The 72089-nt window shown below is 36.8% G+C and overlaps 1 protein-coding gene across 3 annotated transcripts; it reads right to left on the bottom strand.

The window, feature by feature from the left end:
• Nucleotides 1–958: 958 nt before the first annotated feature.
• On the bottom strand, nucleotides 959–60420 carry Abca9 (ATP binding cassette subfamily A member 9). Of its 3 annotated transcripts, none has more exons than XM_048798190.1 (39): nucleotides 60076–60420; nucleotides 58083–58184; nucleotides 56111–56324; nucleotides 51761–51925; nucleotides 51057–51160; nucleotides 50101–50327; nucleotides 47554–47695; nucleotides 46532–46717; nucleotides 45536–45683; nucleotides 42219–42321; nucleotides 39656–39714; nucleotides 38806–38916; nucleotides 38125–38300; nucleotides 37529–37648; nucleotides 37175–37313; nucleotides 36587–36677; nucleotides 34043–34182; nucleotides 32037–32156; nucleotides 30105–30303; nucleotides 27067–27233; nucleotides 26219–26352; nucleotides 24890–25027; nucleotides 23636–23743; nucleotides 19575–19748; nucleotides 19277–19390; nucleotides 14870–14989; nucleotides 13667–13735; nucleotides 13167–13258; nucleotides 12458–12578; nucleotides 11568–11685; nucleotides 10691–10782; nucleotides 7648–7808; nucleotides 6825–6900; nucleotides 6657–6751; nucleotides 5471–5590; nucleotides 5138–5278; nucleotides 4156–4235; nucleotides 1970–2025; nucleotides 959–1855 (listed from the first exon to the last, which is right to left on the bottom strand). In XM_048798190.1, the coding sequence occupies exons 2-39, from the start codon at nucleotides 58176–58178 to the stop codon at nucleotides 1757–1759; spliced, it is 4815 nt and encodes a 1604-aa protein (XP_048654147.1). In that variant the 5' UTR covers nucleotides 58179–58184; nucleotides 60076–60420; the 3' UTR covers nucleotides 959–1756. The 3 variants fall into 3 exon arrangements, with proteins under 3 accessions (XP_048654147.1, XP_015360347.1, XP_048654148.1); XM_015504861.2 differs by having other exon boundaries at nucleotides 42219–42387; XM_048798191.1 differs by lacking the exons at nucleotides 47554–47695; nucleotides 50101–50327 and having other exon boundaries at nucleotides 42219–42387.
• Between the last annotated feature and the right edge of the window lie 11669 nt (nucleotides 60421–72089).

The raw sequence follows: 72089 nt of genomic DNA on the forward strand, positions 1-72089 counted from the left end.
AATCTTCTATCTTAAAATCAAGCATGATATGCAACATAATAGACTCCATGGACCATCATAGTCAAAGGGCCTGGAGTTTGGGAGGACATCTTTAGTGTGCCATTTTAGAAATTCTGCCTCCTACAGTGACAAAATAAATATAAATAAGTATTTGCAATGTTAGTATGAAGTAGGCACAAAGTAATCAATGTTTGTAGAGAGTCTAGCGGATGATGTGTATTCTTAGTCTTCTTATAAATGACAATGTTGCCATTATCACTTGACTGCTTCTAAAATTATATGTCTGAAATTCTTGTGACTCAAGTTTAGTTTTAGTTTCTTTTACAGGACTGCTAGATACAAGTCCTCTCCTTGAAACATTCTTGCACAGATTATTAACATTGTTTATCTTCACTTTTTTAGCCTTGAAAACATACCATTGGCTAAAATGATACATGCATGTTTTGGCTATTTCTCATAATACATAGTACATTAACATTTTCTCATCAAAAAATGCTTCATTGAAATGTTTCCTGAGCCTAATAGAATGTTATTAGTGTGACTGAGCCAAGTCTTAGAAAGTGATGCATTGTTTAGGGAACAGTGTATTATTACTTATAATTCAGTGATAATTGCAGTTTGGAGCCCTTGGTTCATTTCAAGGGACAATTATTCTAGTACTAATAAAAATGTAGTCTTCAATGTGTTGATGTATTTCAACCACTTTGTAACTCATAAAAGTCAAGTGGGTCACTAAAACCCATATTAATGTCTCCTTTTTTAGAATAAGAAATCCAGGGCCCTTTATCTCATATGAGTATTCTCACAGGTCAATGGCACCATGGTAATTCCATAAACCAGAAGATACAAGAAATATTGCAATAAAAAAAGGTCTTTCACATAGCCTTCTTCAAATGTTCAATTATCTAGCATCATTAATAGTAGTGAAGTAGTAACAACAATGAAAAATCACCTAAAAAAGACTTTACAGATTTATTCTGTTGATTTTAAGGTGCTTTAGGGTCACCTGATAAGTCATAACATATAAAGATAGAGTAAATTAAAACCTATGACTCTTTAATAATTTGCTAAGAGTACATACTTATATCATTAAAAAATACAAAATTAGAAATATGTCTCAAATTAGAATCCAAAACGTGTCTTAAAAATGTTCCTCAAGTTGATCATTCAAATTCTTATTGCAAGCATATGTCTTGACAGTTTTCAAATTTCTTTTATAATCATCACAGGCAAAACATTTACTCTGTAATCTAAAGTCTGAATAATGATAGAAAAAGAGACTCACTGAATTAAAAAGGGATTAAAAAACGAGTTACAAAAAGCAAATACTGTGCTGCTAGGTAATCGATTGATTCCCTTTTCTCTAAAATCAATATTATATCTTAAGTTCTACTTTACCTAATCAAAAAGATGAGAAAATATTCAATATGTTGAAGTTTAAGAAAAGTTAAACGATCTCTGTTTCGTCCTCAGAAGTGTCAACAATCTTATCATAAATGCATTTGTAAACCTAGTACTCTGCGGAATGGGACTTGTTGGCTGGTCCCGTGGCTGTGTGATCTAGATAATCTTTGGCTGTATCATTGCTCTCACTGAATTTGCCCACTTGCTCTATTGAAAAGAATACTATTGGGAAAAGTTATGACATGAGTTTCAAAAATATTTTGTGCTATTCTGAGATAAGGCATATTAATGCTATAAAATACAGTCTTAAAAATGAGTCACAAGCTAAAAGAGAAGCAAATTATTTGCAGCTTTAAGGCTCTTCCTGTGGGAGAAGTTTCCACTTGACTGAGAGATCAAGTTCATTATCAAAGTCATCCAGCTCCTGCTCCTTGGAGAGCTCCAGGAAAACCTGAAAGGGAGAAAATCATAAATAAAAGGGGAGGGTTGTCACCCTGCGCAAAGGGTATGCACATACAAGACACTTAGATTCATGGATGACGTGGAACCACTAAAGCCAACCCACCTGCTCCAGGGTGGACTGCGAGAGGCTATACTCCTCCAGGTCGAAGCTCTGTTTGACTGTGGAAGGATGAAAATATATTATAGGTTCATATATTTTTTATTTAGGGAATTTTATTGAGTCATGTCCCCAAAGCACATACAAGTAGATCTTAAATATAAAATAGAAGGTAATAAATATTCTTGGGTTGAGTATGAAAAAGCATATACATCATATGCTCATATAATAGGAAGGAAATACTGTCCCATTTTCATAGAGGTTTGTGGCAGAGTCACCTCAAGAATGGAAGACAATATAAAAAGTTCCAGAATACCCATGCTAGCTAAAAGACAGTTCCCTCTGTGCTGAAAAACTTCCATGGGCCCCTCTATATCTCCCCTCATTCTTCTCTGCCTTAATGTCACAGGCTGACATTAAGAGATGTCTCCCAGTGGGTCCTAGCAGAGGAAAGACCAGCCAGAGGGATGCAGGGGGGAGGTCATAGCATTTATGTTTTCACTCCCTCCCTGATACTAAGTGTGTCCCTTGATTGAAAGTTACTGTCTCTCCCAGGTGGTAAATTCCACCTGACTCTGACTCTACTCCCAGGTTCTATTCCCCGCCCCGCCCACCTCTGTGAACCTAAGTATGGTTTTGCTGTTTCTTGCTCTTACACTCCTTTACAGGAGCCCCTGGTGTTATAGTTACAGCTCTGATGATCCAATCAAGCTTTGCTCCATATTATCCCTTCCCTCTTCCCTTTCACTCTACTCTGGAGAGGGCCCAAACTTCAGCTTATGAATCAAGGACAGAGTAAGAAGAGGGATAACACGGACTATCCCATCTTCCCAGCTATAGACCTCCAAATTGGAGGCAAGCCTGACTGGGAAGAAGCACATGACCCTAGAGTTTGGTTGGAGTTTGCATTACTCAAATGTGATCTGGTGGTTAGGAAGAATGAATCTAAGAAGAATTGTCACAGGGCATGCATTTTCCTGCATGGTACCCAGCCTAGCTCACTTGATAAATGTGTTGCAGCTGAGAGTGCAATGATGCCTATTGATACCTGGATTAAAAAAAAATGCTGGCTTATGTCTCCACATTTTGCACTTTGTGTCATCTTCACACAATAGGATAGGACTGTGATTTTAAAAAAAGATGTGTGTTTTCCCACATAAAAATCTTAGTCTCAGCAAATTAAGCACAATGGAAGGAATTTGGGGTAGGAGAGAATATTTTTTGAAAGCAAAAATGTTAGAAATCTCTTAAAGAATAAGATGTATTGTATTCTTGGGAGACAGCTTTCCTGGAACATCAATCTTTCTGCTACTAATCCATTATAAATGTTTCCTGTTGATCAGAAACCACTGTGGGAATCCTTCCCACAAGAATGACACAAGACTAACCCATAAGCCAAAGTGGTCAGTATAAAATACAGAGCATAGAGACAGGGTAAACAAAGGATGAGAAAAAGAAGACCTTATTGGGTAATTATAATGCTGTCTCTAGGAGAAGTCCCTCTTTAAAAGCTGGAAAGCCTAAGGCCTCTCATGAAGTCAGGTAGCAAGTCAGAAAGCACAGCTCAAGAGGAGGCCTGGGGAGAATTCACAGCTCATCAGGTTTCTTACACTAACATGATGAAAAACAAGCCCGGGTTAGATCAATGTGGTATGCCAACACCAAAAACCAGGGACCCCAAAAAAGAGTCATGGATTAGCCCACCTGAGCAAAGAGAGGAAACTTCTTATCACTTTCTAATGCTATCTAAAAATACTCAAGATAAAAAAAAACAAATTGATATTTTTCTGCTTGTATAAATCTGTGGATGTTGCAGCTCTGAATGTCAAAGGTCTCTTTCCCCCAGAGCCTTGTTCACTGAGGGCAAGGTTTCTGGAACTGAGCCCTGATGACATGTTTGTTAGATCATTCTTTCTCATAGGGACTTCCCTAGGCAATGCGGATGCTTAGAAGTTCTCTGGCTTCGACCCTCTAGATGCCAGTTGCACCCTGCCATCTTACTGCTACTCATAAGAACCAAAAGCAACCTCAGATGTTGCCAAATCACCCCCCTGCTGAGAACCACTGTATTAGAAGACTCAGTGATTTATTTAGCATGTAATATTACAATTCTTTATGCATATATATATTTTTTATTTCTGGTTTGGCTTTTTTTCTGTTCCTCAGAGTCTCATCTCTACAAAGACACTTGCCTATCTCCAATTTGAAGAAAGCCTGGGACAAAGGTTGCACATCCTCAACAGGCAACTTATAGACCAGGAGGGAGGAGAACCTGCAAAGACAAGACAGTTACGCTGAGCGCAAGTTTTCAAGGGCAGGATCTCTAATGGGTACATGTCTGAAAAGGAGCAACAATTTTGTCCACATTTTGTTTAAATACACACAGTGTATGGTCTTGGAGACAACCTGAGGATAAATTCTCTTTGACCAATGAAAAGTTAATCTACTAAGAGGAAACTGGGAGGCACAGGGAGAGATGCACACACCTATGCCTCGATTAGGGAGAAGCAAGATTACTTCTCCTGGTTCTTAGTGAAAAGAGAAGAGCTTTTAAATAAAAAGCACCAGGTTCAACTCCAGTGTCCGCCACTAGCTATAATTATTACCTAACCTACCTGAGCCTCAAGTACCATTACTACTAATAACACAAAAGCTAAAAGACACCATTCACTGAGCTTCCAGTGAGGCCCCAAACTGAACCATGGGATTTATGCAGGGCATCGCCTTTAATAGAGGATTATTTTAGTTTCTAGAAAGGGCTGTTCAAATGACCTAAGTAAATGTATACATCAGTAGCTGGCGCAGTATAGAGGTCTCACAAATGCTAACTCCTTTGCAAGATTCTACCTCTAAATCAGCACTTTGTTGTCTTGTTTTTCCTCCTTAGTAGCCTTGGAATAGGAGCCTTTTTGTAATTAACATAATTAATATACACTTATTGTATAGTTACAAAAAATAAAAGAATGACATAGCGAGGCCCTGAGCAACTTAGCAAGACCCTGTCTCAAAATAAAAACTAAAAATGGGCTGGGGATGTGGCTCAGTAGTTAAGCACCTCAGGTTCAATCCCTTGTATGGAAAAAAAAAAAAAAAAAAAAAAAACACAATGAAGCTTCTATTTCTCATAACTCGTTACAGAAAGGCCAAGATAACACAAACAACACCTGTGTCTACCTTTCCTGCCTTGCAGCCTGGGGGAAGAGCTTCAGGATCTCAGCATGGAGGGACTCCACATGCTCAGGGGTCTTCACCTTCATCTCCAGCAAGTAATCTTTGCCAAATTTGCTTTTTAGGTGTTGAATGGAACCAATACACCTGGAGGTAGGGGAGGATGATGTCAAGCAAGGTAAGGGAGGAATCTACTGCTGGTGCTATTTTGCCTCTGGAGGCTGGGGAGGGCCACACAGAGCTGGGAGCAGATGCACCAGCTCCTCACATTGGCAATGACTTTCTACCAGAGTATGCTACTGGCGGGGGGGCCAAGTGTGGGCCTAGATGGGTACTCACCTCAGCCTTCCGGACACCATGATGGCCACGCGGTCACACACGGCCTCTGCCTCTGCCATGTAATGGGTGGTCAGGAGGGCACCCCTCTCTGAGTTTCTAAAGGTGGCCCGGATGGCCTGCCTAAAATTAGGAAGGGAAAGTGATATCTTAAGCAAATGCTCAAGGTATTGTGGATTTTTTTTTTTTTAATTTCTATTGGGGCACATAGTGAACATTGAAACATGAAGTGAATTCAGCCTAGACCCAAACAAACCAGGATTCATGAAAGGATGAAAAGCATGTAAATAACCAATCTATTGATTAGAGCTTATAATTTAGAATGTGGCTTAGACAGAACATAGAGGAGGATACTGGGTAAAACGTTGTTTGGAAAAATGCTGAATTTCAGGTGTATTTATGAGAGTAGAGGGAAGAAAGACAAAAAGGGAGAACTTACTATGAAATATGTATCACAATATATGCTATAAAGGTACAAAATGACAGACTTCAAAAATTTCAAAAAAATAATTTCAGAATGTATTGAGGACCTGGAATGTTTCTTTTATCCTCCTTTAAGAATTGTGTTTTGGTTATGATGAAGAAAGATTGTGGGCTGGGTTTGTGGCTCAGTCGTAGAGCATTTGCCTAGCATGATGTGAGGCACTGGGTTTGATTCTCAGCACCTCATATAAATAAAAGAAAATAAAATTAAAGGTCCATTGCCAACAAAAAATAATAAATAAATACATAAAGGATCGATTCAATTAAGTATGCATTGTGCATACCCAGAAGACTTTTAAGAAAAAAATAAAATTCTTAGAGTAGGCATTGGTTTAGGGCATTGGTTTGGGGCATTGGACATTTATATTTACAGCATGTATTTTGATTATTACATATTTTATAGTAAGTTCTCCCTTTTTGTCCTTCTTCCCTCTGCCTTCTCATATATACTCCTGAAAGCCAGCATTTTCCCAAACAACTCTTTACCAAATATCATCCTCTATATTCTGTCTAAACCACATTCTAAATTATATAAACAAATGCATCTTTTTCTCCTTAATAAAACTGGTAATTGCAATATGAAATCAGATATTTTTTTCCCTTCATTTTGCTTCTCCTGACAATAGACTTTCTAAGAGAACCACTTTGAAGGTCAGTTGTTACAGGATCCGTAAATCCACATGGAGTTCTCATGATCATGCCTTACCACATGTGTTGCTGCCCCTCAGGGTCCATCCCAGTAGATGGCTCATCCAGAAGCACCACTGATGGGTTCCCCAGGATGCTCAGCAGGAAGCACAGCTGGAACAAGAGGGAGAGCCCATCCAGCACTGGTCGGCAGGGTGCACAGAGCTACCCCAAGCCCCTCTCATACCTTTCTCTTTATTCCCTCTGACAAGGTATTCACAGGACCCTTTAGCTGGTCCTGCAGCTTGAAGGCATTCACCAACCTGAAGGAGACACAATCTTTATTACCCACGAACAATGGGAAACCAAAACAAGCAAATCAGAACAAACACTATAGTAGAGAAATTTGTAGTTGAGGAATTTTTAAAATTTCTCTATTATAGTCATCAGAGTGGTAATTACTTTGAAATCTCCTGGGATATTGCTATGGCATAGATATAATTTGTCCCCAAATGGTTAATGTGGTAGAAGTTTGGTTTCTAATGTTAAGAGGCAGTGTGGACCTTTAAGAGGTGGGGCTTAGTGACCTTTAGATCATTTAGGGGCATGGCCTCACAAGGAATTTTGGAATCCCCAGCTCCCTCTGGTTTCCTGTCAGGCCATGTGACCTCTCCATCTTATACACATCCCTGCCATGTCATCTGCTGTTGGGCCCTCACCAGAGGCCAAACCAATGGGATTGCTCAATACTAGACTTCCAGCCTCTAAAACTGTGAGTTACTTTCTTCAAAAGTAGCTGGCCTCAGGTATTTCATGATAGTAGCACAAAATTGACTAATACTATATGAGCCGTTCATAGTTGTTACACTTATATTTTCCATGACTTCTTTTTATATTAGCAATAATTAGTAAACTTTCTCCCTCAGGCTCATCGGGTGAGAAAATAATAGTGAACTGGGTTCTAGATGTCCAAGTCTTCTCCTTTGAGCAAGGGATCAGTAGCTAGAAAGTGCCTCCTCTGATTTGTCTACCCCTCCCCCATAGACAAATGGGTGTGGCTCTCCACGTACTGTGTAATGATGGCAGAGGCGTCCCTTTTCTTCAGCCCCTTCACAGCGGCATACACCTCCAGGTGTTCCCTCACTGTCAGGCTGGGCCACAGCACATTCTCCTGAGGACAGTACCCCAGGAACCCAGGAACGTCCCCTCCACAGCTTCCTTTCAAAATCACCTATACAAAAAAGTTCATTCTTAAAGATTATTCAAAATTGTGTGTTTGTCACATGAGTGTGTATTCCAGTGGCCTTCTCTTCACATACCTGGGCTCCAAGAGTAAACATGTAATCACTTCAGAGGAAAAAAAAAAAAGGTGATAAAACACTCAATAATTCAAAAGGCAAATCTTCCACCTTGTTAGAGACTTTGTTACCAACCCCAATGCCAGGGTTGAAGTCAAAGTTTCTTATTGGGTTGTTCATTGCTTGACTTCATTTATTGATCCAAATACTCAAAAGAATAGATACTTATTAAGGATTCTGTTTCCTTAGTAATAAATAATTATAATCATAGGGTCTATTTCACAATAAGGCAGTGATTCTCAGTCAAGGGCAAACCTTCCCCCAGGGTACCTTTTTTTGGTACTGAGGACTGAACCCAGGGCACTCTCACTGAGTTATAGTCCCCAGCCCTGTTATTATTTTGTGACAGGCTTTTGCTAAGCTGCCTGGGCTGGCCTCAAACTTGTGAATCCCCAACTCAGCCTCCCAAGTAGCCAGGGTACATTTAGCAATGTCTGGAGACAGTTTTGATGGCCACAGTTTGTGTGTCTGTGACATGGAAAGTGTTATACTGGCATTTAGTGGGTGGAGACCACAGATGCTGCTAAATACCCTACTACACACAAAAATTATCCAGTCTGAAACATCACTTGTTTCAAGTTTGAGAAATCCTGAGCTAAGTAATAAGTGAAAAAACTTCACATTGTCTGCTCCATAGGAACCAATAAGCCCATGAAAGCATTTCTTATTCTTCTGAGCCAGGCCCTGTGCTGTGCAATAACAGCTAATGTGAACTCAGTGCTTGCTATGGGCCAAATCTAAGCATTTCATATATTTTGAACTTTGCTATCCTTACAGAAACCCTAGATATGTTATGTGTTGGTCTCATCATTCCTGTTTTACATATGAGAAAACCAACATATGCATGGATTTGCACAAGGTCACAGAAGATAAACCTGGAACTAGATCTATCTTCAGAATCCAAGCCCTTGAACTTGTTGCTATATTATCTTTCCCCAGTACAAAAGAGGAGAAAATAAAGTAGCTTTGCCTCATAGAGCTTTTGTTCTAGAGAAAGAAACAAAAAAATAAAGATGTAAACATGTAAGTGACTAATTAAAGATTCTGCTTCACGATTTCAAGGAAATAAATGTGTTTAAAAAGACTACGAAGGTTTTAATTTTGCAAATAATGTAGGCCTTTTGGAAAGGTAGATTTTATAGTGACCAGAAGGAAATAACCAAGCAGATGAAGAGAGAAGGGCAGGATACCCCATCTGCAGGGAGACCAAACCCAAATGCATTGGGGCCTACTTCATGCTTTGACCATGACCCTTGCTGCTCCATCATTGGTTTATTTTAAAACTGATGTTTTTAGTTTTTTTTCTTTCTTTCTCTTCTTCCCATCTCCCTCCCTAACCATGGGGAAAGTAAGATTAATCTTCCTTCCATCCTAGGCCAAGTTACCTGTCATTGAGGTCACACACCAGGAATGAAGGAATCCAGACTTTAGGACAGGCACCAGAAGATTTAAGATACAGCTCTCTCTCAAGGTTACAAGAGAATTCTGACCCCTGACTAGGCACAGCTGGAGTATTGACTTTGAATCACCTGTTTAAAAGTCCTCTGTTCCCTGATGGTTAGAACCCTAGCCTCTTGGGACAGGAGTCCCCAGTGTTTCTCCTTTGCTAACAAAACAATAAAAGTTTTCCTCCAAACTTTGTCCTCATTATTGGATTGGAATTGGGACAAATAAAGATCTTTCAGTAACATAAAGATCCTACAATAAGAAGGTTGAATGAGGGTCAATCTAACAAGGGGTAAAGGTTGTGAAAGACAGTGACAAGGAGGCCAAGTCTTGTGGAGCCTTTTGCAGCCACTGTAAAGATTTTTGGGTCAATTCCAAGTGGGAGATTGTAACAGAGAGAGTGACATGACCTCACCTGCTTTAGCTGGGTGAGGCAAGAGTGGAAAGGGAAAGACACCCATCATGTCACCACCCCAGGCAAAATTCCTTTATCAACACTCCCTATGACTTTAACCTCCTGTCAAAGGCCAACAGTATTTTCCCTCCAAAGTGGTAGTCCTTTGTCTGTCCATCATTTGGCCTTGACAAGTGGAATTAATATATTACTCAGGTTTTTGCTTTGGAGTTTAGACAATTATTATTATTTTTTCTTACCTCTGATTATTATTGTCGTAATAAATCCTAGGTCTTTTGCCAAAAACCTGTTGTCTTTAAGAACTTCAATGTACCTACAGTAATACCTCCTGATGCTCAGCTTCCCACATCTTTACATTTGTTGGGTCAGGATGTGTCACAATAAGAAAGTTTCTATAGCAGAGACCCTCTGTAAAGACCTATGATGTTCTCCTTGCTGATGGACTTTTATTATTACACAAGTCTCACACATCCATAATTACAGCGTGTAACTAGAGAAGAATTATGAAACATGAAGATTTGCAACTGCAGTCACATTAGCAGGACTTGTCATTATTCTGACTGTGGTTTCTGATTCGATGCTCCATGAGACAGTTCAACTGAACAAGTTCTTAGGATAGATAGGTCAACAAAGTAAAGATCTCTGATCTCAAGACACCTATGTTTCCACTAATGTTTCACTCAATAAAGGGCACAGTATAGGTAACATCAGCCTTTTTTGACAACTATTTTTGGAATCAGAGAGTGAATTTTTAAATTAATCCTTTTCATCTGATGCATAAGTCACACTAACTTATTAAGGGTCATCTGTGCATTTTTAAGATTGTGGTCATATTCATTGTAAAGCATTGTTCTGGGCAGCATTAGTGACCATCTCTCTGTGTGTTTTACTGACCTGCCCTGCGGTTGGTTTTGTGTCTCCAGTTATCATCTTAATGGTAGTACTTTTCCCAGCTCCATTGTGTCCTAGCAGCCCTATAACTTCACCTGAAAGAAATAGGTATACTCAGAATATGCAATCATTACAATAATAAAAGCAAATACCACTGGCAAGCACTATGTGAAGCACTATGTGAAATGTGCTATGTACATTATTTCACTTATTCTTCACAAACATGCATCCCTGATGTTATTACTAGCCTCATTTTACAGGGGAGGAAGCTGAGGCTTAAAGAACACAAATATCTTGCATAAGGTCATGCAGTTTATAAGAGGCTGAGCTGGAATTTGAAACACATTTTTATTTTAGGTTGGTTGCATTCAATGAACATTTTCCATAACATGCGCTATTTGTTAGACAAGAAGAATGCACTAGTATGCTTCAGTGGGTTCCGGTCATTGTGAAATTATTTCATTGTAAAATCTGTATGGAGGCTGTGGGTGTAGCTCAGTGGCAGAGCACTTGCCTGCATATGCAAGGCCCTGGGTTCCATCCCCAGCAGCAGAAAAATAAATAAAAAGAAAAGGCATATTTGAAAATAAATCAGAATAAAATCTAGCTATCCATTTTAACAGAAACACTGTCTTTTATTCTGTCTGTTTGCATCTCTCTTTTTTAATGGAGCAGACAAAACTGTCTTCCTAGGCAAGGAGAAACCATGTCCTAACTCTACGGGAGGCTTGAGGCAGGAAGGGGCAGCCTTAGCCAATAGATGCCTTGGCTACATTTCCTGATCAGCAAGAGCTGCCCCCAGATTCAACACCCATCCTGCCTTAGAAAGATCCAGTCTTCAGAGGTCCAAATCATACTCCAAGAAACCGTAGCTTCCAACCTTTTTTAACACAGAAAGAGATGTTTCTTGTGGCGATTTTTTTCTTCGGTTTGGAAAAGCAGTTTTTCTTTTTGCCTGCATATTCCTTCCGCAAACAGCTGGCAATGATGACTGGTTTCTGAAAAGACAGGCCAGTAGCCAAAGGGCATTATCCTCACCTTCAATCCAGAGAGTGCTCCATGCACCTTCCCACCAAGCCTTCCTCTCTATAAAACCATCCATCAAACCAGTCTTTCCCCTACTAGCTGCCATTTCAAGCAAACTCTCCCAAGGCTGACTTCCTGCAGGGGAAGGGCTTTTACAATTCACAAAATCTTACTTTGGCTTTGCAACGTTTAGCTGTATTTATTAACACTATCACCCTAGCCAGGTGTGGTGATGCACACTTGTAATCCCAGCAGCTAGGGAGTCTGAAGCAGGAGGATCTCAAGTTCACAGCCAGTCTCAGAAATTTAGTGAGGCCCTGAGCAATTTAGAGAGAACTTGTCTTAAAATGTAAAAAGAGGCTAGGGATGTGTCTCAGTTGTTAAGCGCCCTGGGGTTGTTCAATCCCTGGTACCCAAAACAAAAATCTATCACCCTAAAAAATAAATTGACAAGTTCATGTTTCTCTGTCCTGTGTGTGTGAGTGTGTGTGTGTGTCTATGTGTGTGTGTGTGTGTGTGTGTGTCTGTGTGTGTGTGTCTGTGTGTGTGTGTGTGTCTGTATCTATGTTTCCTCTGCTCTCCTAGCTTCATGGGCACCATATACCTATTGAAGTGAAGTCGTGTATACTATACAAGTAAGGATGAAAGAATCTCATGTGCTTTTCAAAAATTAGGATTAGATGGTTGCTCTCTTTATCTGACTGAAAAAAATCATCTGGTGAAGAGCAGGTTTGTAGGTTCTACCTGGGGCAGGTCCAGGATAGCCATAGCATTTGCTGTTCTTGTTCTTTCTATCTTAACATCTTCATCTTCTCCTTCAGGATCTTCTGGGTTTGGTGAAACATCACCACTTCTCGGAGAAATTCTAAAATCAAAACAGTGTGATAATGATGGGTTTCCAGTTGAAACTACGTGTGACAAAAATACTGAACCCCCTCTATCCTGCTATCAATTATTTGACTAGATTAATGAGGTGTGCACAGCACAATCTTTATTCTTCTCCTCTCTGCCACTTGCCTTTCAAGCAGCCCGAGTACCATCAATGAATCAAGTGATGCTACCCTTACCCTGCCTTTGCTTTTACCCAAGTATAATTCTCCTCATTGGCAATGACTTTTTCATAAACAATAATATAGTATACATCCTCCAACTATGGGTTCTGAGGCAGGGCTGTAGGAGAAAAGGAACCTAGAAACTGTAGTGTCATCTTGTCACCCTCTACCCTACCACCAATGTTAGATTGGCTCGATTGGCCTTCTGTGTGGTAGGTCAGGTGTTCAAAGCACACCTGAGTCTTGGTAAGACCTTCCCCATAGTTTCCTATTTGAAGATTTTCCAATTACTAGCTTCCATTTCATTTTCAAATATTCAACACAAACCCTCACATTTGTTATGACTATATCCTCAAACTCAGTAACATGCCATGAATTATAATAATTTGAATTTCCTCCACCTGAACACTGGGTCCTTTCTCATTGATTTCCGCCTGAAGTTCCTTTCCAGACATCCAAGAACAAAAAGGAAAATGAAACAATGGAGGTAAGGCTAAGGAAAGAGAAAGACAAGCAAAGTGAACTTCATCATAAAACAAGAATTTTCATTATTACAACTGACCGAAGAAGTTTGATCAGATATAAAATTAACATTCTCACAAGTTTGAAAGACAATATGTTACTCAGAGAAAGCGTAACATAAATATAGTAAAAGGACATTGATGACAGGTGCTATGGGTGCTGCTTAGAGTTTGGGCTTCACACTTGGCATGAGGTAGTCATTGTAATGATGGTGGGTCAGATTGGAAAACGTGTGTGTGTGCGTGTGTGTGTGTGTGTGTGTGTGTCTTCCATTGCCTAAAATGTCCAAACCTTTTTGAAGTTATGCAATTCAGAATCTCAAACTACACAAAGGTTGTGTCCCCTGTGTTAGACAGTTGAGAAGGAAATGTCTTCTTACTATTAGCAAAGCCAGAAATAGCACGGGAGAATCTGAAGCTTCTGAGGAATCCATAGAATCAAAGGAAATCTGTAAAACAAAGAGACAGAATATCTAAATGAACCTTCCATCATTCATGAATTTCCTTCCTCTTAAGATAAAGTAATGTCTCTTAAATGACCTTGCCACCCATCCGACCTGATTCTCCTTGTGTATCAAGGAAAAGTAATTTTGGGGTACTGGGGATTGAACTCAGGGGCACTCGGCCACTGAGCCACATCTCCAGCCTTATTTTGTATTTAGAGACAGGGTCTCACTGAGTTGCTTAGTGCCTCACTTTTGATGAGAACGGCTTTGAACTTGTGATCCTCTTGCCTCAGCCTCCTGAGCTACAGGGATTACAGGTGTGTGACACTGCACCCAGCAGGAAAAATCATCTGATTATAGTGGTTCTCCTTCTCCCAAGATGTCTTACAGGCTGTCAGCCTGTGCCTGCCTGTAGACTGAGGTGCTTTTACATGTAACACTGGGATGTACTTGTGAGACCCACTGAAGCCACCTGAACAGCCGTCTAAAGACAAACTCTCTCTCCAACTGTATCTGGCTTTCTCTTGTCATTTGTCCTTTTTTGCACTCTTGCTCCAAGAACTCTGGAATCCTGATACTGCTCTTGTCCTCCTATATCCAATTTTGAGAAGACAGAATTCTTCACATTACACCAAGTGCATTTTCCCAACATCCCCAATTCTTTAGTGAGTAAAAAACCAAACAAATGAAAAAAACAAAAGTCAATATTTTTTGAACTGTATTTACCAAGGCTTTTTATCCCCCTGAGTAATTTTAAGCCCTTTGCAGTAAATTTCTAACCATCTCAGCCTTCCTCCCTCTAGAGAAAATTATTTTTTCTTCAATCATCTGACTTGCCACCACCCTGACGTCATTTCAAATGATCTTGCTCTTCCTAAATGCTCAGTTGCCCACTCTCCATAATTGGACCCATCCAAAATGAGTTTTAGCCTCTCTACCATCCAATTTTACTTTTTCAGCCTCCTTACTCTAGGGTCCTTACTATGAAACTTGGAGCTGATGAACCTCCAACCCATTGACCACTTTTCCCCACTGTCCATAATCTTCCTCCAGTCCTTTTTTGTTTCCTAGTTTAGAATCCAGGGCCCATTGCTTAAGGCCTAAAGATGATCCTAGCACATGACTGGAAATACTTACCTCAGAATAAATTAGCAGAGAGCCAATCATAGTGAAGGGTGGCACTAATATGGTGGAGAAAAGTAGCCCTAGGAATTCGTATTCATTGAGATCATTAGCAACTATGGAGAAGACAGTGACCTAAAATAAAAGCACAAGGTAGCATCACTAAAACTTAATTACCTGAATTATAGGATGTTTTCAAAGAGATTAGACATGTAGCTCATTATAGCTTTCTATGTCCACCTCACTCCCAAGACAGTATTTTTCATTATGCTCTTTTTTGTGTGTGTGTGATATAAGATTAGGTGACAACTCTATTAGACTGAGTGTGAAATTTTCAGTAGATAAAACAGTGCTTCTCAAACTCAATGGGCATACAAGTCAGCTGGGGTAAAATTGCTAAAATTCAGATTTTGATAAAGGAGTTAGTTATTATATATTAACTGCATTTTTACTTATTTATTTTTCATTTCAAAATAAGTCATTGATGTCTTTTTAGGTTTAAGCATACCAGATATTAATTTTCATAGTGGCATAATATTTCTTTGAATAGATGTACAAGAGTTCACAATTTTGCCTTTGGAAAACATGCTGTTTTCAACTTTTCTGGTCCTAATAATTAGTGATGGTCTGCGTAAATTCTTCTGTATGGACACTTTTAGTCTTGAAGGAGAGATTCCAAAAAGTATGACTGCATATCAAAATTGAAGTGCATTTAAACATTTCAACAACTACTAAAAATATTTTTCAAAAATATCCTGACAATCTGTTCCCCAAAAGCCATGATCCAGTGCATATCATGTCACACCTCACTCACACAGGATGCTACAATTAACTATTGCAGGTGTTCTTGTCCTAGTGCTGATATAGATGAATAATTTATAATTTTACCATTTGATATGATATTAGCCCTGGTTTTATTAATCTGCCCCTCTTGTTTTTACATTTTCTTTTCACTGAGCATTTTTAGAAATCATGTGATGTTTTCTTAACTCATGTTTTCCTTTTTATTTTGATGGTTACTGGCAGTGAACTATCATTGCATTCTGAAAACAGTCATACTTGGCTGTTTTTTACTATTACTCTTTTAAATTTACTTCTAGGTTTGTTTGTTATCTTTTTACTTAAACAGCTGTCCTTTATTTTTTCCCAGAGATTTTATCAACGTTTTCCTTTTTTATATTATCTTTCTTAGGTTTATTTTATTAAAGCTATGCTTGTTTTATAAAATGAAAGGACTGTTCAACTTAATGAATTTTTCTAGTTAAATATTTCAACATGCTTTAATTATCCCTCCAAAAGTTATTTAATCATATGCATATTTAAATGAGTCATTGGTCCTTGCCAGTGTTTTAACTCAATTTTTCTTTTCCCGAATTTTATATTTTGACATACCTTGGTTGGGTTCACTTTAACCCTCAATTGTTATATCTATTATATTACTATTTATTCCTATGTAGTTTTTTCTCTTCTTTATTTAATAGGTTATTTTTATTCTGTTTTAACTACACAGAAGAATTGGGAGGGAGGTATAGAGATTTCCCAAATGCTTGGTACCCCCATATTTGTACCTCCTCCATTATCAACATCTCCCACCTGGATGGACAATTGATGAATCTACACTGACACATCATTATAACCCAGAGTCAATACTCTACATTGTGGTTCACTCTTGTATATTCTGTGGGTTTGGACAAATTTATAAATAACACATATCCACCACTATAGTATTATACAAAAATTTCACTGCCCTAAAATCCTTCATGTTAGTTGTTTCAGGTTGGCTTCTTTCACCTGGTGATATGCATTGAAGTTTCCTTCATGTCTTTTCATGGCTTGATAGTCCATGATTTTTTAGAGTTTTCTGGATGGACCACAGTGTATCCAGTCACCATCTTGGATGCCTTGGTTGCTTCCATATTTTGGCCACACTGAATAGTTCTGCTATAACATCTATGTGCAGATTTTTGTGTGGTCTTCTTTTAAAAAGAATAGCTTATTAGAAGCTTCAATCCTTGAGTTCCTATTTGAATGTGTCAAATCTTTCCTAGAACTATAAATTGGGTAGATCTGATTTTGGAGAAGAGGAATATCCTTTACTTCCCATCAAAGATATGAAAACTGACAGACAGAATTGTGGGAGGAAACTCTGGGGGTAGCTCAAATTTTTTATTTTTTTCTGGTTGGTTTCCTTTTATTTTTGAGGTGCCTTTACTTTGAAGATTCATATCTTAATGAGTATTCAATCATCCATATCAGTTCTTTCTTATGTTAGAGGGCATTTCCTTCTATTATAACTTCATATATAGATATAATTATCTCATTAAAAGTTATACATACATATACCTAACAAATTCATGACATGAAAAACATAAATTATTTTTTTGTTGTATTGGTTTTGTCTTTGTGTCTATTTTTCAGGGGGTTTTTTGGTCATTGTTTTTGAATTATGGGGATTATCTCCGTCCCCATCTGTAATTAGATGTCATCCTTTTTCAGAATTCACTCACAGTTCTGTAGTTGTACTGATGTTTGGTCCAGATCTTTATAAAGTATTTATGATTTCTTCTGAATACCCTTTCTTTCTCCACCAACATCTACTTATCTTTCCCTCTGAGCAATAATGTAATGAAGGGTGTTGCTTTCTCTCCACATCTTTGAAGCCTGGGGGCATGGATGGATGCAATGTGCTCAGGTTGGGCCTTGCACAGCTTTTGTACCTTCTTCTGTGAGTCATGTCCATGTTTTGCATCAGTTTTCATTTACCAGTAGGCAGTGCATCTCATCCTCAGGGAGTGGGCACACTGTTAGACTTTGGATCTTACCCCAATTCAGTTCAGAGCCTATAAATTAGCAAGTCCCAACATTCACCCTCCTCAAGATAAGGAGTTCTTCTCCTAAGGGTTATTATTATTATTATTATTATTATTATTATTATTATTATTTGCCTTTGCTTGGGTTCTCAATTCAGCAGTATCTTTAATTCATTAATTAGAGACACCTTTCAGTATCTTATCAGCTAACTTGCCCTCATTGGAATTGTTTGTAGAGGATGGAGGTGGGGGTTAATCATTCTAAGTCAGTGGTTCCTTTCCTTGGCCATCACATTTCTACCCCAGTTTTATTTATGTGTTTCTACTAACAAAGATATCCTTTGTCTGTTTATCTAATCAATTTCAACTTGTGTTGTGTTTAAGTCTCTATATAATGGCTCTTTTTTTTTTTTTGCCACCAGATCTTTCTGTTCTGAAACAAGTGATCTAAATTATACTTCTGTCTTTAGAGATAATTGTTATGTACTTTGCCATTCTTTATTATTTGCTAAACAAAATATGAGTCTATTATCTTCTTCATGGGTTTTACCATTTTGTAAATATGTTCATTTTTTTTCTTATTTAAGACTTTTGATATTGAATTCTACTGTATCTATTACTTGTATATCTATCTCTAAGTTCTTCTATTAAAAAATAAATGCAAAACTACAACTATCTTATATTTGATAAAGGGGCTAAAAGCATGCAATGGAGGAAGGATAGCATCTTCAACAAATGGTGCTGGGAAAACTGGAAATCCATATGCAACAAAATGAAACTGAACCCCTTTCTCTCACCATGCACAAAAGTGAATTCAAAATGGATCAAGGAGCTTGATATCAAATCAGAGACTCGCCGTCTGATAGAAGAAAAAGTTGGCTACGATCTACATACGGTGGGGTCGGGCTCCAAATTCCTCAATAGGACACCCATAGCACAAAAGTTAATAACTAGAATCAACAAATGGGACTTACTCAAACTAAAAAGTTTTTTCTCAGCAAAAGAAACAATAAGAGAGGTAAATAGGGAGCCTACATCCTGGGAACAAATCTTTACTCCTCACACTTCAGATAGAGCCCTAATATCCAGAGTATACAAAGAACTCAAAAAATTAGACAATAAGAGAACAAACAACCCAATCAACAAATGGGCCAAGGACCTGAACAGACACTTCTCAGAGGAGGACATACAATCAATCAACAAGTACATGAAAAAATGCTCANATTTTTTTTTTTTTTTTTTTTTAGCAATAACGTAACCTATTAAAAGGCAATGAAAAATAGGCTTGAGGAGACGATTATATTTCAGATCAGGATCATTGAATCTCCTTACAAATATTCAATGACACCAACTGAACTGTTAGGGGTGAGAAATCTTGCTCAGGGGAGTCTCTAGCTCTGGAAACACGTTGGGGTGAGTCATCATTCACAGATGGTCTATACACTCACATGCAGCACATTCTATATATATCTGATTATCTTAGAGCAGTTAGAATTTCATAGAGAGCAATATTTATTTGCCATTCTAGTTAGTACAAAGATTAAAATATATACTTCTGGAGTTATGTAAAAATGGTTAAAAATAAAGCGATTGGCAGTATTTGCATACTTACAATTAAGAAGAAAAATGACCAAAGGCCACTATTTTTTCTGCCATTGCGAAAAATAAATGAGATCACATATGTCAAGAAAACAAGAGAGGAGACATATCCAATACTGCACAGGACCTGAAAATGGAAATATTTAGGTTGGGTAAGGTAAATACTATTTAGGAAAATAATAGTATGTATCTCTGAACTTTCCAAAACTGTAGCATAGACAATTTGAAGTTCTTTGGTTTAAAATAAATAATATTAGTACATTCATGAAAAATAATCTAATAAAAACTATTTCTCAACTTTTGCCACTTACCTGAATTGATAGGTTTTGAATTATAATTATAATCTCCTCTGGGCTAAACACATAATCCATTATTTGCATTATGAGGAGAATCAAGAAGTACAGGGGAATGTCCACCAGTGCCTGTCCAAACCAGTAAGCAGAAGGGTAGAGGCCGGAAATCCACAGCTGGGAATGAACTTTTCTCTGGTAAAGAAACAGAAGAATCATCAACAGATACAGAAGAGTTGAGACTAGGTAAATTGTTTTTTCTTTTAATTTTTTTATTTGTTCTTACTAGTTATACATGACAGTAGAATGTATTTTGATGGATTATATATATATATGGAATATAACTTCCCATTCTTCTGGTTGTACATGATGTGGAATTATATCGCTTGTGTATTCTTATATGCACATAGGAAAGTAATGTCTGATTCATTCTACTGTCTTTCCTTTTCCCATTCTTCCTCCCTTCCCTTCATTCCCCTTTGTCTAATCCAAAGTATTTCTATTCTTCCCTAGAGACTAGATAAATTGTAAACATGTACTCACAAAATAATTCATATTTGCTATATTGTTTTGATAATTATTATTCTGGTTTGCAAATGGCTCATGCTTCTATTATATAATTCATATAATACCACCAGCCACATTATGATTTCAGAGTCCAAAGGAAACAGGCACCAACACAAGAGGCTGACCATCCACCAAGAAGTGAGCCTTGCCTCAGTGAGAAGATGACTCTTCCTTTCTTTCCAAAGCTACTTTTTCCTTTGACATGAAGATTTGCAAATTGCACAAAGGTTCAACAGAAGTGGGTAAGATTGCCCATAAGATTCTTAAGATTTATTCTGAATATAAACAATGCATTTATAATTGGCACTTTATTTGCAGTCTAAGAAATAGTCAGCTAAGTAGTTAATTTCATTTAAAAAAGACTCCTTAGGTAGGCATGATCAAGACTTCCTTTAAAACACTGTACTCATGGTCTTTAAGTAAACCATCTTTTTCATTATTACATTGTAAAAATTAGTGAGTGAATTTTGATACTGTGACCCATTGCCAGTTACATGGCTATAGTGATTGTTCATAACATGAGTCTTAAAAATGTCATTTGGACTATTTAAAAAGTAAAGCATAAAAATGATTGAAACTTTAAATCTAAAATTGAGTCTGTATAATGAAATTTATTAGGAAAAAATGGAACACAAGTAAATATTCTGGGAAATATTTGAAAGGAAGAGACAGGAAATCAAATGAGAGTATGAGAGTGAGAGGATATTATCGGAAAGCTGTTGTTTCCTATTCATTAATTTGTTTAATATATATTTATAGGGTTTGTACCATGTGGCTGGCTTTGTCTTGGTCATGAGGCTCTTGTGGAGTTTAAGTTACAGGCAAAAGGGCAATAAAGACAATAAGCAAATTGGTATAGCAATAGCTACATAGCTAAAAATGTATAGGTATTGAGATAAAATATGGAGTAAAGTCAGAGAGGGTTCCCTTGTGAAGTGATATATGAGTGCCATCTGGACGTTACATAGGGCTACCTAGGTGACAAGTTGGAAGCACTTCAGGCAGAGAGAAGACCCTGCCATGGGCAAAGGTTGACCTTGGGGCATGGCTGGAGCACAGTTAGCAAAGCAATAGTGGTATCAGGTTGGAATAGGAAGACATACTTGGGTCCAGATCACTATGGCTGTACAGAAGGGCAAGGATTATATTGTTGCTCCTTATGGGATCCCAGGCAGGAAATTAACTTACATCAGCTTGTGTTTCTAAGGAAGTATTGTCACACTGCACAGGAAATGGAGAAGGAGAAGAATATTATGATATGGAGGCAGTTGTATTTATGCCTAAGATAATGGTGGTCGATTTGACTAGGGCTTCAAAGAGATGGAGAAAAACACAGATTCCAGATATATTTTTGAAAATAAATATGATTGACTGGCTATGAAGGAAAGAGATGAGGGTTGGAGGGAGAGGTGTCAGTGTCCTGGGGTTGTCCATTAAATTTTAAATAAATAAAATTTTGAGTATAAGTATGTCCCATGCAATATTTGGAACATATGTATAATAAGAAATTATTCATCATATATCTGATTTTGGGTAACTATAATTTCATTTGCTAAATCTGGCAACCCTAGCACGAATAGCTCCTAGATTTCAGGCAAGAGTAAGAGAATGAAAAGTAATCCATTAATTACAGAGATGAGCAACAATAGAGGATTTAGAGAAAAATATTTCTGCTTTGATGATGATTATTCCTAGTGGGGAGGAGACAGTTAACAGGTAAAGGAGAAAAGATTCAGAGAGCAACACGTGCCATGCACAGATTTTTTAAATGAGGTCATATGGAAGTGATGGGGTATCTATTTGAATAAGGAGGGATGGGGTTTTGCCAAAGTAATGTTTGTTTTGAGATCTGGGTGACAAGAAGTCAGCTATATGAACAACAAGGGGGAAAGCATGGCACTAGAAAGAATGGCCAAATGATATTGGTGTATTTAAGAACCAGAAGGAAGGGTGGAGTAGGCAGAGAAGGAGACTGCAATGAGGAAAGTGGAGAAATGATAGGAGACTGAAATGATGCAGGGCTCTGCTAGACATCATAAATAATTAGAATTTAATTCTTGCTTCCAAGAGAAGCTACAGGAAGTTGCAAAATAAAATAATGAGATGATGTTATTGAAACAAATGAATGCTCATTCTTGTTGTGTGAAAGGAATTGATTGCAAATGGGTAGCTACTGCAGTGGTCCAGGTAAGGAATGATGATGAATTAAACTAGGATAAACCATGGAGACAGAAGGAATGGTGGATTGAATACACCCATTTGTGAAGGAGTACTTAAAGGGACTCACTGATGGATTGGATAAGGAGCTCAAGGACAAAGAGAAACAAAGCTTACTTCAAAATTTCATGCCAGAGCAATTATAAACAATCATCCCATTTGCTGAGACAGGAAGGTTAGGAGAAGAGCAGATCTGGTGAGGAAATGAAAATTTTCTTTGACCCATATTTGAAATATCAATTATTTATCTATGTGAAAATATCAAGTTGGCTATTGTATACATGGAAGTTGAGAATTTTGGACATAACTGGAAAGAGCCCCAGGACTAGACCCTGAACATTTGAACATCAAGCACTAACACTTAGGGGAAAGCCACTCTAGGCTAGGTATTCTTCTGAGTGACACATAGGAATTATTTCACCACATACAGAAACCTATTTCAGATAGATGCCACGATTATGCATTTTATAAGTGATAAACCAAGGCAGAGAGTGACTAAGAAACTTTCAAAATCCACACTGCTTACTAATGGACGAGTCAGGATTTAAACCCAGACTCAAGAAAAAAAAGGTGGGGGGCTGATTAGAGGACGCGAAAGATTGACAAGACCAGTAGAAAGAAAATGGTGAATGAAGAGAAGGTAGAACAGTGTTTAGTGTTTCTCATGAAAGAAGTTGCTAAAGACAGGGACAGTTTAGGAGCAGAATAAATGAAGATTAATGCAGGCCCATCAAAGTCTTCTCCAGAACAGTCACAAGTCTCGGTGCCAAGCACCAGGTGATGACACCAAGGGCTGGAGATGGGAAATGGCTCTTTCAGAGCCAATAAAAGTACCACAGAGAGGTAGAAAGACCATCATAGGCTTCTTGAATTTTTATATAAAAGCATCATAAAAAATGACACTTAAAAGGCATAATCTTTTTTTTTTTTAACAATGTCAAAGTGCTGTGGTGAGTCATAACTTTACCACCAAGTAGACAGTGGAAACCACCATTAAGAGAGGGGAAATGATTAGGTCAGGAGGCAGTAGCCATAAATAAAACCATAAGTGACAGAGTTGAAAGTTGTTATTCCCTACGGGCTGGTAATATTTCCTAAGCTGCTCTTTGTGAGGTCTTATATTTAAGGAAAATAACATTTTCTTCATACTTGGACAACTGTTATTGAAATGGTTGATTATTCATTGTGTCAAGCACATAGATTAGATGTACTACCTCTGGGTAAAGCTCTGGCCATAAAAGTCTAAGGGGATTCTCTAGACATTACAAGGACTGGAGGACTGTGTTGACTCCTCTTACTTTGTAGTCTCCGATGCTGCTCATCGCAATGTAAGGAATGAAACATGCGACCACAGGTAACCAGAAGAAGGCGCCACTCAGGTACTGGTACTCAGAAGGCATCTGCTCCTGAAATCATGCAGATCAGAGTGAGCAATGGCAATTGGGCATCCAGTTCCTATGTGCAGTCTAAACTCCATCAGTAAATAAGTGAATGAACACTTCCCCAGCTCCTCTTTGCAACTTCTCATTCACATCCATTTCCAGTCCTGTCTTGTAGTAATTTGGACATTTTGAACATGTTTCCTGATGTACTTATGAAGAAGCAAGCTCAACCAGATGGTATGAATTGGATAAGGTCCCACAGTTACTAACTTGTAAAACAGGCATGAAACCCCTTGCTCACTGACACACGATTACAGTGTTACTAACATTGATATATACCAACAAGGCTGAGGTTTTAACAGAAAACAGAGATTGGGGACCATCAATGAAGGGGATATTTTGCTACTTTCAGAAATTGGTGTTAAATCCGTTCAATTCAACATTTACAATGAGTCATTCCTCTGGTACAGCATAATGCAGAAATAATAAATTCGAATGCCTCTGTGGACCTGGCAGCAATAAACAAGTACGTGAATGTTAGAAGAATAATGGAACTTGGAGAAAGACAGTCCACACACGTGTTTAAATAATTGAGGCTGGTTTATATGTACATTGCATTATTACGTGTATGTTTAAAACTTTACATAATAAAAAGTTTCATTAAAAAAAAAAAGAAACAAGAACTGTTCCTATGCACCTTATCCTAACTCAGCTCATCCTCTAATCTAGCAAAGCTTTATGTTTTTTAATGGAAACTTCCTTCCAAAGGAAAATAATATTAACAGGAAGAATAAGAACAATTTATTAAGCACCTGTAATTTTCTATGTTATATATTTTATCAATTGTTTTTAAAATAACTTGAATCAAGACATCACTTGTTTTAACTATGTCCCACTAAATAGTGACAAGATCTAAGACCAAAAGTCATAAATATCTTTTCACAAATTAACTGTATTTTTATTGCTCCATTTACCAAAGTCATGAATAAAATTTTAGTGTTTTATAATAATTACTAAACAATATATTAACATATAAATAAGGATTTATATATAAAACAAACTTATTTAAAAATAGGTTCATAAAATCAACATGATGTTATTTCTGTATTTCAAGGGATTTTCCTGAAAACTTCTCATGGGTCAGTATCAGTGAGATAATATTATACTTACTTCATAAAATGTGCTTCTATCAGTCTGAATGCGCTCTGAAGAATTAAAGATTCCAAGTAGCCCATTACTAATAATATCCATGAGGACGGGAAAGCAATTCAGCCTTTTGGTATTACATGCTATTGAAAATCTGTGATCCTAAAATATAATGAATATACCTAAGTCTTCAAAGAGTAAATGCAAAATTAATTAGTTAATATGTAGTAAATAATGTAGCAAAATCATAATAGGTAATGTAGTAAAGCCACAGCATGATTAATATCACCATCACCTTTGTAACTTGATTAATTTTTAATATATGTAAATGAATCCATGGCTTTGGTTTCTACCCAGCTTAACATCAACCTTGTGGCTATTTATGCCTAAAATTGCACAAAAGAAAAAATACTTCGAATGGTTTTTAATGACACCGTAAAGCTTCAAAATGCAACTTCACTTGCTAGTGGCCAGAGACTTTATATTCAAAGGCAATTATTTGTTTTACAAGTAATAATTATGTGGATATTTGGAAAGCGGGAGGCAGGCAGGTAGTTGCATTGAAAGTGTACATCTTCACAAATACTGAACATGCACGTAAAACCTCTTTTAAAATGACATAACATTTATACATATAATGTGGTTATTTATTCCTCAAAGAAAAAAATTAATTAAGTATATTTCCCAAAATATAAGCAAGCATTAAAAATGTGTTTTTGCAGTGATAATTAAATCAAATTATAGTATCTAACCTTAATTACCTAAAGCAATATTTATTATGTTATAAGTGCCACTTTAAAAAAAATGTTTTTCTGGGATCTCTAGAAACTAACTTAATATCCATCAAAGACTAGTTTGATAAAGGTGATTTAGTTCATTTTTGGCATAAAAATTACTCCTGAAAATTAAATATGACAAGTTACAAATGGCCGAGCTTTATGACACATAAGAGCAGTGATTCACCCATGTGACTTGATTGGGACCTCTAACTCAAATTCATGCATGGTCTAGGCAAGTGATACAATGAGTAAGGGATACAGAGGTTTTACAGACTGAAGAGTAAAGGTCAAGTATAAATTGGGCAGTTGTTCTCAGTTCTAACTGAGAGTAAGATTTAAATTAATGATTGAAAGGCAATCCGATTGGTAAAATTTAAACAAATCACTATTATAACAGTTAATTATGTACTGTTATATTGGAGGCTGCAATCAAATAATTGTCACCTAACTTGTATGAAAATGAGACCTACCACATTTGTGTCAAAATGACTTTTTGGGGAGTTCATTTGAATTATTTAAATTGTATTCTCATAATCTATCGTTGGTAAAAATAAGCAACCAGATCCTAGCTCACCTTTTCATCCCCTAACACAGTGATCGCGCCATTATAGAATGGCTCGTCTGTGCCATTTCTAGTTCCGAAGGCATCCACCTCCAAAGCTATGTCTTGTCGTCTCAGCGAATGTATGAAGTTATCAATGCTTGACCCTACCATAAGGGAAAGATCAAAGGACACAAAAATGAAACAAAACAATAATCCAGCACTACAAAAAGAAAACAAAACCAAATGGTATCACTAAAAGCATACCACAATAATGACTGTCTACGGATTTTCTTAAAAGCAGAATTGGGTCTACTGTATAAACCCATTCTGCTATTATGGATATAATAAAATTTCTTTACCTAATACCTAGAATGTTACTTATAGTTTATATTAGGGTAAAAATACTAACTAAGTAATAGGCTGACTATGGCTTGGTGGTAGAGTCTTTGCTTAGCATGTGTAAGTCCCTGGGTTTGATCTCCAGCAACATACACACAAAAATACTAATTACTAATACCATAATCCTTAAAGCTGTTCATCTTCTATCTTCTTACAAACTTGGAACTGACCTTTTCCCCCCAAAGTCAAGCAATGAAAATAGTTAGAAAATGACACAGAAATATCTCAAAACTTCAGTCAATGATTTGCCTTCCTAAATCCCCCTTGGTTGCTCTGTGAAATGACCATTTAAGTGGACTTCAAAATATGGTTTTGAAACAAACTCTCCAATCTTGTATCTTTAATTTTCAATTAATTTTCTGTTCAGTTTCACAAGTGTTTTCTAAAACACACAGAAATTTTTTTTTCTTCAAATTTCTCCCCCAGGGAATTTCTTAACAGAACAACATTTACAAGTTCCGTTTTAGCCCTGTGTTCACCTGTTTTATTGATGACCAGTAAAAGAGTCAGAGGATCTTGTGGTTGTTGTCCTGGTGAAAGGAAGTACATATTTGGAGACAGTCCCCAAGAGTAACTTTTATTGTATAACTCATAAAACAGATGTTCCAAAAGTTGAGGGATAAAGCTAATCCCAAAAAGGAATAACCTATGTGGAGGAAAACATAAAAGAATAATCAGTAGCAATTTCTGTAGATCATTAGATGTGTTAGTCAGCTTTTAGTCACTGTGACCAAAATACCTGACATGAATAGCTTAGAGGGGGAAAAGTTTATTTTGGCTCATGGTTTCAGAGATTCAGTCCATGGGAGCCTGAGTCCATTGCTGTGGGCCCAAGAATAAGCAGAACATCATGGTGGAAAGGACTGATGGAGGAAAGCTACTCAGCTCAGGAGCCTGGGAAACAGAGGGAGAAAGGGGAAGGAGTCGCAGGGAAGGTGAACTCTTCCAGGTATGATCCCAGTGACCCACCTCCTCTACTCATGACCAGCCTGCCTATAGTTACCACTCAGTGCAGTAGTAGTGCTTTCAAATTATGTATCTATGAAGTGGATTAATCCACTGTTTTCATTCTTTCCAGTGTCAACTATTTCCAACCAATTTTGCACCATTGCCCAATTCAGTTTCTTGGCTTTCTCCTCTATCAGTCAATTTTCAATAAATAAAACCTTAATAGCTTCTTACAGTCCAAACTTTTTAGTTCTATATATTCTAATATATTTTTTAAAATTTTTGAGACATTTTATGTTTCAATGAATTTAGAATTATGGCTGCCATGACCTAATCATTTTACTTCTGAACATTTCCACATTGGTACAGGAGCTTTGAGGACACACCTCATATGGAAACCATAACATTAGTTTTGAGAGGATCATGGTTATAATAATAGAAATAAATTATAAGTACTAATAAACATTTGAATCATGCCCTTTCCTCTTTTTTTCTTCTTTCTAAAGTGAGAAGGTTCCTATGTACTTACATTTGGTCTTTTTCTGTCCACTCATGCCTCAGACATTGTGTTCAAGCCTATGAAATCTGATTATTGTTTAAATCCTCTCTCCAGTGCCCACCTCTTTCTCCATTTCAGTCCGGCTTTCTTTCCTTTATCTGAAGCACAGCCACTTGGCATATCACCAACCTTCAGACCCTCTACACTGTGAAACTTTTCCTATCCCATTTCCAATTTCTTAGTCACAACATTTTCTCGGTCCCCTGGGCTCCAAAGCCAAATCATTTCCCACTCATCTTTGAAGTCTCTTTTTCAAATGGCTGAAAATTCCTGCCTGTCCTATCATTATTTCTTGTCTCCAAAACCAACTTCTCTTGTCTGCTTTTCAAGATGGACCTTTATTTTCTCTGTCTGTTCTGTCTTTATCAATATTATCCTAAATCACTTTGTCATTTTTTTCCAGGGTCAACTATTTCCAAACAATTTTGCACCATTGCCCAATTCAGTTTCTTGACATTCTCTTCTGTCAGTCAACTTTCAATAAATACATAAATAAAACCTTAATAACTTCTTAAAGTCCAACATTTTTAGTTCTATATATTCTATTTTTTAAAAAAATTTGAGACAGCCTATATTTCAATGAACTTAGAATTAATAATTCCTTTAGATTCCACATGCACTTTCATACTCAGTACATTTTCCTTGCCTGAATTTCTAACACTCTTTCTCTCCGCACCTAAATAAGTTCTATTCTCTTACATCAGTTCTTCCTGAATTGTTTGATGCCTCCATTTGACAAAATCTCTTTCCTAGTAAGTGCATAGTTCATAGATTTGTCTAGTTTGTAATATGCATTTTAAATGTTTAGCTAACTACCCTTATGGATAGATTGTTACACTAGTTTGGAAGTTGAATGTCTCCCAAAGGTCCACGTGTGAATGCTGGGTGTCCAGGGTAGTACCCTTGCAAGGTGGGAATTGTTAGGAGGTGGGGCTTCATACTCTATCCTCAGGTCCTTAGAGGACCTTGAAGGCAATTGTGAGACCCCAGTCTCTTCTTCTTTTCCTCCACCTACTAACTCAGGATGTAGATTGTTTGCTCCACCACACCCTCCCTCCCACCATGATGCGGCACCCTCTCCAGAGGCCAAAAGCACGGGACCACCTGATCTTGCGCTGAAACCTCCAAAACTGTGAGCTAAAATAAAATTTTCTCTTTAGAATTTGTTTGATATTTCATTATAGTGGTGGAAGCCTGTCCAATAAAACTTTCATGTTCTATTCATTTTAATATATGTGCAAATATTTAACAATAGAGTCTTTCACAAGCGGGCTTATAAATATTTGGGATTTATATATCTCCATATAGAGCTGGGCTTATGCAAGGAAGTGATATTCAGTAATGAGACTGAAGCTATAGGAATGTGTGTAAACCTTATCGTGGGCTCTAGATGCAACTGTGGAACTAAACCACAGATGCATAGAGCCCCAGACTGTAACACTGAAGTTCTGAGAGAGTGTCTAGTCTGTCCTGCAACATTAATTCTAACCTGAGTTTCCAGCCTGCTTGACTGCCCTGTGGATTTAGACTTGCCAGTCCCCATGGAAGTGGAGCCAATTCCTTAAAATATGTGCACACAGAAACATATTCATATAAATATACATATATACAAACACATACACAAGCATGCACACACACATGCATGTACATGCACTACATTCTATTATTTCCACTTCTGTGAAGCTGCTGAGAAATGAAAATTTTGTCATTTTTAGAACAGGACCCAAGTGCTAACATCCACATGTGCACTAAGAACTACTTCGGCCTATTGTTATGAACAAAATTTGTGTGAAATTGAAAGAATCTCAACTGTTTTATGTTTTGATTATGTATCCACATGAGCAGTTAAGAATGCAGTTTTGTTGTAGTCATTGTTGTTTAAGACCATATGCAGTTACTGGGACTTATTTTATCTGAGTGTTTCTTTCATCCTTTTTCTTTTGCGTTCTCTCTCACTCTCTCTCTCTTTGGTGCACAGATCAAACAAATCTGAAATATCCAGATACTCACATGGTTAATAGGCTTTTTCTTTCTTTCTTTAACATGAGGAAGCGAACTTTGGCTATTGCGCAGACCTGCTGCCTCCAGAGTGCCATGCCACTTGCTGTTTTCTTTGTGGCATAGAGGGAAGTCAGAACTTGTTCCAGCTCAACAAGGTTTCCCCTATCTTTTGCCCCATCACCTTGCAATTGTTGCCAATTTCCAATATCTAAAATGTAAGATAAATCATTTATAAGGTGCTATATTAATTAATTGCACATTTTTAGCTTTTCCTATGATCATCTTTTCAACCAAAGGTGCCAGATTTAGCCTACTGGGCTAAGAGAAAGTAATCAGATTCATGGTATTTTTAGAGCAACTACTGAGAAAATGAGACAGAAGCAAAAATATTGATATAGCAAAAGGAAAACTTGTGCCTTCTGAAAAAAATCCTTTGCAGGAATTCTTCTAGGGAAATCAATTAAAATAAACTCATAAATAAATATCTTCATTGCAAGAGATAAACTTTATTCTAACCAAAGCAAAAGGGTACTCACCTGCAAGAATACAAAGACAATACCAAGAGTACTTTTAATATTTTTAAGAACTCAATAAAAGTTTATTAATTTTGAGGAGAGGCATAGTGAAAACTGATAGACTTCTAGAAAGCTATAAAATATGTACATTAATAGTTCATTGCAAGGGCTGGGGCATTTGCCTCATATACATGAAACCCTAGTTTGATTCCCAGCACCACACACACACACAAAAAATGTTACCTATAACCACTGAAAACATGTACCATGCATGTAACTTCAAAAATATATAAAAAGAGAAAAGAGGGAACTAAAAATATACTTGGTCAACATGGAGAGCAGATAAGTCCCCAGTTATTGAATGATCCTACAGCATTGGCAAAAGCCAAGCCTGGGAAATACTCCTTGCCAAAGGTGAAGATGTTGTCAATCTTGATTCTCAGCTTCTGAAGCTAAAAAGTTATTAGATGTCCCAGGACAATGGCTTTCCTGAGTGCAGCAGAATGTTCCTATCACTGCAACAGTAGAATAGGTGCAAAAATGTTTCTAGCTCTATAACTTTTTAGAGCTTTAATTTACAATGCCCTTGCAGTTTAACTTCCTGATTATGAGATGCTGTATAATAAACTCATGGAGCTATTTCTGAGTCACTTTCCTCCATCAGAGTGAAGTGTCCCACCTGGCCCCAGATTTACTTAATAATGTCTCTGTTTTTCTCCATTTCCAGGCACCCCTACTTGATAATCCTTTTTTGATGTTGTGCAGGTTGCAGAAGTTGGTGCCCTATATAGGACTTGAGTATAGGGGAACTCAAAGAGAATCAGATGACACTCCTGAGATGTGCATGTATTTTTTGAGATCTCAGCATTAGAAGTGGTTACTGTCAAAACTTTGTTAATGCTATGTGAATCATGGCAGGTCAACTTTTTAAAAATTTAAAGTGCTCAGAAAGAATAAACCCAGTGAGATGATAACCAAAACCAAGAAAATGTCTTAGAAGCAATCAGACAGTAAAGACAATACTTTTCAATCAAAGGCAATTAGACTGACATCAGATCTTTTCATGCAACAACTGAATCCCCAAAACACTGGAATTATACCTTCAAAAAGCTCAAGAAAAGCAGGTATCAATATCAATATAAATTTTCTTTTCTCTATAGCACTTATATTCAGGTAACATTATACAGCATATTTATTGTCTACCTCATGAGGACCTAGTGTAGTACATTACTGTATTCCACAGAGGTATATTTCTTCTCTACTTTAAGCTTTCCAAAGACCAGTACCAACAGATGCATACAATCTCACCATTCAAAGCATATTTACAAAATAAAATATTTCACAGAAAAACAAAATTCAAGTTTCTTTTCTTTCTTCCTTCCTCCCTTCTTGGCTTCTTCCCCACCTCTTTCTTTTTCTTTTTTACCTGATTCATCAACAGTTGATTTTCCTTCTAATTTCAGGAATACCTCATTCAAAGTTGTCATGGAAACACCATAATTCTCAATGCCTTGGTTGGAACATCTATCAAGATCCCTATAAAGATCTAAAAAATAAACAAAAAATAGATCAGAATATTCTAATTTATAATGACATTGATGATAATTTTATTTGTCAAAAAGCAAAAACACTGATGATAGACCAAATACACTTCTACGAGAAATGAATCATGACATAGAAGTTTGTTATTTCACATCTATATAGTGCATTAGTTTCCATGTTTTCTTGAGTTTCAAAGTCAAATGTAAACATGTTTTTTCTATTCTTTGAAAACTACAGTTTTTTAAAATAAATATATTTTATTTAGTGTACTTTTTAAAGCTTTATTTCTGTAATTTTATAGGGAATGCTTAATTCTAAGCTCCAGTTAACTAAAGAATATTTTCCAGAGAATAAAGATTCATATTTTCATGTTAAGAATAATTGTTAGGTAACTCTAATAACAAATGCAAATGAACTAATGTTTGTGGAAATATGTAACTGTCACAGAATCTTTCCTACTTAAAAAAAGCATAAATTAAAGAAAGGGCAAAGTATTTACTATGTAATTCAGAGAATGTACTATGTAACTCTGTGCCCACTCTCAGATTCATCTCTCTCCCTCCCTCCCTCCTTCCATCCCTCTCAGAGATTCTGACCATGATGTGAAAATTACACAAGAGTCTCGAAATGGAGTAATTCTTTATGAGGGAACAGCAGGTCCTTTTGAAGGATTAAAAAAAAAAGGTTGGAAAATAAAGCTTCTATCTTGTGTGTTGCATAATGAAAAATAGAAATGTATTCATGATTTTTAATGAGTTTAGTTTCTTTTTTAGTCTGTCTCTAATTGCTTATCATCTTTGGAATTAATTTAATAAGCAATCAGATGAAACTGTGCTTTGTGGTCCTCATAAAGATTTCTGTTTCCATAATGATCTGTATCTCAAAGACATTATATGTACATCTAAGACTACCATTATCTCAGTGATCTAAGATTAATATATTTCATGACCTTCCAACATAACTGAAATGAGGAGGGATCATACATTATTTTAATTGGCAACATTATGTATTTTTGTTTCTTTCTTAGTGGTGCATCCTAATCATGTGTATCTTAGACCTAACAAAATGCCAGAGGCACTACATGTCAATCCAGATGCTTTATTTAAATTTTATATTTTAACAAAATGTTTAAATATATTAAGTCAGGTGATGGTTATCGGTATGTTATTAAGGCTATGGTCTGGTGCTGTTTCCTTATTGGTCACGATTGTGACAGGCCTACTTACTCAAACATACAGCAGTAGCCCCTGATCTTCCTTGAAGAGTTGGCAAATTTCCTGAACACATAAAGTAAGCAAATACTGATAGGCTACACTTCAAAATAATAAATAAAAGTCATTTACCTTGAAACTCTTGGGAGATAAAACAGCTTACTGGAATATCCAATAAAAGAGTGGTAACAGTGTAGTCACACAGGCTTTCGGATTTGCAGCGAAGGTGTGAATTTTAGAATGTTTAGTAGCATACCGGATGACCACGCTCATGTTCAGTACACTGGATTGCATTGTAATGTGGAGCCCATACAATATACACATCGTGTATGAATTCCTTTAGCTCCTTCAGTAGTTCACCACTGTTTTCACAAACTCCTTCCTGCCCTGACCATCTCATTCATTCCTGAAACAAATTCCCCCCAAATCCTAATTTTAATGTGATGCTTTCCTCTTAGTTGTATGTGGTGCAACTCAACACATATTTATCTATGTGCCTTGGTTTACTCATAAATGACACAAGGATAGTGTCAAGGGCTGACAGAGGTGACCTTGGGACTAGAAATGTTGAATGAGTTAATGCATAGTGCCAGACTAAAACTAGTCATCATTCTCATCAGCCCAGTTATTATCAGTAACATTATTCCCAAGTCATTCTGTGGCCTCTACATTTTATTACCTGGAAATTTGCTTGTCGTTTCCAAAGGCAAAATATAGATAAGTCTTTCATCACTTTGTGCTGTTAATTTGACATCAGGGATGTGCTGCTTAACCAGTGATGTTATGCTCTCTGGATCACACATTTCATTCAGGTGCAAACTAAATTTAAAAAGAATGGGATATAGTTATTTTTTATCAAACACTATCTCTAAAAACACATCTTAACTATGTAGTTTGTGCTTGTCACTTCATCAATATTTATGAGACAAAAATGTAAAATCTACTGGAAGAAGAAAAACATAATAATACTAATATATTCCAATCTGTTTAATCTACACAACATAGCAGAGAAACTCATGAAAGGGAAAAATGAGTCAGATGACATATCTCAAAGATTATCTTTTGGAAGAAAGAGAGATACAGCCAAATCTTGCCTGGGCTGGGGTGGAGGGGGAAGTTTGATTTTGTCTCTACCTCTTCAAAAACCCAATTTTGAATTCTGCCTTCATAGTAATGTATGAGTTCTGCAAACACTTGGACTTGTACACAGTAAAACAAAAATGGAGGTAATTTGTATAGACATTAAGGACATGGGCCTAGCTGGGCACCATGGCGCACACCTATAATCCCACTGGCTCAGGAGGCTGAGGCAGAAGGATGGCAAGTTCAAAGCCAGCCTCAGCAATTGAGCAAGACCCTATTTCAAATGTCTCAAAATAAAAAATATAACAGGCTGGGGATGTGGCTCAGTAATTAAACACTCTTGGGTTCAATCTCTGGTACCAAAATAAGAACACGGGTCTAATGTCACACTAATGTAGGTTCCAGACCTGCATCCAGGAAACTGTTTAACATCTCTGAGCATCAGTGCTCTCATCTATGAGATAAAATAACATAAGCTTCCTAAAGAACTTCTAAAAACAGAAGACAATACTGCAGATGAGATATCACAGGGCCTTTCCTGGTAAAACCTCAGTACATGTCATATAATTTTATCATTTTCATGCCAATTGAAAGTTGGTCTGTCCTTTGATAAGACCATATAAAATTTATTATATTTTTGGATTTTAGAAACCCCATTAGTCGTATCCACTGAAAGGTACTGAGAAGATAGAGTGATGCAAACATCACAATAGACTGATTACATAAACCTAAAAAAATCAATTAAAACCACTATTCTGTGCTTAGCATTATCAGGAATACCAAGTAGGAAGGGAGCTTGCCACAGATAGCAATACAAAGCAGCATGTTATAGAAGGGAAAGAGAAGAAAGGTAAGAACTTCACACCTTGTCAAGTGCTCACGCAACCCTAACTATAAAATGGGTGTTATTACTGCTGTTTTATAAATGAAGCTACCAAGGTTCAAAGAAGTTAAAAAATCACCTAAAATAACAATTCATAGAAGTGCTTTCAGATTTTCAGAAAAAGAGGATGCTCAAGAAGGAGAAAATATTTAGGAATAGGCTTCAAAATGGATAAATTTGGACACAGTTAAATGAGCTGGAGGAGGACATGTTAGATAGATGTCCTCTCTCGAGCAGAAACAAGACAACCATGCACATATCTGGAGGACAGAGAGTGGCACCCTTCAAGTGGAGGTACTGATTAAACAGAGTTTTGACAAATGATAACAAAAGAATGATAGTTTTGATCAAGTAAGCACTTGGAGTAAGTAATGGTGGGGCATTACTTTCTCCAAGGTTAAATAACCCTGGGAGATGGAGTGCTTTAAATGATTTTTAAAGAAATATTAATACTTAAGTGGGAAGCAAAAGTAAGTGAATCACACCATGCCTATAATCTTGATCCCAAACTCAACCACTTATAAACGTTCAAGACAGGTGGGTTATGAACACTCTTGGTGTGTGGTATTCTTACTTATCAAAAAAAAGGATGGCAGGGGCTGGGGTTGTGGCTCAGCAGTAGAGCACTCGCCTAGCATGTGCAAGACACTGGGTTTGATCCTCAGCACCACATAAAAATAAATAAATAAAATAAAGGTATTCTGTCCAACTACAACTAAGAAAAAAAAATTTAAAAAAGGATGGCAGTAGCAGTTTTTAGAGTTATCTGGAGGTTAAATATGTAAGTATTCTTTATTTAGATTTCTTAGCAATCCCTAAAATGTAGCCAACACTTAGTAAGTGGTAGGAATTACTTAATCATGATAATAATTATTATCATGAAGAGAAGGAGAGAGAAAAGAACGGTAGAGAAAATGAAGTCAGGGAGAATTGAGAGGAAAGTATTGAAACTGTCAAGAAAAACAAAAACAAACTTCTGAAAGATGTTAAGAGAAAAGGTTGAAACACCTGTAAGTTACTCTTAGCAAGTAATATGTTCTGAAAACATTTTTCAAGCATTTTATTTAAACTTAGATAGCCATCCTTATATTCCCAGTGTCTACTTGCATGTATCCTATATTTTGACTAAGAGGGCAGGGTGACCTCGTGCTAACTCAGCTCTTTTGAAGAGTGATTGTGCAGCCTATTTTGATGTGGTGAAGTTGATTGCATCTGCCCCCAGCATTTTCCATATGTCCCCACCATTAAGAGCAATACCTTAACTGGTAGCCAATGCCCCATCTCTTCTTCAGGAACAGAGAAGAGCCTGCACATTTCAGCCTCCCACTGGAGATAAAGACCTTCCTGTCTAGTGAGGAAGAACCAAAAGATAAATTTTACTGGGGCATTATTTCTTCACAATTTATAAAAGAGTGACTCCAATAACAAATAATGATTTTTAGAAGCATGACACACTAAGATAGATACATTCTAATTCTGCCATAGGTAAACCACTTCATCATCCAACAACTGCAATGATAAATTATGATAAATGAGTCTATAGCATAGTTAAAAAAGTTACTATGTATCTAAACAATTTGCTTCAAGACAACTGACATTACACTGAATAAAACATAAAAGACCTTAGAGAATATTCCATATATTTTATAAGTCCAGCTGCTCTGCAATAGGATCAGAATACATCCATGGGTCAAAGTACTCTGGGACACAGACATTCAAGTGAGTGACAGCCAAACTCTCCTGTCTTGGCCCATGCCAGTGAGATACAGCTAGAGAGAACCTATTCATATTCCACACATTTCCCTAAATTCTCACTAAGATCAATGAAAGAAAACTTAAAACTACCAGCCAGGATATCAGCCTCATCCATGAACTGGGTGCTGAAGAGGATGACTCTGTCCGATTTCCTCTCTTTCAAGAGATTCCACATGCGATGCCTTGAAAGAGGGTCCAATCCAGCAGTTGGTTCATCCAATAACAAAACCTGGATGGGAGAAATAAACCTAAAATAATTTTCCGTTTCAGGAAAAAATCTTCTAAAAAGCACTCTGCTTGCACAAATATTGGAAACAAATACCTTAGAGTTTAAAATTTCATTGTGAAAATTCTCTTACATGTATCTTTTGCAAATCATTTGATCTAGTACAAAAGCTTCATAGTCTTCAATCTGATTTCACCAGTGGTTTTACTTCAACTTACCTGTGGATCTCCTAAAATGGCAATTCCGAAAGTCAGTTTCCTTTTTTGTCCACCACTTATATTTTGAGCAAGAATGTCTTGAATATTTTCCATCTCTAAGGCCTGTAAAACTCGTTGTACCTAATCACATAAAGAATATTTAGTTCAAAACCCAAGATTTTTAAGACATCATCATTTGTTCTTTTCTTTCTTTCTTTCTTTCTTTCTTTCTTTCTTTCTTTCTTTCTTTCGTACTGGGGAATGAACCTACGCATGTTTTGCCACTGAGCCACATCCCTGGCCCTTTTATTTATTTATTCATTCATTCATTCATTCATTCATTCATTCATTCATTCATTCATTCATTTATTTTGAGTCAGAATCTCACTAAGTTGCTGAGGGTCTTGCTAAATTGTTGAGATTGGCCTTGATCTCCTGCATCAGCCTCCTAGGCTGGGATTATAAGCATGTGCTACCACACCTAGCTTTTTCTGTTTTTATAAAGGGTCCTTTTGCCTAACCTTTAGGCAAAATACAAACAACACAAACCCATTTAGAGTTCTCTAGGCAAGCCATTTCTTTTTCTTGGTTGTGTGACAGGCAATATGTTCAGATACCTCTTGCTCCACTTCATGTGGCAGAATCCCTTTTATTTTAGCAAACAGCCTGAGGTTTTCTCTCACAGTAAGGAAGCCAAATTGTACATTGGATTGTGGACACACTCCAGTGAGCTTGCTGACAGCTTCAAAATCAGCCATTTCTGAAAGTGTGTGATTATAGATGGTGACAGAGCCTATAAGCAGAAGATAGAGAGTTGCCATCAGGACAAGGTGTCATGTTGCATTTAAAATACTTTACCATGGAAAAGAATGAATGCAAATCACTAGATTCAGTGAAACATATTTTACCTATAGGCACTACACAGTTGTCTGATTGAAAGGTAGCGTTCTGAATAACATGTGATCTAGCAGAAATGCTAATTACTAACTGAATCATCACAGAGCTACTTAGAGAATATTTAGAACACAAATGACATTTTAAAGAAATACAATTGTATAAAAGAATGTTATTTTTAAACGGATACATAAGATCATTAAAAATGCACATATTAATAGGTTACCATACAACGTTCTGATTCATGTATACTCTGTGTCATGTTCAAGGAAACTTCTAAGTATTTTCTCTTAAACACATGACCTGATGTGACAAGTAGTTAATACGACTATTGAAGTTAACTGAAGAAAGACTCAGGTGGTTCACTTATGCCTGAGCTTGTCCTTGGATGACTGTCCTCTCACCTGACGTTGGGGCTGACAGTCCACTCAGTATGTTCAACAGCGTGGTTTTCCCAGCTCCACTGTGACCAAGGAGGGCAGTGATCTGGCCTTCATATATGTCCAATCCCAGACCTGGCATGATTTCAAAATCATTATATTTCAAGCCTGCATAGTAGCTTTGCAGTCTCTGAAATTTTTATAATTTTTTCTCAGCATCAATATATTTGGCTACCATTATTCAAAATTAAATCAATCTTAAAGTTCTTCCTTTTAAAATTATGTCTCACATAATAAACATTTCACAATTATAGCATCATCAATGACAAGTCATTATAAGATTAACTTTTTTTTTCATAAAAGCATTTTTATTCTTAAAGAGAGGCCAGCTATTTAAAAAGATAGATTTAGTAATCCCAGCGACGCAGGAGGTTGAGGTAGGAGGATCATGAGTTCAAAGCCAGACTCAGTAAGCAAGGCCCTATGCAACTTAGTGAGACCCAATCTCTAAATAAAAAGCCCTTAAAAAGGGCTGGAGATGTGGCTCACTGGTTAAGTTCCCTGGGTTCAATTTCTGATACCAAAAAGTAAATACATTTAATTTAATTTAAAAATTTAAAAGATAGCTTTAGAACTAGAGCATTAATGAGTTGAAAATAAATGTATGATACTATCATATATCTTTCCCTCCTGTATGATCTTCCTTTTTAACATTGTTATATGGTTTTTATGTACTTGAAAGGAAATATAATGTGTTTCAATAAAAGAGAATTATAATATCTGGATGACCAGTCCTTAATTTCCACCAAGGTGCTATAATGTTGAGGCACAGTCCCTACATCAAATGGCCACGTTAAATATTTTATTTTATTACCTCTTAAAGCTTCTACTTTTTCATGTTTTCCTGTAAATTCTTTTTTAAGATTATTGATTCTGTGAAAGAGAAAAAACAGATGGAACTGTTTTGAGGAAGTTATGGAGGTGGACAGAGGCTGGATAAATCAAGACTTTGAGTTTGCAAGAAAATCTAAGGGTCTTTCTTTCTTTCCCTATTAAGTACAGCCAGAAGCATCCAAAGCATTTTGTTAGAAGCAGCACCCCCTGATCACCACAACTTGGACAAGCTACAAACGGAGGGGTAGGGAGCACAAGGAAGTATGTCAGTATGAGGGCTGTGGCAGATGACAGGAGCTGAGGAGAGCTGGATGTGAAATAAAAAAAAAAAAGAAAGAAAGAAAGAAAAGAAAGTAGCACATGATAAAAAGAAAGGGCTTTATGGTGAAAACGTCCTGGGTAAAGTCCCAGATGTGTCACTTACTAGCTCTGTTACAGACACTGTGCACCCAAATTTCACTGATTCAGCACCAGTAGGAGGGGATAACAGGTTACTGTCACACAGCCCTGATTTGTAGAACAAATGAGAGAGGACATGCAGAAAGCAAAAAGCTTGGGACAGAGCAAACCTCCATGAGAGGGGAAGAAGAAGACAAGGAAAAAAAAAAGTTTAAAACCAAGACAGGTTTTAAAAAGAGTACCTAGGAAAGATTTGGAATGAGTGGAAGGGCTACTTTAAGCCGGCCCCTTATTGTACATTATCACAATAAACCAGCAGATGGGTCGTATTAGTCTGCTCAGCCCCATAGTCCAAGTGGTTTAAAGGTCAGACATTCACTTCTCATAGTTCTGGAGTCTGGAAAATCTGAGACTGACATATCCATTGACTTGGCTCCTGGTGGACTCTTTAGTACTTGCAGAAGGTGGCCTTCTTGCAGTGCCCTCACGTGGTGGGAGTGTGCCTCTCTGTGTCTCTTCTTACAAACATGCTGATCCCATCATGAAGGCTCTCCTCTCGAGGTCTCATCTAAATCTAATTAGTTCTCAAGGCCTCTGTCTCCAAATACCATCATTTCAGGGCTTAGGGTTTCAACGTATGCAATTCAATTCACAGAACTGATAACCTGCAGTGAAATGCAGCAGTGACTTGAGAGGATCATTAGTTGCTGCCACAACTTTGAGTTGGGCATGCAAGGGTTTATTCAAACTGTGAAGTCTTGGGCAAGTTGTTTGGCTTTTTCTAGCCTCTCTTTCCTCATCTTTTCTTTTTCAGGGAATCATAATTATCCATTTGGTTTATTCCTTCATTTCATCTAAGCCATACATAGGCTGGGCTCTTTCCATAAGTTTTAATGAAATGTTACCTTGTTGTTTAGGCAGTAGATTCTAGATTAGGTAGAAACTTCTCTCTGGATGATTTAATAATATATTTTAATTGACATTTCAATCTTCTGCCTTCTCTTCTGAGAGTTGATTGTGAGTTCTGATGGCTTGGACTCTGGGATAAAATGACCTGGAGGTGCAGAGCACTATGAACTGATCTGCTGGATGCAGAGCCAGCTGCAGGAATGAAGCAGGATGGGGGCTTTTGGTTCCCCTGCCACAGACAAGGCCTCTTGGACCATCCTGTCAGCGCCAGCCATGTGAGATTCTGCTTCCCATGCCTCCACCCATTGCTAGAGATGATTTTTCTAGAGCAGGGGCAAACCTTTTGACCTAAAATCCACAAGCCTTTACTATCCTTTTTCTTGCCTGTTGAGTAAATCAAAATGCCTTCTTTCTCTAATCAAGGATTTCTGTTACTGCTATGATAGGACTGATTCCTTCCCAGGCACTAGAAAGAGCTTAAATCTCAGCGTTCCAGGTTGGAGGAAGATCCCCATCCTGGAGGACAAAGCAGCACCTCAGGAGGAGTGAAGGGACACTACTCTCATGTCTGTTTATACTGGACGTGCAGTTTTGAGTTTAAGTAGAATAGTGGATGAGGTGGATCAGAAAAGCTTTATTGAAGGGTGACATGAACACAGCATGAATGATGGTCAAAATTTGAGCAAAGATATTAAGGATTTCTAGCTGCTTGGAAGTCAAAGCAACCAGCAATGAATGAAGTATGAGCATCACCTCCAAGTCAAGGGTGCCTGGGTCTGCTACCGCTCACTCCTCACATTCCCCTCCACCTCTCAGGAATCTCTCTCCTTTGCTATATGGTCTGCTTTCTTTTTTTTCCCCTCTTTCCTTAATCTTATCAACTGGTAAGGGAAGAGGAGAAAGAAAAAATAAATCACGGATAAAAAGAGGTGAGATTAACAAGGGGGATGGTGGCATTGTCTATCACAAGGAGAGCAGCAGAGAGAGAAAAACTAGGAGAAGAATGAGATGTTGACAGTTGTTGCTATGCCACAAGATATTAGTAAATCAAAATGCTGAGAATGTGAGAAAATAAAGTGCCATTAAGGGTGAGAGCAGCCTTTCAGGAGCACAGGAGGCTGGCGTAGGTGGTGCGAGGGGCACAGAAGGCAGTCTTTGTACAGCACTGTGTTGCCTGGTAGATCCCTGGTCTCTGACCTGTTCTCCATTGCACCTCCATGTGATTTATTTGTTACCTGATGGCTTCTTTCCCATGAAATTCTGGAGACACTGGTTCAAAAGAGTCATCCCATGAAGGGTCAGAAGGTGTTTCATTCTCAAGGACCACGTGATTAGCTCCTTGGTGTTGAAACCAAAACGAAGACTTCAGGAAAAACCAGGGAGAATGACTATGTCCAAATTTGTCTACATGGGCAGGATGCAATTTAATATCAGGTCAGGCACCATATCAAAGATCATAGTCCCCCTAGGGCAGAGTGTCAACGCTTTGACAGTAAACCTGAACCCACATTATCACCTTAGACTATTATGGTTGTAACTGCTTTTTGACATATAAAGAACAATGAAGAAAAAGTAACTGGAATGTTACCATCTGATACAATGTTTCTAATATGAGAAGAATGTAGCAAATATCCTCAAATCAGAGTGAGATGTTTCAGAAAAATTTAAATCTGACAGTTAAGAACAACTTCCACTTGGATTTGGCAGACATGGAATGTGCTTGCCAGAGTCCCTGGCTATGGTGAGATATAGACCTTGTGTCACAATGCCAGTGGTGTTTTATCAAGTCAGTGACAGAAGCATCTACAAGATAAGCTATCTCAGAGAACCTAGAGGAGACTACAGAAGTAGGCACAACATTTTAAAAATAAAAAAAAAATGGAGCAAATGTATATTAAGAATGAGAAAAATGAAGAGCTTCCTTGTGGTAATTCTCATCAAGGTAAGGGTAACTTTTGATCATCATTAGTCTTGGCAGGAATAGAGTAGGAAAATAACTATTTCTAACAAAGAATATAGAAGAACTTAATGAGCTCTGGAAGTGTTCACAGATAAGATGGATGATCTGGTTGAGCACATTTCTGAGTTGACTTTTATGTACCATGCCAATTTATTCTACCAAGTGTATTTTTCTGGTTTTCTCACTTTTAAAGGGGGAGGAGGAAGAATATACTGATTGGTTTTAAAAATACATTTTCCATACTAGTAAAGTATGACTCCAGAGTAAGTATCATGATGGTGAAATTATCTATCTCCCTCAATTATGTACCTACTGACTACTTGCAAAATATTTTTCAGAGAAATGAAAATTTTCAACAAAATTGTCAACATTAGCCTTTTTCATTTTCAGTCTATTATAAAGTTTTAGAAATTCTAACCCAAAAGAGACTTCAGAATTAATCTGAACAAAACTCTGTGTGCAGAATGAATCTCCAATAGGACATCCATTGTTTCAAAGGATGGAAAATATACCATCTCCAGAAGCCAGAGATTTAATGTATGGAGGCCTCAATGGTAAGAAACAATAACTTCAAACTGAGCCCAGATTAACTCCTTATTTTCCCACTCTTTTGGTGTTCTTATTTTCTATTTTAGACAGAAGACTGATGTTGTAAAATGACAGCCATTGTTTCCAATATGACTCTTGGAATTATTGTTAAAAATGTCACCTGGTCACGGTCAACCTATTGCTCAACAGTTACCTTTGAATGCTATCTTCTAGTATGGTGTATTAATTTTTATTTTAAAAATATAATGCTACCGGGATGGGGTTATGGCTCAGAGGTAGAACACTTGCCTAGCATGCATAAGGCACTGAGTTCAATTCTCACCACCACATAAAAATAAAATAAAGATATTGTGTCTACCTATAACTAAAAAATAAATATTTTTTTAAATATAATGCTACCTAAACACCATGTATGTGTCCTTTTTACTTTAAGGATAAAGAAAGGACTTTTGTTGTCACATGTTTTCATGAAGTTCAGATACACCACATCACCTATTTTTTCTGGTCACTTAATATAGTAACCTTGTGAAAATCAACATGAGGTTTTCTGGAATAATTTATCCCAATGAACTACAGCTAGATGCCATTTCTGGAAATTTCCCTTTCAATAGAGTTTACAAACTATTTCTAATTTCTATAAAAATCTTCCACAAGATGATTTTCAAACTCATTAATTCATAGCTAGCAAAACACAGTTTTCTTCTTTTTGGAAAAGAAGTGCTTGCCTCCCTGGGCTCTTACAATACCTCTTTTGATAATCATGTTTTCTTCAAAATTACTAGAATTGGTTTGGCAATCTTTTCTTCAATTACTGAGAATAACCTGATTTTAAAGATCTGTCAATGTTGATAGAGTTTTATTAGACCACAGAGAAGAATGAAACTATGTCACTGCAGGAAAATAGATAGAACTTGAAACATCATGTTAAATGAAATAAGCCAAACTCAGATTTTTTTTTATCTCATATGTGGAAGCAAGAGAAAAAAGGTGGGGTGGGGGAGTAGAGGGTTCTCATGGAAATAGAAAGGAGATCAGTAGAACAGAGGAAGGGGATCAGCAGGAAGAGGGAAGGGAAAGGGGAGGCACTGTGAAACAAAGTTGACCAAATTATACTGCTATAATGTGTGCAATTACACTATTGGGTATAATTATAATGCAACAATAAAAAAGTAAAAAATATTTAAGATGTGTCAATGCAAAATAACCTCATTTAGGGAAACTGAATATCCTGGTATTCCCTTCGTACATAAATTATCTTAAGTTTATCCTTGCAATATTCTATGTAGTATTAAAATTAGCTATGTCTCAAAAGTTAATAGGGTAATTATATTGTCTTCAAATTTTTATTTTCCAAATTGTTTCATTTCCAGAAGTTTTTCATTTTCCAGAATTTTAGATTTATTATCCTGTTTTCAATTTGTCTTTTTAAACTTTTTCCTGCTTTATTAAAGCATTTTGTTTTCATTTCTAAGTTTCTACATATTATTAATATTATATATTTCAAATTTTTTATTGATCTTGGTCAGGCTAAATATGTTCTCTTCTATTTTTAGGGTGACAAAATCTTTTTATTTATCAATGTTGGATGTTAATCAAATTTTAGTGTGTATGTTAAGATAATGACATTATTTTCTTTAATTTGTTAAGATAAATTCTTCTGCTGGAATAAATTTTACTTGGTTATTATATAGTGACCACATAAATCATTGTTGTAGTGGATTTGTTTCTGTTGATTTAGGTTTTATAACCAAGTACAAATCTGAGGGCTACCCATTTCTTTTTCTTGAACTATTTTTGTATTAACAGATTCATTACCCATAATCTCTTGCAAGTGCTTCTTTTTAAAAAGAAATAGCCTTCAGTGTTAGAGAAGAGCCAAGACTTAGATGGTAATTCTACATACAGAGTGCAGAATATTATCTGTCCTGTTTTAGAAATTTAGAAAAAAAAGCTAGATAATTTATATACAGTACATTGTAGACAGTTATTTTAAATCAATGCAATTGATGTCATTGTGTTGAATAAAACCATGCTTCTACTTACTGGGTAAAATTTTGTCAAAATATAATGTCAATACCAAATAGAGAAGAGCATCAAAGACCAACATGAAGAGAGTAGCTATTATTAGATATGAGGAGTTTGAAGAATCCAAATGGACATTAGAATTCACGTCATAGTCCAAATGTATAAGCTGGGAAAAGATATACAGAATTTTAAAAAGATTAACTTAGCATTAAATTTTTAAAGAAATAATTGATACACCATTAAAATGATCATTTTCTCATTTCTTTCAGATATTGGGGTTGCAAAGATAAATCAAACACAATTGAATCTTACAGAGCTCAGATCTACTGGCATGCAAAGCAATTGACCTATCTATCTGCAAACCACAAGTGACAGCACAGAGGTCTTCTAGGAATTAAAGGAACTCAAGCGATGTTCCAGTTTAACCCAATTTAGGATTTCATTAGGATTAGGATGGAGATAAGGAGGGTGTCCGGGAGGGGTCTCAAATCCAGCACAAAAACATGGAGGGGTGAAATGTACTAGCATTTGAGCAGAACGATTTCTAATTGAGCCATAGTAAGATTCAATGAGTTACCATGAAACATAACTTTCCATTTAGCATTTTATAGTCATAATGTTATAACTAGAATTAACTTTTCTGAAGAGGTTCAGCTTTATAATGAAATAACCAGTTAAAAATAAAAAGAGATTTATTCTAAATTCCTGGCTTTCAAATCCTTCAATAGTATTGAGGGTCATGTTTTTTAAATTTAAATCAGACAAATGTTCACTAGGGTAATCAATTACAAGTAGAAACTGAACCACAGCAACCATAGAGTACTATCCTATATTTAGTGACTTAAGAAATAAATAATTATGCAGAGAGAAAAACCCAAAAAACTCTTGTCCCTTAAGTGTTTGTCTTGACAAAAGTCGCATGTAAATTTTAATGCTTAGTACATGTGGCTGGAATTATTGAGGGAATCTGTTTAGAATGTTCCCTAAAAATAAAAGAGTTACCTTAACTCTTACCTGGGCCATTCCAGCAGTGAAGGCAAAGGGGCTTAGAAGACAGAAGGTCCATTCCAAAAATGCAGGAAGATGTCTGTACAATGCTGTGAATCCTAGGCTCCCCCAAAAGATGATAAGGAGAAAGATAGCCAGGCCGGTCAGGAAAGGTTTCTTTATCAGTACACTCATCAGGAAAGCCAGAGTTATCTGAAAGAAGAAAAGCACTTCAGTTGGAAAAATGCTGAGTAAAAAGCTATGTTTGCTAAGATTTAGATGAGGGTCCCCCCCAAGGCCCTTCTGTTTAAAGGCTTGGTTCTAGGCCCACAGTGGTGTCTTCGGTAGTTTGGCAGAAACTTTAAGAAGTAGATTCTAGTGGGAAATCTTCTGATTACTGGGTGTGTGCCCTGGAATGGGACTGAGGAGCCTTAGGGTCCCTTCTACTTTCTTTCTTTGCATCCTGGCCCATGAGGTGAGCAGCTTTGATCTACCCTGCACTGCTGCTGTGATGTGCTTCCCAATCACAGGCCCCAAAGAAACAGGGTCAACCAACCATGGACTGATCATCAAAACTGTGAGCCACACCACGTCTTACGATGCACACCTGTAATCCCAGCAACTCAGGAGGCTGAGGCAGGAGGATTGTGAGTTCAAAGTCAGTCTTAGCAATTTAGCAAGGTTCTAAGCAACTTAGCAAGACCTTGTCTCTAAATAATATATAAAACAGGCTGCAGATGTGGCTCAGGGGGTAAGCACCCTGGGTTCAATCTCTAGTACCAAAAATAAAACAAAACAACAACAAAAATAAACTAGTGTCGAAATAAACCTTTTCTTCTTTTAAGTTGATTATCTCAGGCATTTGTTTTAGTGATGGGAAGCTAACACAAAATTACAAAATTTCATCAGTTTTTTTTTTTTTTTTAGTAGTGTCTAGAAACTGTTTCATGCAGACAGCAAACAGAACAGAAGAGGTGAAGACAGAGTAAGTGGCACATGACTGTAGTGAGAGACAGAGAGAGAAAGAAAATGAGAATTCACCAACTTACCAAGGACAGGCCGTAGAAGAGAAACAGAATAAAGACCACCACGAAACCAGTTAGGATGACAACTTGGGCAGACTTTATAATAAGAGCCATCAAAATGGCCATGATAAGGATGAAGCTGGCATATATCAAACCCCAGGAAAGCCTGCCAGAGAAACAGAGCATGGATTCAGTGTGCTACCATTCATTCATTCATTCATTCATTTAGCAAATGGTTTGTGAGGTTCACCATTCTATCAAGGATAAAAAGGAGACAATAGCTAACAAATCAGAAAACTTCCTTGCCCAAAAGCTCATATTCTGCAGGGAAACATAGGCAATAAGCAGCAAATTGGCAAAATAGACAGCCAATTGCAAATTAAGAAAAAAAGAAAAAAGTGGGTAACAAGATGGGAAAAGTTTTCAGGGAAGCGTTTATCATGATCTGTCAGTTTTGGACACCTTCTTTAAGTAATTAACAAACAACATGGACAGAAAAATAGACAATCAAGCAGGGGTGAGCAAACCTTTTCTCTAAAGAACCAGATCATACATATTGAAGGTGTTGTAGGCCGAACAGGTCTGTGTGGCAATTACTCAATTCTGCCCTCATAGCACACTAGTAACCCTAGACAATATCTAAGAGATGTGTGGCTGTATTTCCAGGAAAATGTGCCTGTAGGTAATGAAATTTGAATTTCCTACAAATTTTCGTGTTCCACATAGTACTATGTTTTAAATTTTTTTTCTCAGCATTTAAAATGAAAAGTCATTTCTAGTTTGCAGATTCTATAGAAAAAAGGCCACAGTTTACAACTCTTGGTATAGATGGTTAGATACAGATGTAAATATACACAGACATAAAACATAGATAGATACAGATAAACAGATGAATATGGAGATGTGTTGTTCCTTACTGTTAATGCCATAAAAACAGGAAGAAAATTCTGTATGGTGGAAGAGAATAAGCGTGCCTATCACACAGACCCAGATTCAAATTTTCTCTGTTACCTTGTAACTAGATAATCCTGAGAAATGGTTCTTTAATCTCTTTAAACTTAAGTTTCCTTCACTGGAAAATAAGAGAATTAAATGAAATCAGGTATTTTATGGATTTAATATGGCAACTGGGCCAACAATGGATTGTTGGTGTTCTTTTATTTAAATCAGAAAATGCTGTCATGTTTTGGGAAATATGGTTACTAATGCCCGATTGTAACAATTCCCTTTTCATCATACACTGTTCTTTTGAAATTGTTCATCTGCCTGCATTTTGTAAACCTCTCCTCAATTTCATTCAAATGCTATATGAATAAAAGGTCACAGCCTTTTTTTATGGAAGGGAATAAAGACCTGACTTTTTAATCCTTCCTCATTACATTTTTTAACCATATATATTGCTTTTTCTCTGGCTCTTCGTAGATTTTCATTATCTTTTAAAATATAGTGACCGTATTTGCTTTGATATCATGATCTATCACTTTATTACCAAAAAAGGAAAAAATACCCATTGTAGACCAAATCAGCAATTCATCTTTTCTACTTCTAAGTTCAGTATATTAAATACTTCTGCAGAAAATAATAATAAATTTGGTAAATATAAGCAATATTAAAGATGTATAGTGTTCCTACTCAACAGCATCTTTCTTCTAAAGACTATTTGGCATGAACCAATCATGACTTCTATATGTTTTGTCTGACATTGAGAATAACACCAGAACATGTAATGGGCAAATTCAAGACTCACACTATTGCTTTCTAACTCCATTGCTGCGCTTTCTCCCCTAGGGTCTAATACATCAGCTGGCTAAACTCATGAAAAAGTTTTATTGCTCACTCCCTATTCACAGCTTGGTGACCGGGCTTGCAGCTTCTGTCCTTTAGAACATGCTGTTCCTCAGAATTCTACCAACAGCTCTCTCATATCCAGTGTCAGTCTTCCTAAGCACACATGAAGCACTTTAAATACAGTTCTTTCTTTAATTGTCATGACCCATGAGAGGTAAATGTAATCACCAGTGTTTCACAGAAAAGAAGACTGAGGTTTCAAGAGTTGAAGTAACTAGTTCACGGTGTAGCTACTGAATGATGAGACAACCCGTGACTTCGCCTACAAGGCCTGTGTTCTTCCCACTCTGCCCTACTGCCTCCACTAAGGAAAGTGTGGTGCTCAAAAACAGATCAGCTTTCTTTTCTCAGTGTATTCAAAGTGACAAGTACTCATTGTGGGGTGACAGGGAATCACCACTATTGACACAATATCTGGAATAGAGATTTCATTGTGCATCAGAAACCTCAATTCTGATATATTTGGGTTCACCCAGACATGATAGCTAGGGACTGAGGGTCATCAAGAGCCCTGAGTATTAGCAGATTATCTATAGGACCAGGCTTTCTTTTAATTAAAAAAATAATTTTTCAGCTACCAAGCCAATAGGTCCATCACTTCCATTCATGCCCATTCATGTAGAACATGCTAAGTCTAAACACGATGCTTTACAGGTCTAGGGAGTCCAGCCAGCTGAGCTCTTCCGCCCATGCTGCATGGTGGACTGTAGTCATGCAATTTACCAGAATGCTGACTCTCGAAGTCCCATCATTGTCATCAGCGACTTTATGAATTGCCTCTCCTGTGCAACGTTGACTGAGACGTAATATATAAATGAAGAAAAAGAAATAATGCAGAAGAAAATGAAAAAGTCAGTTGCAATTCCTCCTTGGGCAATAAAAGGTAGTATCTCCATGTTTAATCCAGTAACTGACATCAGCTTGTCCATCACGGAATGATTCACTGCAACCTAAAGCAAGTTATCAATGGACAAACCGTTAACACCAATCTAATTACGGCATCATGATTTTTCTCTTAATCACAAGGACGTGTACATTTCACATTTAAATATATAGACTATAAATGCCCTTCATAATGGATACCTTGTAATTCCTGGAGTTTCTGGGTTTCATCTTGACTCCTTAGGACATCTCTAGTTACCATCCTCACTGGACAAAATTCTACATTTGTTTTAATCTGAGCTAAAATGACACTTTCTTAGGAAATCTTCTCTGATGGATTTTAAGAGTATCTCTTACTTCAGTGATTGCCTAGTACAATATTTAAGATCTCATGATAGAGGAAATACTGGGGAATGGTACTGTACAAATAATATCATGAGCATATATGAATATGTAGCAATGAATCTCACTATTACTATACAACCCTAAGGGGGAAACCTGCGAAGGGGGGAGTTAAAAAAGAAATTACAAGATAAAAGAAAAAAATGCATAATAAAACCTAAACTTTTATTATGCCTATGCATCCATATTTCCAACTCCCTCATTACCAGGCTCTCTAGAAGAAGTGCCCGTACCCTATTTCTTTTTCAGTGCCTAGTAGTTGCACAATGGTTTGGATATAGAAGCTGCTTGGTATATTATGCTTAATTAATGAAGTGAATAAATGATAAGACAAGCCATGTCTCTACTCATTGGAATTTCCTAATGCCACCAGTTCCCATGGACTTAGTACTCACTTCTATGATTGCAGCATTAATGGCAGCCTGGAACGCCACGAAGCCTTTCTCCCAGAACACTGAACTTTCACAGGTGATTTTATTGGCAATTGCTTGACAGTGAGCTGCAAGAAAAGCAGAGCACACTCATTATTATGGGATAGGACAGTCTTGGTTATAGGAAAAAATCAAAATTTCCAATGTTCCAAAATGCATTCAGAAACCGAAATCACACATATTGCATAGAAAAACTTCTCAATTGAGGGTTATGAAGCATACACTTGAGGGGAACACACCAGAGTTGCCTTATTATTGTCTTTAAGACAAGCTCTCAATGATTTTTTCATTTAATATTTTGGATCATTTTTGTTCAACATTGCTCTTCTCTGGTTTGTGGCAAAAAAAAAAAAAAAAAAAAAAAAAAAAAAAATCAAGCAAACCAAAAACCACAAGCTTTTTAAAAGATGGGAATCATTGAACAAGAGCCTTTTCTTGAGGTTTGATTCAGGAGTAAAACATTGAAATAATTTAAAATATAAATTCTTACTGAAATAATGTAATTAATTATGTAGATTTTATTTAATAAGCGAATCTTTTATGTTGAGAAAGTAAAGTTGCAGACTGAGGGCATGGGTACTTCATTTCACTCCAGCTGGCACACACACTCCCTTGTGGTCAGTGACATAATTGCAAAAATGTTTTCTTTTTTTTACCAGGAAAGTTACCTGAATGGTCCTTGTGTTCTCTCATCTTAGGGATTCTATATCCCCAAGAAAATTTCAAATGATATGAGAACATATCATTAAAGATGACTCTCACTACGTCTACTGAATAATTTAAATCCAACTCATTCATGCTATTTTCATCAGGCCATCCAATGATTGTTCTTCCTGTTGGGCAACAAAAGGGAATTGTTAAGTAAGATTTCCATGTGGCCCCAAAACAATGTGCCTAATTTAATTGTCTTCAAGTTATGTTAGAGCTATTTCTTCCCTAAAGACAAGGCTTGGTCTAAGTAAGAGACACACTTCAAGGGAAAGTGGGGGATCCTAATGCTTTAGGTAAATCAGAAGTGTCATATGGCAAATATATGTACCTTTCCAAACAAAGTAGCCAATAATTTAATGCATAATGTATTTAGATAATAGCTCACCAAAGCATCCATTAAATTCATGCCTAGACAGACCTAACAAAAAAGTATATACTATTTCCATTTGACAGTGGTGTCATTGGGGCCAAATTTCCAAAGACAGCATAAAGTTGTTAAAATTTAACAGTGTTTCTTTAAAGACTGTTTGTTCTAAAATACATAACATAAAAGGCGAGTACTGATCAAATCCAGGCCATTTTTTCTTTTTTTATTAATATCTTTTTTATTCATTCTTTTGAGTTATACATGGCAGTAGAATGCATTTTGATATATCATACATAGAGTATAACTTCCCATTCTTTTTTTAAAATTTATTTATTTAATTAGGCATATATGACAGCAGAATGCATTTAGATTCATTGTTCACAATTGCAATGTAACTTTTCATTTCTCTGCCAAAATAATAACTTCCCATTCTGTGGTTGTACATGATGTGGAGTTACACTGGTCCTGTATTCATGTATGAACATTGGAAAGTTATGTCCAATTAATTCTACTATTTTTCCCATTCCCATTTCCCCTCCATTCCTTCCATTTCCCTATCCCAATCCAGTGAACCACCACTCCTCCCTCCCCCACACTGCCTACTATGAGTCAGCATCTGCATATCAGAGAGAACATTAGGCCTTTGGTTTTAGGGGATTATCTTATTTCACTTAGCAGGATAGCCTTCAGTTCCATCCATTTACCGGTAAATGCCATAATTTCATTCTTCTTTATGGCTGAGTAATATTCCATTGGGTATATGTACCACAGTTTCTTTAACTATTCATCTATTAATGGGCATCTAGTTTGGTTCCATAGTTTAGCTATTGTGAGTTGAGTTGAGCTGCTGTGAACATTGATGTGGCTGCATCACTATAGTATACTGATTTTAAGTCCTTTGAGGATATGCCAAGGAGTGGGATAACTTGGTCAAATCATGGTTCCATTCCAAGTTTTCTGAGGAATCTTCATACTGTTTTCCATAGTGGCCACACCAATTTGCAGTCCCACCAGCAATGTATGAGCATACCTTTTCCCCCACATTCTAGCCAGCCTTTATTGTTGCTTGCATTCTTGATGAGTGCCATTCTGACTAGAGTGACATGAAATCTAAGTATAGTTTTAATTTGTATTTCTCTAATTGCTAGAGATGTTTAACATTTTTTTCATGTATTTGTTGACTGATTATATTCCTTCTTCTATGAAGTGCCTGTTCAGTTCCTTTGCCCATTTATTGATTGGGTTATTTGTGAGTTTTGTTTTGTTTTGTTTTGTGTGTGTGTGTGTGTGTGTGTGTGTGTGGTGTTTTTTGAGTTCTTTATATATCTTCTTAATGCTCTGAGGTTCAGGTGGCAAAAATTTTCTCCCATTCTGTAGGCTCTCTCTTCACATTCTTGATTGTTTTCTTTGCTAATAAATCTTTTTAGTTTGATACAATCCCATTTATTCACTCTTGATTTTACTTCTTGCACTTTAGCAGTCTTGATAAGGAATTCAGTTCCTAAGGTGACATAACACAGATTTGGGCCTAATTTTTCTTCTAGTAGGTACAGGGTCTTAGTCTAATGCCTAGGTCCTTGATCTACTTTGAATTGAGTTTTGTGCAAGTGAGAGACAGGGGTCTAATTTCATTTTGTTACAAATTGATTTCCAATTTTCCTAGCACCATTTGGTGCTAATGTATGTTTTTTTCTAATGTATGTTTCTGGTGCCTTTATCTAGTATGAGATAACTGTATTTATGTGAGTTTGTCTCTGTGTCTTCTATTCTCTACCATTGGTCTTCATGTCTGATTTGTTACTCTAGCTCTGTAGTATAATTTTAGGTCTGGTAAATGCCTCTTGCTTCACTTTTCTTGCTGAGGATTGCTTTGGCTATTCTGGGCCTCTTATTTTTCCAAATGAATTTCAAGACTATATTTTTCTATTTCTGTGAAGAACGTCATTGGAAACTTAACAGGAATTGCATTAAATCTGTATAGTGCTTTTGGTACTATGGCCATTTTGACAATATTAATTCTGCCTATCCAAGAGCATGGGAGATCTTTCCATCTTCTAAGGTCTTCTTCAATTTCTTTCTTTAGTGTTCTGAAGTTTGCATTGTAGAGGTCTTTCACCTCTTCTGTTAGTTTGATTCCCAAATATTTTATTTTCTTTAAGGCTACTGTGAATGGGATAGTCTTCCTAATTTCTCTCTCAATTGATTCATCACTGTTGTATAGAAACACAATTTATTTATGGGTGTTAATTTTATATCTTGCTATTTTGTTGAATCCAATTATGAGTTCTAGAATTTTTCTGGTGGAGCATTTTGGGTTTTCTAAATATAGAATCATGCATCAGCAAATAGGGATAGCTTTGAGTTCTTTTCTTCCTATTTGTATCCCTTTAATTTCTTTCTTCTAATTGCTCTGGCTAGAGTTGCAAGGACTATGTTGAATAGAAGGGATGAAAAAGGGTGTTTCTGTCTTGTTCCAGTTTTTAGAGGGAATACTTCCAATTTTTCTCAATTTAGAATGATGTTGGAAACCCAAGGCATTTAACTCACATAATTTTGTGGAGTACATACTGTTGATAAAATTCAACATGTTTCTTTCTTTTTTATTTCCTCCAATCCAGCAGCTGGATCCAGAGGCTTAGTCAAACTCAGATCTAATTCTGTTTACCACACCTTGGGTGGTGGCATGTTGTTCTATCAGAAGCTCATAACTTCTGATTTTCTCTCTTGAGATATTGGCAGCTATTAATGGTCAGTGTCTAGATCCATAAATTCAGTGAAGGTTTCAGATTGGTGATGTTCTTCTATCACTTCTTTTATTCAGTTATTACAAAACATATAAATGAGTACCTTTCTATTGTCTATTTGGTCTGTGTAATAGTACCATTCACACAGAATATAAGATGGTATTTTGTCTTATTTATAAATTTTCACAAGAACTCATTCATTATCATCCTATAATGTGAAACAGGTGGATTTTCTTTTCATATCATTCTGGAAGCATGGATTTAAATATCAATTTGATGAGTTTTGAATCATTTGCACTTGTTGAAATACAACTTTTCCTGAGTTGGCTGCTGAGTCTTTTTGATATAACCCATTAGTTTTGGGGGGCTTTCTAGCTATCTGGAATGAAAAGCTTTCCCACCCTGTAAATTTCCTGTCCAAGAACTCTGCATCCTTTTTCTTCCATACTGATATCCTGAGTTTCAGGGATTCAAGGTGAGAGAATTAGACTATTCCATAGTAGCCTAGTTAGTATATCCCACTTTGCATGTACAACAGCCTCAGAATAACATTCCAACACTGCACTACCAGTGTTAAGTACCGAGGTAGTTTTCGTTGCTGTTCTGAAATTGGCCATCTCTTCTCTCCAGTACATGCCTGTTCACTTTTAAAGAGGCCTCCTCAGGCCCTTCTGATATCCCATGGCTTCCCTTGCTCTCCTACTACTCCCAGAGAGATATACCATGCCAAACTCGTAGCTGTCAGAGCTTTTTCCTCTATCACTTATATTTTGGGGAACAAGGAAACACTTGGTTACCTAGTTTTGTTGTAAATATTGCCCATGCAGTTTTGGCATTGCAATCTAGTTTCTCAATTTTTATGTATCTGAATAGATAAAAAAAAAAAAGCCAAGCTGTTACTCTCATCCAACCTTTCCAGAATGTTCTTTAAAAAATAATATACATTTAAATAACCCTGGACTTATTTATTTTGAAATGTACTATAAAGGGTAATATCCTTTTAACATAGAATTTCCTAAATAGGACACCAGTTAACAGATTAAGAAAACCTCCTTATTATTGGAAAGGAATATACATTAATGTTTTTAATAAACACCAGAAACTTCGACATTGAACACAGTCTGTCAAGAAAATGACAATACAAATTTATATACTTTGCAAAGAAGAAAATTATCATGAATTGCAAGAGAACATACCTTTCATGAATGGAGCTGAAGCTGCCCTGTTCATTATTTCTTGGGTAGTTTTGGATTCGGGTGCAAATGCAATAACATAATTAGAGTCATTAAATTTATCTACACGTCCCAGATCCAGATCCACTGCAGACTTTCGCGGAGAGTCATTAATTTGATGTAAATTGGAAGAAAGGAGGTATGCAAATAGTATTAAAAGAAATGAGAAAAGCCATTCCTATGTAGCAATCAGAGAAAAAAAGAAGCAAATCAATATGTGTTCTACCACAAATCACAGAAAACACTTCTGTTGTGCAGTTTGCTCCCCATTTTTTCTCTCTCCTTCTGTCTCTGACATTTTAAGTGTCTGGATTTTCCTTTCTTTAATCTATACATTTTGAAATATGCATATTGTCCATCAAGACAGAGTTTTGATATAAATTCCAGTGATGAGTGAGAATCTTAGTTTATCATTCCTTAAAGCAAGGTTGGATTCTTCATGAATGCCCAGTAGCTTATAGTCATGCTGAAAAAGGCAGGTGTCTTGGAATAGATAAGCACCTTCCTTCAACAGGAGCAAGATCCTCTTTTTATATTCTACTGCCTGTATTGGCAAAAAGGTGGAAATATTGCTCCTAAAAAGCATTTTAAAATTCTTTCATCACTCTGACCAATTCTGGAATTGGAATTGCAATAGAATGCATTCAAAGCCCAGTAATAAGAACCCACTTTATGATTTTAGTTATAATTCTAAACACAAGGCCTTGTCAAAGAGCTATGTGCCACATTTGTCACACCCAATATTAGCTATGTGTGATCTATGTCTACATCTATTGTTTGTCTATATTTTGAATAAAACATCTATATAAAGTAAGAGCTCATATTATATATTCATATTTATATAATTCTTGCTCCATGCAGATTTCTTTTTCCATCCCAGAGATTGAATACACTCATGGCTGAGCTATATCTCCAGGCCTTTTATTATTTATTTATTTATATTAGTGAGACAGGGTCTTCCTAAGTTGCTAAGGCTGGCCTCAAACTTGCAATCTTCTTGTCTCAGCCTCCCTAGTCACTGGGATTGCAGAAGTATGCCTGGCCCTATGCAGAAATTTTTTATGCTTTCTTCACTGAGAATCCAAGTACTCAATACCTATTTTCTGAATGAATACATATATACATACACACACACACATACACACACACACAATGTTCATAAGATCACTAATACACTGGGTCTTGAATATGGGTATTTTATGAGTAATGTAATCATATTTTTATGTTTTTCTGAGTTTATCAAATTTTCAACACATAGCATATGTAATCATGATAATTAAAATAAGTACCATTTTGATAGAAGTAGAAGATAAAAATGTCATTTTCTTTTGCTGTTTGTCTATATTTCTATTATTTCAAAATGACATTGTATCCTAGTACAAAAGTTTAGAAGCACTATAGTAAATCTCTTGTCTTTTATTTGATTGTCACATAATATTCACACATATTTATGAGATAAAATGTGATGTTTTTATTTATGTACATATTGGACCATGATCACCTCAGGATATTAACATGTCCATTACTTTATACTTCCATCTTTTCTTTATGGTTAATTCCTTTTTTTAAAACTGGTTTTTAAACTTTGGGTTAATTCTGAATTAAATTTTTTCTCTTTGAGTTTGACCCTGAACTTTTGCCTTAATGAGATTCAAATGAATTCAGATGTTAGGAATTATTTTTGCATTATAAAGATATGGTTTCATTTCTCATGGAGTTTCTGAATATGAGCTCTTTCAATCATCTCTAGTGAGACATATAATACTTGTATTTTAAATTTTATTTGGAAAAAAATCACAAAGTCCAGTATTTGGGAAAATAATCTAGCCTGTTTATTAGAGTATAAGTGGAATATTAAATAATGAATATGGGTTTGTGTTGCAGGAGAAAATACTTTTCCTCTTCTAAATATAAAAACATGTAGACTGAATCATACCAGTGAGGTCTCTCTTTTCATCCTCCACTTTTTAAGACAGTTTTTGCAGAGAAGAGCCCATATCTGCTGACCCATGCTTATACGTCTCTTGCTCATTTTGACCTATTTATTTTAAAAAGAGGAAGTAAAGGAAGTAAATATAAAGGTTTGAAATAGAAAACACTGTGCAATCAAATTTTTTAAAAAAGAGAGAGTATAACAGCTGTTTCCAATTGCATGCCTAAAGAAGTGTTTCAAGATAAAAAAAAATACAGATGCTTAAACTCGGTATTGAAAGAATAAAAGTGAAAACAATTATTAGATACTATTTACTCTTCTTTGGACTGATGAAAATTAGAGAGCTGATAGTGTAAGGACTGCTGTCCCCACAACATGCTGATGGGGTAGAACGACCTGGTCAGTTAGATGATTACTTACAAATCTATTACTGCTTAGCAGTATCCTACCATCAACAAATTCTGATCCTACGTATTTATCTCAAGGAAATTCTTTATGGGCACAGGAGGAGACCTGCACAAAGATTCTCATCATAATGTAGAGTATTGTGGCATGGGTATTATAAAACAAAGGTTGATAAATACTATCCAAACAGTACTATGTAGAAATTGGAAGTAATGAATTGATATCTACCCATCAACATGAGAAATCTTTAAAACTTTGTGACAATACAAAAACAAGAGAAAAGAAATGGTTGAGAGTTATACCACAATATTGTTTGTACAAATTCACACTATGTGCAATACACATTTTCCAAATAATCCAGGAATTTATGGATCATTATCAAATATAATAGGAGGGTTTCTTTGGGTAGTGGGAAGTAAGAATGGAGTTAGGTATGAAATGGGAGACAGAAGTTAATGGAAATAAATATCCCAAACAAGGCCTTTGTGTACCACATACTGAAGAGCATAATTAACCTTTTCTTGATTCTGCATAATTAAAATCTGAAAATATCTCAAGACAACCAGCAGAAAAATACAAGCTCCACAGCATCAATATCAAAGGCAAGTAGATAGAAAATGTGGTGGATATTTTAGAGAATTAGGGCTGGATTTGCCAGCCAAGTAGATGAGCTCCCTCTAATGATGCCATCAAGAGGCTACAACAGCTGGAAACCTTGACTAGTACCAAACTGCAGTATTCTCAGTTAAGAGATCCTGTGGCAAGCCTTGGTGTCTAAAAGTAGTAAACATATTGCCCAAGTGACTGCTCTTCTTTCTTCCTGCAAATTAATACATGTGCAAGGAAATATTTACGAATAAAAACAACTGCATCATCTAACTGTAGCAAGAGTAGCTGTTTCTGATTAAGACTTATTTTTTCCACTACACATCTTGATGTAAATATCAGGATATAAAAATACCACTCACCATCATGCACAAAACATCAAGTTCACTTAAATTGCTCTGAATAGGAAATTGCATAATCTAGAAATAATAAATTGGCTGTAACAAGTCAGTAATCTCCCAGTCAGAATTCTTGTTATTCACATTTGCACAGTAAATGTGATAAAAAATTCTTATTCATGTAGTATCTTAAACAAGCTCAACAAAATTATTTCCCTAAGTTTTCTTGATGAAAATATTCTCAAATCAGTTAAAAACAATGCAAAATCCAGAAAGTCTCATATCCTCTAACACTTAACCTTTCTCTGGCAGTGAAACTGAAAACCCACAAAAAAAGACTAATTCAAATAACTTTAGAAATATATCCGACTTGCAACGAAGCAACATAAAGTTATATTCTTTTCAATTTATCCATTAGACATTTTTATTATATGTGCTACTTGTCCAAATGTGCTTTAGTCATAGGGCAAAATGGAAAATCTTTGTTCCCTAACCGTTTAGTTAGCCACACAATATAAAATACTCAGATGACTTGAAAAATAATTTACGGCATTTAATGATTCCCTCCCAAAGGCTTGGCATCTCTCTTTCTAGTCTTACTTTCTATTTCTAAATACAAAAGAATCACAATTTAGAGGTTAACTTACTCTCAGGAAAGCCGAAGCAAAAATCTAGAAACACAGTTCATCCCCGGGTCTCTGTGTCCTGGAGAATTCACATTCCTTTGGGTCAGTACTACATCGTGGGTTTAATTTCATGTTTAATTGTAAATTGTTCCGTTTTAGACAGAGTTCCGAAGAGGATTATGGTCTCCATGCAGCCAGACTGCCAAAAGCTCTATGCTCACATAGTGACTCCTGTGCTGTTTTCCATTTCTTTGTCTCCATCCAGTTCCTCTGCAGGGAGTTCACAGTTGCAGATGGTTGGCTGAGTTTGCAAACATTAGGGACTATAAGCAAAGGAGAATCTAGCCTTTCTCATTCTCCCCCACCCCCTCTCTTTCTCTCTCTCTCTTTCTTTTCCATATTGGGCCCTAATGGGAGAGTTAACCCTCAACACAATCTTTAGAACAATGATCAACAAAACATTCAGACAAGGCAGAGCATAGCAAACTGAAAAGGAATTTATTTTTAATGACAAGTATAAATACACAAATTGGGTCAGAAATCACAAAACCTTCCACAGATTCTTAAAAAAATGAATGTAGAAACATGGAGACGAAATTGTTTATTTTTTTTTCCAGGCAGCAAAGTAAACGCTGAATTTTCATCTGCATCTCAGTTGCATTGCATCTTCAATGGGATAAAAAGCTGGAGACTCCTTGGAGCAATGTTATATAACAAAGTACATGTATTCCTAAAGCCTACAGACTTGTTATTTCTGTAAGAGGCCTCAGGAAACAAGCTATGTCCCTATTGGCAACCACTGGCTTTTAGTATATCCTGTTTCCAGCAATGCTAGAAAAACATTTATACAATTGATAGCTGTCATTCTTTTTTGAGCATCTTCTGTGAGCAGAAGACAAGGCTATCCCAAAATTTCTCAAAATTCATGGAGTTTGTCTGGTCAAAAAGTAAGATGAAAAAGGACCATTATCTTTTTGCTTATACCCAGCGTCTGTTAAATTCTTGTATGCTAAAATTACTTCCTGAGCACACAGCCGAAGGGGAAATGTAAATTCATACAGTTCTTAAAAACACTCTCATCTGTGCCCCATTACCTATCATCCATCTTTTCAATATTTGTTCAATTATATTTACTCGCTGTTAATTATATGAGATTCAGAAATTTCTCAGCAAGGAAATCTGTGGAAGCATATTGAACTCATCAATCCATGATACAACAATAAACAACCTTTGATTGTTTCTGTACAACGACTATTTCTGTAGAGATAAAAACTATCTCATATAATAACATTGTTAACATTTTGTGTTCCGAGAATATAATTTAGGAAATTTCATGTTTCCTAGAAGAATTTTGGTCTAAGTTAAAGGTTATAAATTCTGGCCCTTGCTGTTTTCTGTTCTGAGCTCTACCTGTTTCTTCAATGTGTTTCCTTCTTCCTATGTAAGCACCTTATTGTGTATTCTCCCTGGCACTATAACAAGGCAGGCTCACCTTTGCTAATCTTCTCTTCAACATTTTCTTGTTTACCTCATATGTAATTACTCTTCTAAATAAGCTTTAGAGTTGGTTTACTAATTGAAATAAATCTTAGGGCTGGAGATACAGTTCAGTGGTATAACACTTGCTCAGCATAAGGAAAGTACTGGATTAGATTGCCAGCACTAAAAGGGAGGAGGAGGAGGGGGAAGAAGGAGGGAGCAGGAGGGGGAGGAGGAAGAAGAAGAAGAGAAAGCGGCCAGGGAAGGTGGCATAGGCCTATAACCTCAGTGACTCAGTGATGGGCATCTGAGAATCACAAGTTCAAGATCAGCCTTAGCAACTTAGAAAGGACCTAAACGACCTAGGGAGGCCCTGTTTCTAAATAAAAGACAAAAAGGACTAAAGGACTGGGGAATATGGCTCAATGAAGTGCTCCTGGATTCAAACCCGAGGACCAAAACCAACCAAACAAAAAACTCATAAAATTCGAAAAATAGAATGCCACTGATTTTTATCACATGATGTATTTATTTCACAAGTATTTCTAGCATCTACTATGTATAAGAAAAACTTAAATGCTTCAATATATATATGCATTATATGTATGTGTGTGTACACACACACACACACACACACACAAACTTTTCTTCAGTGCTGTGGATCAAACTCAGAGCCCCACACATGCTAGGCAAATACCCTACCACTGAGCTAAACCCCCACCCTCACACTTAAATAGTAACACATTTGATCCACATAGTAGCTCCATGAGGTAGATATTATTATAACTTACCCTGCTTTCTAAATGGGAAGAGTGTGGTCTTAGAGTTTAAATAACACTGCAATTCACACAAATAACGAGGAGTAGAACTTAGGCTAAAGCCAGATCATTTCCAGAATCTAGAGCTTGTTATGAATGCTATACTTGCAGTCTCATTTGTGTGTCTCTGTTCACTGGATTATTCTCACTTATGTACACACATTTTACAGTTTTTGTGGTACTTTGCAGAAATATTTTCCACTGCCAGAAGCCTTATAACTTTCATGTGATGTTCTTTGTAGCATGTTAAAACATTCCTTTTGGGATCCTTATATATAAATATTCATTCCTTTGGAATCCTTATATATAAATATGCTTTCCTTTGGGATCCTGCATATATATGCTCATTGTATATGCAGAGTACTTGTCACCCTGGGACCTGTGCTCTTCTCAACACTGTGGTACAAGAGCTGGAAAACTTGATTTGCCAAGAAAGAAGAGTGAAGCAGTCCAGCTGCCTGACTGATAAGATGCTGAGAACATCTGCTTATTTCCTAGGGGCTTTTACATTCTTGTTTTTCATTCTTTCTCAGACCCAGCTGCACTCCCTGCCTGTGAGTTTAGTCAGGTACCCTCCAAAAATTTCTCTTTTTCCTTAAGGATGTCATCAATAAATCCAATTTGTCCGGTTTATGCATCTATCCCTTGAAACATTTTTATTCTGTTATAGTTGAAGCTTCCTCCCAGGGTTTCATAAACTGACTTCCAGACCACTCACGTATAATCGAATCAAGCTTTTATTGAAGCACACTAGTGGCGACTGACCAGAACATAAAGCTGTTCCCCTGATCAACCCCGAACAATTGCAAGGGCGCTCTTTATAAGCGCAAAATCCTGCAAAAGGGATGTTTGGGAATCTAGCCAATGCAAGCAAGCCAGGTTACAGAAGTGGGAGAGTGTAGTCAAGCGGTGGGAAGCCTAACCAATCACAGTTAGCCCAATCACCCCAGTTACAGAAACAGGGCCCCGTTACCCTAGTTACAGAAACAATGCCCCCTTAGGTAGTTCCCTGTTCTTAAAAGTTTCTATAGCAAAAGGAAAAGAACATCTTGCCCCAGTCATGACCCTTGTACTTGGAATAGTTGTATTACAGAATGGAATCACAAAACAAAACGGAGTCACATTTGCTTCTACTATCACAATTCCAACCCTCCACTTCTACCTGTCTGCATTTCTCAGGTACATTTTGAAAAATCTCTATCACTTGCCTATGAGATGCAACTCAAAACAATGTAACTGTATTTTTCTTTTGATTCGGTCTCCAATTTTTTTGCTTTCCACAGAGAGAAGGTAAGTCCCTAAGATGATGAATCCATTTCCTCCTGACATTTCAAAAGCTCTTTAAGTTTTCCTGTGGTTTTCTACTTCTCCATTTCTTCACTGAGCCTGTTTTCTCTGTTCCTTATTTTAGGTTCCTCTTTATCCCGTCTCTTGCCTGGAAAGTTCTGGATCTATATTTTGGTCAACTGGTGATTACTTTTAACTGTTAATAAGCATATTTGAACCCATATTACTCTAGCAATGTAGAAAACCATTGTATGACAGGCAACTTTCTCTTCAGTCTTTCAGTTCCTCGTAGGATAAGTGTTTAGCAGATCTAACTTGAAACCTTAGCTCTGCTCCTCGCCAACTGTGCAAGGCTGGGCTGGGCAAGGGGCTACCCTGGGACCCTGAGTTTGCTCATCTGAGAGACCCAGATCATACAATGGTATCCAGCAAGACTACAATGGTATCCAAACAGCATTCATTTTAGAATTTTAAAAACTTACGATTTAAGGGACGGGGAAAGACAGAGATAAAAAGGCACTGTACCTAGCAGTGAGAGCTTATGCAATAAATGCTAGCTGGACATTGTAGGTATTTTTAAATTTTAATAAAGTGATTGTTAAAAATATGCCACCTTGACAACATACATTTTAGATTTTTGTGATAGCAAGCATATTTTAAAATAATTTTTTACCATGTAAATTTTTAGACTATAATAAACTTATTTTCTACACATACACACACACACACACACACACACTCATATACTTGAGATGAGGTTTCACTATGCTGCCCAGGCTGGCCCTGAACTTTTGGGCTAAAGTGATCTCGTCTCAGCATCCCAAGTAACAGGGACCACAGGTTCTCACCACCACACCCAGCTTTCCACCAACATGTTTTTGACTAGAATACATCTGTCCATTTTCTCCACCTATATATATGTATTTCAATTGTTCCAGGTTTTGTTTTTTAATTTTTGATCCTGACTGAAAATGTCTTGTATTATTCACTTTCAAAATAACATGTGTTTGCCGTGTCTCACATCTACTTCTGCTGATAAGAATGCTTATATAACTTTGGCATTCATTAATTTGAGGAATTTTCTTTTTTTCAGTAGAACATTAACCACAAGTGTATGAAATTTCACAGTAGTGTGCTTACATTATGTGTGTGTGTGTTTCTTGTTCTTTTTTTGGATGTGTGTGTGTGTGTGTGTGTTGTGTGTGGATGTGGGTGTTGCCCTGCATGGTACATTGTGGTTACTTGCAATCAAAGAACTTGAATCTTTTTAAAGTTTTGGGAAATTTTCAGTCAATACTTTTGTCAAATATCACTCCCTCCTACTTTCTGTTGTTCTTAGAAGTTTACTGGATGTTTGAAATATGCCAAATCTACATTGTTTGCCTATCTGTCATTTGAAATGTAAAAGCAATACTTTCTCACACCACATAGGGTCACCCTGACATAACATTTTTATTAAATTACTTTCATTGCTGCCTCGACAGTGCCTTCCTTACCTTGAAAATACAAAGAACTTTTTATCCCCTGGTCCGTGCTCCTCTCTCCACCCCCCTGGCCCTTTCCCCTTCTCCAGATCCAACATGACTGTTTTCAGTGAATGCACCACGGTCTTACTTACATCTCTTTGCTCTCCTAGAATTAAGCCCTACCCTCCTCTGGCCTTTCCCTGGTGAGACATCCCTCTGCCTAGCTCCTACATGTCCTTTGAATTTTAGCTCTGAAATCTCCCTGCCTGTCTCATTCCACATGAATCACATACTGCTCCCAGGTGCTTCCACAGCATTCCATGGCTGTGCTTTTGCAGAATGCACCTCACTTTGTTTTAAACTAATGATATTTTTTTCTCTCCCACTCCATACTGCAGACATCTGAATAATGAAGAACCCTCACTGCTGTATTCCTCCCAGAGCTGGGACATGAAAGTTGCTCAGAGTTTCAGATGTACAACACTGGATATGAAATAAGGAAGGAAAAATAAAAATGTATCATTTATTCTTCTCTAGAATCTTGATTATGAAAGAAAGTTTGGATGGTAGCCAAAATGAGTTGCTTTGGGCAAGGGAAGTTTCTTTGGTTTTCTTTTTTAATGAAATTTAGAAAGGGAAGTGAAAGGGAAAATGCTGAAAACAAAGGAGAAATCAAGTTACAGATGGAGAGCTTCTTTTTTCAAAGGGGCATGGATAAGAAGGGAGTGGGTCAGAAGCAAGATGAAAGCATAACATTGAAAAGGAGTAGGCTATTTTGTTCTCAGTCATAAGAAGTAAAGGAAGTTCCAGTGAGAGCTGAGAGAATGTTTAAATACGACGATATAAAGCAAAAGTTTCAACCTTGAGAGTCAAGATATTTTTCTGTGAAGAAGGGAGCAAATGTTAAGAATAGACCAACAGGGCTGGGGATGTGGCTCAAGCAGTAGTGCGCTCGCCTGGCAGGCGTGCAGCCCGGGTTTGATCCTCAGCACCACATACAAACAAAGATGTTGTGTCCGCCGAAAACTAAAAAATAAAATATTAAAAATTCCCCCCCCCTCTCTCTCTCTCTTAAAAAAAAAAAGAAATAGACCAGCAGGTGTACTGAGCAGAGCCTTAGGATTCTAGAAATAGGCATCAATGAGAATGGAAAATTACCTTAGTCATGTGAGGAACTGTGGGTCCTGCTCAAAGTCCTGCTGTGTAGGTAGTGCTGCTGAAATTTAAGAATATTTGTAAAATTTTTCCCTAGGTTAATAGCTCAAAACTACATTTCAAAAATTTTCAGTCATTACTTGAAACCAGCAATGGATCAATAAATTATTAAGGGATATGAAACTGATAAATAATGAGACATAAAAACGTCATCAAAAATACTTAAAATGAGTAAGGAAAGAAAACATAGTTATCAAACAAGCTGAGTTACTTAAATTCAACTCACCAACATTAACACAAATGGTAATGCTAAATAGCATATAAACTGACACATCCATTTTTAAATTTCATAATAGGTTTGCTATTTATTTCATTATTTTTACCAATGGTAATTTGCTCAGTGCACAAATATAATTTAATATTTTTATTAATATTCTAAAGGTTGAATTTATAAATATCCTTATGTTTACATATAATAATCTCTTACTCTTGCCTTATATAATCTTAGCTTTTAAGACTGGGGCCCCTGAACATCACCATCAATCATGATTACATGTCATCACAGACTGTAGGTGAGTTATTAAAGCCACACACAGTTCATTGTGTTTGGTAGAACTCAATTTTGCTGACATTGAATTTCTTCTCCTCTTTTGCTGGAGTTTGATGTGTAAAAGTGATGCCATTCCCTGAGCAGAAAGCCTAAATGGAAACTCTGGAAAATCTCAGCTCTTTCCCTTTTCTAGACGAGGAAATCCAGGCCTTGCTCCACAATACTTTTGTCCTTTAATCCTTCCTATTACATATTTGCTTTTCAGATGTTTGATTGAATTTATGTTAAATTTTGTGACTTCTCTTTTCCTTCATAGAAATAATTTTTTGACTATTAACATAAGTGCAGGTGCTCAGTTATTTTTTTAAACATTCAATGGGAACTGCAAACTAAAACGTATTCTGCCGCAGCCCGGCTGGCTGGGCAAAATAAGCGGAGGGTGACGAATAACTTGTGTACGTTGATACAGCAGGAGTAGGAGCCGTTTATTGCAGGACAGGAGCAGTATTTATACATTCCACACAGCTTATCTAATTAGCATAAACTAGATACATCAGTCAACCAATCAGGAATCTCTACACCTAATGGCTCGGTTTTGTTACTTCTCAAACCACTCCCTCTGACATTTTGCCAGGCACCATCCAGACTTGTTTACGAACTTTAACATTCCCCTGGCAAAATGCCAGGTGTTATTTTGACTTGTTTACAGACTCTAACATTTCCCCCTTTTGTTTAATTTAAATAATGACCATAGTGGTTTTTACAGAAACACCATAAATAACCTGCTACAAACAGAAAGGGAGGATACAAAATGCCACAATACCAAGCCACTTGATGGCTCCATGCAAGAAGCCCTTGGAAAAATTATATTAGCAATGACACCCTTAGCAAAGATACCGAGTTACAATTTGTTGTAGATTACAGTTTGTCGTCTCAGTCCAGGTAAAGCAGTGTCTCAATAGATTAACTCACAGTCCAGGTAAATCACAGTCCAGGTAAGTTCTGCAGGCAGCTAGCTTAAATCACAGTCCAAGTAAGTTCTGCAGGCAGCTAGCTTGATCCGAAGTCTCGTCTGTTTCTCAGCCAAAGTCTCGTCCGGTTTTCAGCAACACTGGAAATTCTTCCACCTTGGTCTTTACCGGCACTGGGACGAAGGCAGGAACTCCGGATGGCTAAAGAAAATCCTGTAGCATTCTACTAAGAAAACAACCTTCTGAACAATTTAGTACATTATCTCAAGGTTTTTTTGCATTTGAAATAAGCATTAATAGTGCTCATTACTCATCAGCTTCCAGGTGTGGGAGAACCATTGTAGCTTAGTTATTGGCATTGAAAATGACCAAACATCAGGGACACCAGTAGCGTCTTCTGCTGGCTGTAGTGCCTGGGCAGCCCCAGATGGCCCTGGGGAGTGTCCCGGACTCACATTGCTACTGGGCACAGGCAAGAGCCTGCGAGACTGTGCCTCCAGGTTAGGTCTAGATTTGGGGTCGCCGCAGTGGCGTTCTGCTCCCCGGGCGGGGGGCGGGGAAGAGCCGGCTGCCGCTGCTTGGAAAGCCCTTGTTGTGCCATGACCGGCTCAGGCATGTAGCACCCGCTGCGCCGATTCATGCACCCTCCGGTAACGAAAAGTATTCAGTAATAGCCTTTTGCTGCAACTTTTTCCCTGATAATCCTTCTTCTTCTGATAATCTTTCTTCTTCTGAACTTTCTGTTTCTTTCTGACTAGAGTTCCTGGGCTTCCATCAACACATGCCCTAACTATTCTTGGTTCCACTGGGGTGCCTTCTTCCCTTAGAAATTTACTTTTCACCCCTTCCATATTTTCATCACAAAGACAATACAATACACTGAGACAAAACAAGACACAAACATACTGTATCAATCTTCTCCGTTTTCTCGAAATGGCCATTTTTCCTCTCGCCCTATCTGCCTAGGGACGAGCAGATTGCCCCCGTCCTATCTATGGACGGGCAGCTTTTTTTCGTCACTTACCCCCGAGTGTCCCGGGGCTCCCCGTAACGGGCCACCATCTGCCGCAGCCCGGCTGGCTGGGCAAAATAAGCGGAGGGTGACGAATAACTTGTGTACGTTGATACAGCAGGAGTAGGAGCCGTTTATTGCAGGACAGGAGCAGTATTTATACATTCCACACAGCTTATCTAATTAGCATAAACTAGATACATCAGTCAACCAATCAGGAATCTCTACACCTAATGGCTTGCTTTTGTTACTTCTCAAACCACTCCCTCTGACATTTTGCCAGGCACCATCCAGACTTGTTTACGAACTTTAACATTCCCCTGGCAAAATGCCAGGTGTTATTTTGACTTGTTTACAGACTCTAACAGTATTCCATCATCTAAAAGGATTGTTTATACTGAGATTCTATCACACTCCATTCAGAATGGCAATTATCAAGAATACAAGCAATAATAAATGTTGGTAAGGATGTGGGTAAAAAGGTACACTCATACATTGCTGGTGGGACTCCAAATTGTTGCAACCATTATGGAAAGCAGTATGGCGATTCTTCAGAAAACTTAGAATGAAACCACCATTTGACCCAGCTGTCCCACTCCTAGATTTATACCCAAAGGTCTTAAAATCAGCATATTACAGTGACACAGCCACATCAATGTTCATAGCAGCTCAATTCACAATAGCCAAACTATGGAACCAACCTAAGTGGCCTTGAACAGATGAATGGATAAATAAACTGTGGTATATATACACAATGGAATATTACTTAAATAAGAATGAAATTATGGCACTTGCCTGTAAATGGATAGAACTGGAGACTATCATGCTAAGTGAAATAAGCCAATCCCCCAAAACAAAAGACTGAATGTTTTCTCTCATATGCAGATGCTAATTTACAATGTAGGTGGGGAGAACAGAGGTATTTTGGACTAGACAAAGAGGAGTGAAGGGAGGGGAGGGGGCTTAGGGGTAGGAAAGGTAGTAGAAAGAATTGGGCATTATTATACTATGTGCATATATGATTATATTATCTTTGTAACTCTTCAACATGTACAACCAGACAAATGAGAAGTTATACTCCTTTTTGTATGATGTGTGAAAATGCATTCTTCTGTCATGTATAACTAATTAGAACAAATAAAAAACCACTTTAAAAAATAAATAAAAATAAAAGGATTGTTTTCAATATATAATCATTAATCTTGTGAACCCACATGATGAGTACTTTTTGCAAGTTTCCTAATTTACTTGGTATAAAACATAGAAAGTTGAAAAAGATACCTTAAATTTATTATTTGCACCTAAATAACACATGTTGTGATTTTAGAATAGAAAAATTTCTATGCATTGTCAGATTATGCTCATGTGAATGCTTTCTTCATAAAGACATGAATAAGATGGATAAGATATAACAGAGATTGAATTCAAGGGGAAAATGGAAAGTGCAGATGCCAGAAACAAGACAAGGAAACTAAGGTAACTAAGCGTGATGGTGCACACCTGTATTCCCAGCTACTTGGGTAGCTGAGGCAGGAGGATTGCAAGTTCAAGGCCAACCTAGGTATCTTAGGGAAGCCCTGTCTCAAAACAAAATAAAAAGGGCTAGGATGTAGTTCAATGGATGAGAACCCCTGTGTTTAATCCCCAGTAGCACCAAAAGAAAAAGAAAAGAAAGGGAAAAGAAGATTGGTATTTTAAGCCTCTAAGTTTTGGGGTGGTATCGGAAAGGCTGATGAATATGCCATCTACATTATATTAAATATATTTATTATCATAAATAATTAAACATAATTCATTGTATAAATGTAAGAGAGACACAACTTTCCATAAAAATATTTGAGACAGCTTTTCTATGGATATCTCTGAAAGAACCACTAATAAGAAATCCTTCAAGAAGAAAGAAATAAAACCCAGAAGGAAACAGTTGGATGCTAGAGACTAATCAATATATTTATAAAGTAAATAAATATTTACTGCATGAAATAATAACAATGACTAATTTTTCTCAGGATGAGTGTTGAGGACAGTGGCTATTTATGATATAAAAAAGCAATTATAGCAAGGAGAGACATGATTTGAGCTGAGTTCCCTAGAAAACATAGTTCAAGATGAGGAGAGAGATCCTAATTAACTTCAGAAAAGCAGCATCCAATATGTAGACACTAGCCCCAGGTGGGGATCTAAATTTAAATTTAAGTTAATTAAGAAGTCCTAATATTTAAAATTCAGTTTCTTCAGCTCTGACATGTAAACAGCTTGGAAGTTATCATTTCTTTCCTACAAGGTAAAAAAAAATATCTAAGAAAACTGAAAATTGATGTTTCTCATACCAATCAGAGGCTGAGGCTTCAGGGCCAGTCATAACCAGAAATCATAAAAACTAACAAATGCAAATAAATTTGGCCAAGAGTAGCTTATCTGAGCAGAAGCCACTACAGCCATAAATTGTTAGGGAGGACAACTTAAGTGGTGATTTTGCTATCATGTACATTCCTGAGGTCAACAGTCTTAGGAGGCCAAGAGTGTTAGGGTGTGACTGGAGGAGGGCAAAAGCTATAGGCCTAGAAGATTCTACTCCTAGAGATCTGGCACCAAAGTAGAAAGAGGAGGGAAGAAATACTCTAACCCCTGTCTTCTTCTACCCTCCCATCTCTTCAGCTTCTTCATAGATCAGCCAAACCCAACTGATATGAATGTATAAAGTACTAATAGCTCCTGAAGAAACAGCAAACTATATATCATTTATCATAGATTTGGAAATGTAACTCCTCAGAGGTAATGATGGTACCGTTTGAATTATCCCTTATTAGAAATGCTGGGAACCAGAGAGTTTGAAATTTCTTTTTTTTTGTCAGATTTTTAAACTATTTGCAAATATATAAAATATATTGGAGATGAGACTCAAGTCTAAGAACAAAATTCACTTACGTTTTATATAAATCTCATGCACATATCTTGGAAGCAATTTTGTATAATATTTTTATTGTGCCTGAGATTTTGACCATGACCTGTTATTTGAGGCCAGGTGGGGATTTTCCAATAGTGTCACCATGTTGGTGTTCAAAAATTCTTGGATTTTGGAGCATTTTGAACTTCAAGTTTTCAGATTAGGGGTGTTCAGCACCACATGTGTAAAATACACAGGTAAAATATTTAGTTGTATAAAAATCTTATAACATGGATAAGAAAAAGATTGAGTAATCAAAATAAATGACAAGGAATACAAATAACACAAGATTGAATGAAAACATAAAAACCTGCAAACTTATTATAAATTTGAAAGTAAATTAAAATGAT

Source organism: Marmota marmota, unplaced genomic scaffold, assembly GCF_001458135.2.
Source record: "Marmota marmota marmota unplaced genomic scaffold, marMar, whole genome shotgun sequence".
Classification (NCBI taxonomy): Eukaryota; Metazoa; Chordata; class Mammalia; order Rodentia; family Sciuridae; genus Marmota; species Marmota marmota.

Excerpts from the sequence above, each read along its gene's own strand:
- Abca9 (XM_015504861.2), bottom strand. The coding sequence starts at position 58,178 with ATGAGCAAGAGACGTATAAGCATGGGTCAGCAGATATGGGCTCTTCTC. Across the intron at positions 13,736-14,869 it reads CTCTGCTAATTTATTCTGAG|ATTTCCTTTGATTCTATGGA; the intron begins GTAAGTATTTCC and ends TTTGTTTTACAG. Across the intron at positions 7,809-10,690 it reads CAAAACCAACCGCAGGGCAG|GTGATTTTGAAAGGAAGCTG; the intron begins GTCAGTAAAACA and ends TTTTTTGTATAG.